Raw genomic sequence first — 72,089 nt, 5'->3', positions numbered from 1 at the left:
TTGGAATATATGTATAGTGCCATAGGAATTGTAAAATGTGCAATGCATTAGTTAGTGTTGAATGCTATTTTATAATTGAAATACAATAACCTTCCATCAACAGGATCATGACATTGCGCTCCATTTCAAGTTCATATGCCTCACTAAGTAGTTACCATAAATGCTCGACAATGTCTAATTGGAGTTGAGAATGAGTTTCCCTATTTGTAGTACAGCGATGCCGTTGAAGGAACTCACTAAATTTACTTGTAGGCCCGTGTGACATCAGTTCACGTGAGCTTTCATTTAGTTGTTTATATTCAAAGCCTTCTACTCCATTGTGAGTACCCTCATCTTCAACGATCATGTTATGTTATGTAGAATTACACATGCCATCATATTGTCTTTGAATATTTCAAGGTGTAAAAGCGCGAGATCCACCAACAGGAGAACTCACAGGCAAGGAAGAAGCAGCATCCTTCAGTCATTTGCATATCGTGCTTAAAGCACTCTAAAGGCAGGCTTCACATCCTTGCTTACTTGTGGGCTATAACAAAGGTTTTTTCTCTTATTTCCTTGTAGAGATTAGAAATGTTGTGTAACATGTATACTGCATAATTGAGTGACAATCAATTTATCTAATTACCGATTGACCACACCTTGGAAATTTTTCAATATTTTCTTTTAAAAGAGGGTATTAAGATTTGAGTGTAAAAATTATGAACACAATTTCAACCATGTTCTTATGTTTCACAAAAGGTGTTAAAATTTTCTAAGAACTGAACGATCAATGCCACCATTGATCCTTCGATGAAAACTCTAGGGCCACGAATATCCGACTCAAGGAAGGAATGTTCGATGAAAGTTATTTGCAATTTCAAATATGAAATCTAAGCCCTTTTTTTTTTTTTTTTTTCTAAGCTAAATCTATGCCCTTTTGTTCATGCATCATGCGATTATAAAGGCATCCTTATGCCCCTTAACGCTATTTCATCGCCCTAGCCTTTGAAGTAGGAGACAGAGAAGACCTTTCTTTGAAGATCCTTTGTTCCTTAAAGCTTGAAGAGATCTACGTTGGGGTAATTAATGACCTTAACTCAACTTCCAATGTTTCACTTCCAAGCATGCATTCACTGTTTAAAGTCTTATCTAAAGCAAGCTTAGCTATTATTCAATAATATGTGGTAAATCGATTTTGAGAGAATTGTTTATTACATGAACTTTAAAACCATAGAATTCCATTTTGAGTCAAAACAGTAACCCATATTGCAGTATTTCAAACATCCTTCATGATTGATTATGAAATGGGTTTTTGACTATGAGCATAAAAAGTTATCAATCGTAACATTTTAACAATAATGTAAGGATTTATGTTTGCTTTGAATATATATTTATGATAGATAATGAGTATTGGGACTTCTGTGTTAATTGGGAATAGTTAGATATAAGTTTTGGATGTTGTCACAATGCTTGAAGCACCGAACATTTGATGGTCACAATAAGTGGTAAATAGGATTCTTTAATATAAGTGGCGTCAAATAAGCGTCGATATAGAGCTTATTTTCTATAGTGTAAATAATTGATGTTAAGAGCCTTACTTTTTCGTTAAAATAAGTATACCTTCTTATGATGACTGTATTTTGAAGAATCGGACAATATATAGTGGATCATCGTGTATGGATGGCAGGCACCGGTACGACATATACATGTTATTCTATGGTCCAGTTTAGTTAAACCTCGCCTTAGTATAAATGGTTTATAGTGTAACAAGCATAGTCATGTTTGATTAGTGGTCATTACAGATGGATGTCATTAGTGGTGTAGATCACCTAAGGTCGAACCTAGTCAGGTCGCTTTTGATAGACGATATGTGGCAACGTCGAAGCACCAATGTTGTACTTCAAATCCCTCGGGATAGTGTCAATTCCCTACTGAGAATTGGTTAAAATCTCAAGTAGATTTTATGGAGAATATATATATATAATTGACATACTTTATGCATTAAATGTGAATTGTCCCTGAAATTACGGTTACACTACTTCAACGTGAATCCATTTTTGTATTAGCGTAATAGCATAGATATATAACATCTGTAATTTTGATAAAAGCCCTCGACATTCTCAATTTTCCAAAAGTCCATCGCAAAATAAATTCTATGATGATGTACTTACTAAGTCATAGACTTACATAATTACTTTTCCATTGTAAAACACCTTAGTGTTTTGCAAGTTAGCAGGTTGGGTGCACGGTTAGGCTGACTTTTGTTCGAATGAAAATGCCAAGTGAATGATGCAATTAGTCAAGTTTGAGTAGAATATAACTAAACAACTCCAAAATAACACATTAATATTCTTCGGGTCGATCATGCCCACAACCATAATCCAAACACAAAATCAAGTAAAATTATCTCTACATCTATATTTTTGTAACTTGAGAGCGTCATAAATAAAACGAGCAATAAAACTGGGAGTTGTTATCCATACAATCTAGCCATTGAAGAAGATCATGTTCACGAACCTACAATGCCATCTTATAACCCTGAAACCTCCAATACAAAATTCAAGAAGTGAGACAAGATTGGTGTACATAAATTAGATAACATGGGGAATGGGAAACAAGTTGTAATGTGGAGCTAGCGGATAAAAATAAAAGGAAAAAATTACAATTCACACTCCCAAATTAACATCTCTTTTATGAAGACATCTTCGAACATCAATTTCTGATATTTTCCCATTCAAAACTACCATTTGTTGTTATTTACATCATATTTTAGATTGTAATATTAAATGGATGGAAAGTTTAGCACAAGGGCAAAATTTTAACTTGAAAAGCTTAAATTATCCATTTCTAAAAAAGGTGATAGAGAAGTAATTTAAGTCAAATCACATGTGCAACTTTTCATCCACATTAATATAAAAATACAACGGAATATGTAAATTACCATGAAATGGTAATATGAAGGAGCTAAATATCATAAAAAAGTATTTTAAATCAAAGCCTCCATTTAAAAAGTATTTAGAAAGAATTATTGGTTCAAAAGAAATGTCGCATGCAGATGCTATTTATTGGGATTAGGTCTTGAATAACTTGAGACCCTTACAATTAATACAAACTTCTTTTTCAAAAATAGAATAGCTTTTGAAAATATGAAAATATTTCACTAAATTTTTTTTTTTTTCAATTAATGTCTTTGGCTAGTTGCATAAGGTTTTACACTTCTACAAGATGTTTTTACGGAAGTAATACGTGACTCTTGCCAAAAGTCAACTATATTAAAAAACTTATATAAAAGAGCAAGTGAAGAGATAATAAGATATTATCATCCAAGCTCTACAAAATTAAATAAAATATAAAAGAAAAGGTATAATCAAAATATTCCCTACATATTAGATCAAAGCCTCCATTCAAATAGTATTTCATTTTTTTAAAAAAAAAAATTAAAAAAAAAACTAGCAAATATGTACTATTGGAGTGCCTAGAGGGTAAATCATCATACAATTCATTTATACTACTATGTTTATTTCGACGTCAAATGTTTTCCGTCGAAAAATATTTTCAGTAAAAAACATTTTTCTAAAAAATAATTTCTTGAAAAACATTTTACGGTGTTAATTTGACGCATATGGAAAATCATAATTATATATAAAAAATATTTTCATTCAATCATATTAAACTATAAATTTTGAAAATGTCCCAACCAGGTCTTGGAGATGTCCTAACCGAGTCCCATCGGGACCAGCTCGGGACCCCACCTAGGACCCGACCCGAGACACCGCCCGAAACCCAACCAGGACATGTCCGAGACCCCATCAAGACACACCTAGGACCTGTCCGAGATATCTCGGGTGGGTCCCGACAGGATCATGGTCAAGATATCTTGGGTGGGTCCTGAGCGGATCCTAGTTGAGAATCGATCAAGTCCAGATCACGTCTCGGACAAGTCCTGGGGTCTTGGACAGGTTGGACAGGTCTCGGGTGAGTCCCACTTGATTTTCGGGGGGGTCCTGACAGGGTCTTGGCGGGGTCCTATATGAGTTCGGCAGGGTCTCGAACAAGTCCCTCTCGGCTCCCAAACAGGTCCTGGTCGAGTCTTGGGCGGGTTTCTGCATGGTCTCCCAGTCAGATTTCGGACGAGTCCCGGTCGGGTCCGAAGCAAGTCCCAGTCGGGTCCCAATGGGATTATGGTCGGGTCCCAGTGGGATTCTCGTTGGATCTCGGTCAATTCCTAGGCGGGTCCCTGGTAGGTCCCGATCAAGTCATGGGCGAGTCCCGATCAGGTCCTGAGCGATTTTTCCTCTATGTCTATCGATTTGAAAATGAGATATTTAAACTCTGAAAATGGTTTATGGTTTTCAAAAATAGAAACCATTTTTCGAGAATTAAAGGAGAATTATTTGTCAAACATAAAATATTTTTCGTTGACTATTATTTTATGTCACACCAAACACCGAAAAATAGAAAAATCATTTTTCAGAAATCATTTTATGTCGAAACAAACGGATGATTGTGTTTTACGCATAATATGTTATGGTCTTCATTAATCTAGGCCTTTCTCTATTTTTCCCTTTTTTTTTTTTTTTTTATCCGATGCTTAAAAGGTGCAATTGCAATATATTCACCCCATCCATAGACATCTTAAATAAATTATATATATAAAACCTAAAACCCACGTCTAAATTATGGGAAGTCAGATTCCATGCCAATGTACCTTACCTATATTTGAAGTTAGATTCCTCGCCACTGTACCTATCTTTGAAAATTTGGGTATATTTTTTTAGAGTTTGGTGAGATTGGAGACCTGAACTTAAAAAATAAAAATTAAAGGATGCTTCTCTCATGTATATATATATAACTCGTAATCATAACATGACCAAGTCATGAACGTTAACAGAGAGACTCACATTTTAAAGAAATCATTAAAACGGCATAAATATGATAATTTTTTTAAAAAGAAAATAATATTTATGCCCCATCTTTTATAACTAATTGGAACCCTTCCATTTCAAATGAAATGAAAATAGAGAGATTCGTTTCCCAAAATTGCAGGTTAATTTGGCTTTGCTTTAATTGGATTGGTAATTATAAATTAATTTGGATTGAATTTGGAAGATACACAATGATATCTCCTTTATTATTATTTTTTTTTAAGAAAAAAATAAAAGCATTCACAAAGGCTCGTTTGCTAATGATTTTTATGACTAATTATTTATTTATTCATTTATTTTAGAAATAAGTAAAAGTATTAACAAACTAGCCAACACATAAAACACTCTCAAAACATTTAAAATTACTTTCACATTATAACCAGAAAAGCAAAATCCACCTTCTATAAAGTATAAGCAACGAGCCTGTAGTTTCAAAAGATAAGGGGACTCTCTCATCGTTATCACAACACTTCAACACCCAACAATCATTCAAGATTGGCATATTGAAAAACCTATAGTAGATTCCTTAGTTCTTCTCCCTCCCTCTCCTAAATGGGAAGCTAAGAAGATAAACAGAAGTGTTAACTTTTGCGTCCATCATGTGGAATATTGGGCCGCTTCAATAGTTCATTCGACTTGCATTCTCACTTTCTTCCTTCCTCTCCTCCCCCAGCTACTTGTAGTGGTTTAACACCACCTTTTGTTTTCTTTCCCCCTTAAGGGTTGTTTTATTCTCTTGTTTCTAATGCTATGTTTGTTAGAGAAAAGAAAAAAAAAGATACATTTCTTTTTCTTTAACATGAAATTCATAAGGATGTTCATGGTTAAAAATCACTGGTGGTCCATGGTGGTTATGTATTCTGAAGTGTGAACACTATTAATTAATTTGGCATATTAAGATTAAAATAATAATAAACAAAAAACACTGGATAAATTTGTCCATTGTGGTTCTGTGTTCTGAAGTGTGAACACTATTAATTAATTTCTCATATTAAGATTAAAATAATAAAAAAAAAATACTGGGTAATTTGTCCATTGTGGTTGTGTATTCTGACGTGTGAACAGAATCTTAACTGATTAATTTAGCATATTAATCAAGATTAAAAAAAGAAAAAAACCACCATATGCATTTACAGCTTGCAAATATTAATCCATTAATTTATTAATTAATCCATTAAAGAAATCGCTTTTCGAATTGTACCTCGTATCCTTAAAACCCATTAAATCAACTCTCTGACATTTCCACTTTGTATTAATTTGGAAGTGGAAACAGATTCCTACTAGTGCGCCGTTTGGATGATCATTGGTAAATCTGTTAAAAGTTTCATTTACATTGATTTATGATTCTCGGAATTTGTCTTAGAGAAATGGAAGTAGATGGTTGGCTAACCAAAGCACGTGAAATTTAGCAAACTCTTTTAAGTGGTTAGAAGAAGAATGGTGAATCTCTAAGTAAGCAGCCTTGCTCCATCTGTCTTAAGTATAAAAGGCTCCACAACTTTGAGTACGTTTAAGGAAACCATTCTTTTCAATATCTTATAAAGTTTAAATATTTAAAGTCTACTGCCTTCAACGTTTGGGGAATAAGAAAATAATCTCCATAAGAAATAATTTCCATAGCTTTCCTCCCAAGAAATTGCCAAAGTCTCTCTCTCTCTCTCTCTCTCTCTCTCCCCAATGGGGGCAGTGGGTGGACGAATAAGTGTCAATATCGAGTCCATTTTTGTATTAATCTAGAGTCACAACTGCCCGAATACCGAGTGAGCAGCTTTATTGACATTCCGATTTCCTGTTATTTGTTGTTAAAGAATAGGGAGCATGGATGGATAACAGAGGATTGTGAGAAGGATTGAAATCTACGTCAATTAGCTTTGTTAAATTGTTAATTATTGTGAGAGATCAGTTCATACGGGATTAAAGTGTGTAAGTAAGTAATTAGACCGTCCAAAATTTATTAAAAAAGTCATTAACTACATATCCATATTTTGTTTAATTTTTTGCAAATCTATGTTCGAATCTGTGGGACCAACATGTGATCCCCCATGTTCAATGGTGGATTTGCTAATCTCTTGTAGGGAGATGGATAAAAGTTGGAAACTAACATTTCTCAAATTTATTTAGACAATTGGGTCTCACATCTACTCTCTCACATAGCTGTCCAAATTACTAAGAATATAAGGAGTTAATTGTTGTTGATCCCCATCTGAGAGAGATAAACTCTTTTGCCTGAATATGATGTTGAAAGATTTTCAAAATTAATACTTATAGATAGTATTTTGTGTTTTGGAAATATTTTAAAATTGAAGGTTTTAAAAAACGTTGAATGAAGAGACTGTTACATTGAAAAGAGATAAAGTGTAGTTGGCATTATAAGGTCAAATAAACTTTAAGTTATAAAAAATGCTTGGGTGTATACTCTAGTACGATGCAAAGCACCAGACGCACATGCATATGCACGTGGCATTGGCTATAGCCTGTTACTGGCGCACTTGGCCACTTATTTTTGGACGGTCAAGATCGTTCAATCTAGTAGTTGGATCATAATTAAGTGTCTGCTGGATTAGCAGTTTAAGAAATATTTGTTGTTACCCATTTGCATACAATTTCTGGTGGGGGCAAATAATTGTTTAAGGAAAATGACGTTGTAACACACTTTAAGAGCAATTTTGATTTCTGTCTTTTCATTATTTTTCATACATATAAGAGCCTTAACCAGAGATTACTATCATTGACATACTGGCTATTTCCAGCTCAAAGAAAACGGAGCATAGGTAAGAGTATCTCCAATAATTTAACCATTTTGCCTTTTTAGCCAAAATAACTAAAACCCTCTCTAATAGAATATGCCAAAAAAAAAAAAAAAATACTCAAAGCTTAGGTAAGACTTAAAAAAAAAAAAAAAAATACTCAAAGCTTAGGTAAGACTTAAGAGCATCTCCAATAACTTAACCATTTTGCCTTTTTCAGCTAAAATAACTAAAAAAAATTTCCAAAAAACCCCTTTCTATTAGATTATGCAACCAAAGCTAAAAAATAAAATAAAATAAAAGTCTACTTTTTATGAAGAGGGATCCGATAATAGGAAATCCCTACGTCATTGATGTGTACATTGTGTATTCTCTCAATTTCAAACAAAATAAATAACATGTATTTCAATGTCAAAATTTAAAGTTAATATATTTAATTAAGGGTGAAAAGTCAGTTACGTACGGTTAGAGGTTATTGGTTAAAACCGTTAACCGTAACCGCCTAGGAGGTTAACCGGCTGTTAGCGGTAAGTAACTCTAATAACCACTAACCCATTTTTAAAAGAAAAATATATATAATTTTTATTTATTTTTAAATAAAACCAAAATGTTGTCGTTTCTATGGTAATACGATAATATCATACTTAATACGACATTGTTTTTAGATTTTTATATATTTTTATATATATTTAAAATTTTAAACACAAAAACAACATTATTTTATAGATATATATATGAAACCATTATAAATTTTGAGAATAAAATTGATCATATATATACTAATTCACACTTGACTTCGCTAAGCTCTTAATTTGAGGGAAGGAAGGCGTGCTATTTTTATGTTATCCCTTGTGCTTTGGTTTCTGTAATCCTAGGTTTCTACTGGGACATCGTGCTATTTTTTAATGTTATCCCAGTGCTAACGTTTTGGTCATCCTAGGTTTCTACTGGTATTTAAGGAAACACCATTATCTCCTTTAATATGTAGAATCTTGATCACGTGGGTTTGGCCAATCACAGGCTCGGTTCGTACATATGACACCTCATCCGATATATTCAATTCAAATTGATGCACTAAACGGGGCTCCCACTATTAACACACTTTTTAAAACAAATTATAAACTTTTTTTCTTAAAACACAAAAGGCATTTTAAAAAAACAAAAAAAAACATAAAACAGTTCTTAAAAAATAATTATAATGCATGTTTGGTGACCCAACACTGGCCCTAGAAACTTTTATCAACTCTATTGTGGTTGTCATGAGCTTCTGGTGACCTCATATGATGGCTACTAGATATGTCCGTAGACTTCGTGGTAGTCGCTAGGAACTTCTGTTGACCCAATGGCGGCTGCCATGAACTTTTAATGGCCTCACAATGACCTCAAGTTTAAATTAATTGGTAATTAACCAATGTGATGCTATTATTCTTTTTTGGTGAAAATATCCTCCGACCCATTTAAACTAATATCAACTGTTTATAAACATTTAAAAAGCACATTAAATTTAGTTTAAGTTAATAAATTGTTATTAATGAGTTAAGAAATTAATGTGTCTTTTAAATGTTTATAGACACTTGGCATTATTTTAAATGAGTTGGAGAATATTTCCTTCAGACTAGTTTAAAAGAAATTTTTGTTTATATATATATAACCAAAAAACCAACAAGTACGTCACCCTTACCATTATAAATGAGAGCATATAATAAGTCACCAAAGATTAAGTCTCAATATAAGATAATCATAAATATAAGTCTTACATCTTTGGTTAATTAAATCATACTTAGCTTTTCAAAAAAAAAAAAAAGGGTAAAGTCTACATATCCCCCTCAAACTACCATTCAATTGACAATGTCCCCCCCCCCCCTAAACTTTCAATTGTGACAATGTTCCCTCTAAACTATCAAAATATTGTCAATGTCCCTCCAAGACTAACAATAAGACAAAAATGCCCCTGTAGATTTCTCAATAAGACAAAAATACTCCTATAAATTCAAAAAAAAAAATTGATTTAAAAAAAAACGAAAAATTTTAATTTAAAACGGAAATTTTTATTTTAAAAAAAACTATTTTTTTATTTAGTTTTAAAAAAACAAAAAAAATTCATTTTATTAAACGAAAATTTTATTTTTTTTAAACGTAAACTTTTATTTAAATAAAATTATAAAACAAAAAAAAAACGAAAAATTTCAATTTTTATAAAAAAAAAAAAAAAATCGAAATTTTTTTAATTGTTTTTCTTATAAAATTGATTAAAAAAAAATTGGCCAACGTTTGGATTTTTTTTTTTTTTTTTTGTTAGTTATAGGTTTTTTCTAGAAGTTTTAGTTTTTTTTTTTAAAAAAAAATTTACTAAGGGTAATTTCGTCATTGGGAGGAACATTGACAATTTTTGGTAGTTTGGGGGACATTGTCACAATTGAAAATTTGGGGGGAACATTGTCAATTAAGTGGTAGTTTGAGGAGGTTATGTGGACTTTTCCCAAAAAAAAAAAAAAAAAAAAAAAATCATACTTACCTTTTCAAAAAAATAAACATTAAATCATACTTAGCTTTTCAAAAATTAATTCATCATTTAAAGTTTCTTTAGTCTCTTGTTTGAGGTCTAAATCAACAATTGAACTAGAATTTATCTGGACTAAAAAAGATTCAGAATTAATAAAACAAATAAAAAATGATTTAGAATACCCTAAAAAAAAACACCTAATAATTAAACACACACGACTTTAATAATCAACGGAAAATACGAGTTTATGGAAAAATTTGTAATTCAAGAATATTCTTTATTAAAGAAAACTAGTGCCATAAAAATACTGAAAACTCTAAAATAGACAAAGACCATTTTAATAAGAAAATGTATTAATAAATAGCCAAAATTACAAAAAAAATAAAAAATAAAAAAAAAAATGGGTAGACTGATTGATCACTAACCGAAGGGTGATGGGTAGTAATCGATTGATGCCTTATGCATAGTCACCGATTGATTGGTCCAAACAATGATCAATCGGTGTCAACCTAGCATGCAAAAATAATGAGGAATCCACAGCATCAAGAGATATAATCTGAAGCCCTAGCCTCTTTTTCATGTTTGTTGAGTTTACATTTCGATTAAATGTTGTCTAGCATATTAAAAATGTAGATCAAATTAGGAAATGAGTATTTTATGGAGAAATGTGGTGCTTTTTGTACCATACGAAATTTCATGACTAGATAATTTGTGATTAGGTCGAGAACAATGTTTTATCACACACAAAACATATTTTGTGGGTTAATGTTTCTTAAGCACATAAATGGGTAGAAAAGGTGATGACTTTATGGGTTTTGTGTTAAAGCGAGGATTTTTAAAGTGACTTTAGGACCTTAATTAGGACACACTAGGAACAAGTGGATTTTGTTAAACTTATAAACTTGGACTAGAAAATGACCCAAAATGGACTATGTGCAGTCACTCATCGATTAGTGTTCTTGGTCGATCGTTGCTGATAACCAATAGATCAATCCCTTGTAGTGATCAATTCATCAGACCAGAAAATGGGATTAAGGTTTTCAAGTGAAACTAGGGTTTGTGGTTTAGAAGATTGACTAAAAATCGAATATGAAATATGCTTGACTTTTCAGACTGTCCAAACTTGGATATTAGCGTACGGGGTAAATAATCTCCTATAAGAATGCCAAAACAACTTATTAGTTGATCATGAATATTTTCAAGCATATAAATTGTGCATTTTTGACATACATGATTTCTCAGGAACATATGTCATGAGCCCTAATATTTTTAGAAATTATTAATTTAAAATGTGTGTATTCTCTATGTTTTTCATAACATAAGTTAATTATGTTCATATAATTGAAAATAACTCTTACATAATTTTTCTAGCATATTAATGTCATTATGAGACCCACATAACCCAAACAATACGTGTCATATCCAATGATCATACAATGCAATTGTTTCCAAAATAATAGTTGGTTGACACTTATGATCAAAATACATACATTTCCATGCCGTTCAGCGGTTCTTCCATCTTTAATGCATGCAATCAATGCACACCAACATCCATTGAAAACCATGACTTTTGCAAATTGCTAGCAATCTCCCAATTTCGTGGTTTGTTAATTGGTGTCTTCAAGTACTCATCGGAGAAAGTAGAAACCACCCTTTAACAAATAGTTTTGGACACTTCATTTCGATGGTTTCTACAATCCTTAGATATTCATTCACAAAATCACCCAATTACTCGATATGCAAGCATAAACAAAATGTTCCAACATTATTGTTGGAAATATGATTGCAAAAGTTTTTGCAGTGGAAAAAATAAATTCCCAACCCAAGATCCACTTTAATAAGAACATATAAAGAACAATTGCTATTTAAAAATTAAACTTGCAAAATAAATAACACTTACATGAAGAACAACGACCATTCCTAGCTTTGGTAAAAAAAATATTCTAATTCTTCTTCCTCCAAGAACAGAACTGATCTCAGGAATAATGAGGCCTCTAAATCTTTTCACCAATCACTGGAAATAACTAAGAGAGTGCGGATCTTACACTTGGCTTTTCCAAATCTTAAACTTTTTTTTTTTAAAAAAAAAAAGAAAAAAATTATGTTCCGTTTGTTTCACCATAAAATAATTTTCGGAAAATGTTTTCCGTATTTTAGGGTGTTTGGTGCGACTTAAAATAATAGTCAACGGAAAATATTTTCCCTTTGATCGAAAATTTTTCTTTAATTTTCGGAAAATTGTTTACATTTTTGAAAACTGTAAACCATTTTTCGATTTTGAGCATCTCATTCTAAAATCGATAGACCCTGCCAAGACCCGCCTAGGATTTGATCGGGACCCGACCGGACTTGCCCGGGACCTCGCTGGAACTTGCCCAAGACCTGCCCAAAACTCGCCCTGGACTTGACCAGGATCCACTCGAGACTCAATAGGACTTGCCCAAGACTCGCCCAGGACCCCGCCGGGACCTACCCGAGACTCGCCCGGGACTTGACCGGTACCCTATCGGGACTTGACTAGGACCCACCTCGGACTCTATCGGGCCTCGCCGGGACTCACCTAAGACCTTGCCAGGACTCGCCCGAGACCTGTCCAGGACCCTGATCGGACTTGATCGAGACCTCGGCGTGACCTGACGTTGAAAAATATTTTTAACGGAAAACATTTTCCTGGAAAATGATGTTTTAGAACACTAGCAGCAGATGCCCTATATGCCATTCCCTTCCTTTTATTTAGGAAAAATTTCAAAAAAAAAAAAAAAAAAACCACAAAAACTTACTCACATTAGATTTCCTACATTTAACCAACCCTCAAGGGTTGCTGCAGTATTTCTCAAAGTGTATAGAAGCAAAAGTGGTTCCCTATACATTATTTTAATATAAACATTTCTCTTTTCTCTCTCATCTTTAATCTTTTTGTCTTTAATTGGGGATTGTGTTGGGATTTTGTAAAAAAAGTGATGGTAGGTAAGGAACGTGTAGTTTGTAAAGAAATAATATTTTAATGATATAAGAAAAGGTAAGGGAAGTTATTGTGAAATGTATTTTCATACGAAAGCAAAAAGTAGTTTTGTGCCCTAAACGTAGGAAAAATCAAAGAGAAGCTGCTAGTGCTCTTAGAAAATATTTTTCGGTATTTGGCATGCACGGAAAATCAGGCGGGTCTGAAAACATTTTTCAGGATTTGGCATGTACGAAAAATCATATTAAATTCTAAATTACGAAAATGTCCAAGTCGAGTTCCGGGCAAGTCGCAGTGGGGGCCCTGCGGGACTCGGTTAGGATACCTCTAAGAGTTAATTGGTTAGGACATTTTCGTAATTTAGTGTATATATATATATATATATATATATATATATATATATATATATATATATAACAAAACAGAAGCATTGATACCAAGTCGAGTCAATGGCTTGACTGCAACTTGAACTGAACCAATATGCAAAAATCTGTAACCTTTAGCAAGAGAATTATTAACAAACTTTTTGTTAAATAAGGTAATAGTTTGATTATTACCCGATATTAGGGGTGCAAAGGCGGTTACGGTTAGCGGTTAGTGGCAATAACCGCTAACCGTAACCACCCTAGCGGTTAGTAAATTTCACTAACCGCAACCGCTAACCGCCTAGCGGTTAGCGGTTAGCGGTTAGTGGCCGGTTAGCGGTTAGTGAAATAGATAACCGCCCGCTAACCGCTTTTTTAAAATTGGGCTTTTTTTTGGGCTTTTTGGGCTTTTTTTTTGGGCTTTTTTTTACCCACATTTTTTTTTCTTGTATTTTTAATATCTTCTTGGGCCCAATTGCTATAAATATTTGAATTGTCATTGGATCATATGATTAAGTGTTAATCTTATAAACTTACAAACAAACAAAAATACTTCAATTGTAGTTATAAGTAACACATTGTTTAATCCAATGTCAATTACTTAATTTGATATTATATGAATCACATTGTCATTGTCATTGTACATGAATAATTGATTAAGTATTGAAATTGTAATTGGATCATATAGTTAAATATTTATCTTATACATTTATATTATTCAATATGCATATAATATAACTATAAGCAATTATATATAATTCAAAATTGTTCAAAATTTTTAATTTTCTTTTTTTTTTCTTTCAAAAAATGGTTAAATTTCTTTTTCTAAAAAATGTTCAAAAAATACATTAATACTTCAATTGTGATTATAAGTAACACATTGTTGAATCTAATGTCAATTACTTAATTTGATATTATATAATCATATAGTCTCATTAAATTATATCATATGATTCATATGATTAATTATTTAAATTCTTATCATGTTTACTTATAATCTTTTTTCTTTGAATTGAACTTAATATCTAATGGTAAATGGTAATGTTCAAACTCCTAAATCCTAAATTCCTAAAGTATCTAATAATGCTTTAATTAAATTGTAGACTTGTAGTTATAAGTAACATATTGTTTAATTCAATTGAATCAATTGTGATTATCATTGTACATGAATCATATGATTAACTTGTAGACTTATGACTTATGAGTTATGTCATATTATATATGTATTATTTATTATTATATAATCATATGATTTAATGATCAAGTCATCATGTGATATAATCATATCAATTATAGTGATAATATATAAATTACTAAAATTATAATGATAATACATTAATACTTAAATTATGTTTATAAGTAACACATTGGTCATTGTTTAATCCAATGTCAATTACTTAATTTGATATTATACGAATCATATCATCATTGTACATTAATAATATGATTCACTTGAAGTCTTGAATAAAGTATTTGAATTGTCATTGAATCATATGATTAACTATTGATATTATATATTTATATTATTCATATACATATGTAGACTTATATAAACTTATAGGTTTATAACATACACTGGAAATAAGTCTCTAGATATTTAATTGTTGTATTAGTATGAATTAGTATACTTATGAGTTATGTCATATTATATATGTATAATTTGTTATTATATAATCAAATGATTTAATAATCAATCTCATGTGATATAATCATATAAATTATAGTGATAATATATTAATACTCAAATTGTGATTTAATGATCAAGTGATTATATGATATAATCATATAAATTATAGTGATAATATATTAATACTCAAATTGTGATTTAATTATTTTTTAAAAAAATTGTGATTTAATGATCAAGTGATTATGTTATATGTATAAATATTTTTATAATTATAATTATAAAAATATATTATATAAAAAGGCGGTTAGCGGTTAGCGGTTACGGTTAGTAGACTCAATAACCGCTAACCGCTAACCGCTAGGCGGTTATGGCGGTTAGGCGGTTAGCGGTTAATGCGGTTAAACGGTTAGGCGGTTAGGCGGTTGGCGGTTATAGCGGTTAGCGGTTAGCGGGCGGTTAAAAACCGCCCGCCTTTGCACCCCTACCCGATATAGCAAATGTTTGTTCAACAGTTTTAGCAGAATATTCAGACTTAAAAGAAGATTTAAACCAAGAAGTAGTGTAAACATCCTTAGCGTCAAGCTTAGGGATGTTCCATTTATCAAATCTGAAATCATTATCACTTTTAACAGAGAATTGTTCAAAATTAACGACGTCAGGTGGTAAACTGGAATTAGAGCTAACAGAAGAATTAGATCTCCACATTATGACAGACAAACTACACACAAAATCACTCATTGGATTTTTCAAGAAATCATTTTCCAGGAAAATATTTTCTGTTGAAAATATTTTCCGAGAGAAAGCATTTTACGTCGAAACAAACGGAGCCTTAATTCAAGAACTATTAGTTCTCAGAGTTTCTGAAGAATTAATTTGAAGGGACCTTAATTAGTGAATTGAGAGCTTATGATCTTCTCTATTTATGGGCTTTGTATGCTAGCAGAAGTGGATATTTAAATCATATGGGAGAAGAGATGAAAAAGCTAATCCTAGCTTAACTAGGATACCTTAGCCGTTCACTTCTTACAAGCCAATGCATAGGTCTAGGATTTTTCTTTGGCCTCATGTGCCTCCTCTGCAGTTTGAGCCGGTTTTATCCCAGCTCAAACTTCTCAAGCACCAACAACGCATAGGACCAGGGAATTTTCCTTGGCCTTTAGGCGTTGCAAATCTCCTTGGGCTCCTAGGTTGGATCCCAAGCCCCAAGCCCCAATCTCCCATATATGCATATCTGCACTATATTTCTCTAACCCACATTTTAGATAAATTAAAGAAACGGCCCAATAAATAAGAAAACTTATCTTTAGTTAAATTACTTCAGCTTGGTGAGGAACCTAAAGAGAAAACTAATTAGTTAAAATATGTTTGTGATCATGTTTTCCCTGACATTCATCACGTAATACTATTTTAATCACAATTAATTTCACTAAATAGTTGTGACTGTACTCTAATAAATATTTTTGATTAAAACAATTAATCCATTTGACTTACTTAATATTGACTTATGATCAGTGCATGAAATCTTTCGAAGCATAATTAAGGCTAATGATACCGCCACTTAATTCTCTACATCTTTCTCTTTGAGTCATTGATTTTAAGTTATTCTCATACTTGAAAAATTTTTATCACATGTATATTATTTTGGTATGTCAACCCAAATGCTTTGGCCAGAGAATGGAGAATAATATCTATAAAATCTATCCCAAGAACAAAATTTCTTGTCTCTTTGTTCCCTGACAAAGAAATTGGATTCCCTTATGAGAAAAGCTTTCCCACATTAATGCTATATGTCATTGCCCAACACACCAGAATCGTTGACCGTAGATTTGATCTCACCCCTTGGTATATCAAAGCAATCTTCATTTCACATCTCAATCCACGATTTAGAATTAAAGTCATAAGTACGTAGTCTTTAGGAGTTATTGTCTTTCCTTATAGACAATATCTTTGTGGAAAGACAACCCCTTGGTCCCTTCAGTGTCTAGCACCTACACATCTATTCGAAGTCTCCCGCTTCGCTGGATTAAGGTAGACCACCACAATTGGATATGTAATAGTCTTTCTCAAGTGGAATGCCCAATTCCATTACTGACTATAAACTTTTTTATGTTAAGACTATAAGGATTATGGACTAAGACCTTGTGTAATAACCTCGTTACTCACACCCATAACCATATTTAATGTAATCCTAGGACATTTTATGTACACAATATAAATGATGAACTTTGTAATAATCATGGAAAGATATTTATATGTCATATGCTCAAATAATTTAATCAGTGAATATAACCCATATTCATTACAAATATTGTATGTCAACATAGATATAAAATCATTGGGATTTAGGGCACAATCCTCAACAATGATTTCTTACTTGGACGAAGTATAGCTTGTGAGCTTCCACCGAAACCTCCACTAAAATACTTTGGGAAGATATACTAGTGTTTCAACAACATAGTCGAGAGAAAACCTTTTGGTTCCTTGTAAATGATTGTGCCGGATGTACTTACGACGTTGGGTAGCACGACAATGTGATGCTAATCCTTCTTCTTCCATAGAACCAATAATTATCTTTAACTCACCATTAGAGTTATCAAGAATAATGTTGTAAAAAAACAAAAAAAATAAAGATCCTTAAAAGTTAGCGAGTAGTGTAGATCGAAAAGCTAAGGATTCCATAAAGAAGAGCAATGATGTATATAGGAAGAAATTCGCATGTAACGAGCTCTTCTAAAAAAGTCATATCTATAATTTCAGACCTCGAATTAAGCAAGCTTTGTGGCGTTGGAAAGCTAACTAAAAGATCTACAAAGTTATGTTCATGAGAGTTTGCTAATTCCGATGTTTACTACGTCAAAAGTGCCTCCATTCACAGGCCGTTTGCAAGCCGTCCGAACGGGCCTCTTTTGGAAGTCACCATAGTAAAACCCGAGACGTCCGTTCGCATCCCATCCGCAAGCCGTCTAAATGGCCCTATGTTATGTTTACTTGTTTTACGTACTTTAATTTTAGTTATTTGGGTAACCGTCCGAACGGGGTGTTTCCCATCCGGACGGGCCTTGTAGAATTTAAGTTTGACTCTATTTCGTATTAATTTTAGGTTTAGGGTTTGATGGCCTATAAATACATGTTTTATAGAACTTAGAACGTAGATTTTGATTATATGCGAGTTTTTATTAATGACAATACTCAGAGTTGAGTTTCTTCATATTTTTGCTTCAAATCCTAAATAGACTCTACCGCTTTGAGAAGAATTCTTAGATCTTTGATAGACTCAAGATCTAGAATTATATATCTCTTCTTCTTGTTACTGTTTTCTTTGCATCCCACTAAATCACGCTGCATCAGCGAGCCATAAAAGACAAAAAAAAAAACAAAAAAAAAAAACAAAAAAAAAAACAAACAAACAAACAAAGATTGAATGGAAAAGAAACTTGGGTTAAGGTAAATGAAAGTTGGAGAGGAAATGATCTTATTTATATTGAAAGGATATGATTGTTGGGAAAAGAAGTTTTTTTTTTTTTGAAAATATGACTATTATGAAAAAATGAAAATATGACCGTTAAAAAAGACAAATTTTGAAAAATATTATCACTAGGAAAAGACATTTTAAAAATATGACCATTGGGAAGAGATGGATTTTTTTTTTAAAATATGACCGCATATGACCATTTGGAAAGGAGGGATTTTTTAAAATATGATCATTAAGAAAAGGAAAATATGAATTCAAAAATATGAGTGTTGGAGAAAAAATATTGAAATAGAATATTAACAGTAGATAGCTAAGATAGATAGTGGGTTTTATACACTTTGAAAATGTTGGTAACTAAAATAATAATAATAAAAAAATGATAATTTAACTAAATTGTAGCTAAATATTTGCCGAGCCGAATGTTAATACTCTTGAAGAACAACTTGCAATTCCTTTTGGGGTCTTAGATTTTAGATGAGTGATGACAACAAAGTAGAAAAACGACTCACATGTAACATCAGAGGGATCGAGATTCTCTCAATTTTAAGTAAAATCAAGAGAAATCATTTAATTTACAGCATCTAATAATATATATGTTGCATATGTTATCCCGTCATTTAAAATTTTTAAATAATGTGACACTATTTATACATATTATATGATCTAATTAGGACAATAAAATAATTCTTATTAGAAGAGAATCCTATTCCACCTTAGAGAGTATATTCTTTCTACTTTATTAATTGGTGAGCTGATACACAATGTTAATTCTAGAAAGTTTTGGGCCAATCCTTTCTCCAACATATTATAAAACTAAAGAAACCCCCCAAAATGGGAAAAGAAAGCGCCCTAGGTTTTCAAAAATAACGTGTCAGTGATCTACAGGTTGAGACACCGCCAAGTATTCTGCTATTTCTACAAGCCCAAGAATCCAGGGCGCTATGAAAAGTACGAGGTTTCCACTCCCCCAAAACACGCTCACTTAAAATAATCTCATATTCGCTCCCTGGTCGTGACACTTGTCCACAGCAATCTGTCTCTGGCTTCCCTCTCCCTCCCCTGATACTCTCACAGTGCTTCGCACCAATCGTTAGGTGCTTTCGAACAAGTGTCAACGTAAGAAGGCGAGTACACTTCTTTTCAACAATTGCGACAGTACACCTAGGAACTAATGTCTGATCTGTACAATGAAACCACTTGATCAGAGAAACGCTAATTGTTTCCTTAAATAATGACCAAAGAGGTTTACTTCCGACGGAACCACTGTCAACTTTCCATATAAAGAATAAAATTTGCTTCACATCTCAGGTGACCCCTCTCTCTCTCTCTCTCTCCCTCCTCCCTTGTCCCATACCCCATTTAAGATCAAAACAAGTAAGCTCTACTTTTTTCTTGGTTTTTTTCTTCATATTTTTGCTGTATTCCTTTCTATAAGGGGAAATTAATTTTGGGTCCTTTTTTTTTTTTTTTTTTTTTTCTGAATTTTATACCGACAAATTATGTTAGGGTGTTCAATCTTTCTTGCTTCCTATTGATGTTATGGGTATTGAGATATGTGTGAACTCTTTTGTGCCGATCTAGCTGATAGAAGGAGCGAGGAAACCCCAAGGATTGTAGGAAGAAGGCGATGGGGAGAGGAAAGATAGCCATCCGAAGAATCGACAATTCCACAAGCAGGCAAGTGACTTTTTCAAAGAGAAGAACTGGGTTGCTGAAGAAGGCCAAGGAGCTCTCAATCCTTTGTGATGCTGAAGTTGGAGTGATTATTTTCTCCAGCACCAACAAGCTATACGATTATGCCAGCACAAGGTTGGTCTCTCTCTCTCTCTCTCTCACTCTATCTCTCCCTCTATATTTCAATAAAGTTCTACATATTTGCTAATAATTCATTGGTGTGGGGATTCAAGTCTTAATTTCCAGCAACGTTTGTTTATTTTATCCCTTGGATTTAGTTTCTTATATATATATATATATATATATATATATAGCCAAATGGTAATATTTGAAATAAAGTATTTTCTTTGAGATTTACATGAGAATACATATATATATTCGGCTGATAACAGAAAGAGGTGGATCATTCATTCATAAAATATAGTGAGGTGCATTTCGCAGACAAAGACTATGCATGTTTTCCTCTTGAATGTCCTTGAAGATTGACATATTTGCATCTATATTCCAAGAAACCATTAATCTTGTTTCATTGATGAAGAAATAGAGCTTGAAATTTTAAGATACTTCTGTTGATCGAAGTTCATTGAGGAATCATCTAATTGGATTTCATAGAGATCTAGTTAGACAACTCATGAAATCGTAATTAGTAAGTAGATCAAGATTGTGAAGCAGATAATGGTGCAAGTATCTAAGTATATATACATGTCAATCATTTTTTAGGTTTAATTAATGGCCTAACAAAATCTAGTGTATTATTTTGCGGGAAAGACGAAAGAATGCTTTGATTATACTGAGCTTTTTAATTAAGTAATGTTGTTTTTGAAAACCACTTTCCAAAAATGCTGCTGTTTTGGTTTTGTTTATCAAATAATATTTTATGCCTTCATGGATACCACGTTGGGGAAAACCGTTTTGTATTTTACATTTATTTTTTATTTTAACAAAATCCTATGAGTACAAGAGAGTACATATATATTTTCTCAAGTTTTTCAGTCGAACAAAAATGCATGCCTCTATTGGATATTGCAAGTGAACTTTTGGCTAGTGATCTTCTTTTCCTTTTTCTTTATAATTGATGAATATTTATAATCCACTAAGGAACTAAGTGTAGTCAAAAGAAAAGATATACAGTATTGAAAGCACATATGATATTATACAATTTCCAGCCCAAGACTAATGTCAACTAGATCAATAAATTTATCTTATCATAACAATTAAAGAAAAAAGTTAGAACCCTAATACAATAGAAAATCAAATTCTTGTCTCCTCCTCTAATGTGCTGCCAATAAAGATGCAAGATAAGAGAACATAGCAACCCCATTAAGAGAAATAAACACTTTTGAGAGTAGAAAAATATTAGAAATATATATGATTTAACAAGATAATTAAGAGAACATCGCAACCCCACTACCAATCATTCATCTCAATGCCAAAGTCGTAGTCAGTACTATAGATGGGAATGACAATAATTAATCGTACGTGATGATAACCATAAATGAATGATTAAACAATAAAATTATAAAATAAGTGGATATATAGGGACTCCCTTAATTTTTATATTTATTTTAATTTTTTAATTTTTCTGGTTGGTTCCAATTTTATACTCTATTCAGCAATACCCTTTCAAAGAATTTACATCTTTTACTAGTAAACATTAAACATATATACACACTTGCATAAAGTTGTTCTAGCTAAGATATGTGTTTACCTTTGTTAATGAGATGAAATAATTAATCACCTATCTACCATATGTAGATGACTTGAGATTAATTTCTTTTATTATTTCCAAAGTTTTAATTAATCCATTAGAAGAAAGGATATATTTCCCTTTCTTTCTGAGTTTTTTAGTGCGATTGTATGAATCAAGTAGCTAGTGTTATATATCATCTTTTTACATTTAGAATGCCAAGTGTAGTAACCCTAGTCCTTTCACAAAACCTAGGACAATCAGTGCGAGGTTATTTTTATCATAAAATTTAAGTTTTGATAGTTACTTTTTCTTTTTCTGAGTATTTGATAGTTGATTTGTTAAGATATAAAGAAGATTCACATGATTTACCGACGTTTTTTTTTTTAAAAAAAATAATTTGCATCATTCGGCTAAGGGTTTTTGAATTTTAAAGCAGTACTGTGGGATATATAACTGGAGCAATGAAGCGCAACAAGCTAGCTAGCTAGTGCCTACACATTTATATGATAAGATACCCCCTTTTATATATATCTTACAACCTGAATATTGAAGCTTGCTAGAAACAAAACAAAACTCTAGGAAAAAATGTTAAATACGATTAGCAGCTTGCTGAGGGGGTTTAAATCGACTGTTTTGTCTACTGTACACTCCTGTTCGATTGATATATTCCATCATTAAAAAGCGTTCACATTCCTTGCATTAAACGAGCGACCCATCACGCTGTGCCAAACGGACATGCACAATTGTTGACATATGGAGATGTTCCACTCGAACGACACGTTGCGCTGTCGAATGCGATTTGGTTAGATACATTTATTACGTGTTGTATCATGTAAGGATTTGCATAAGGATTGACACAATGAGATGTTGTGGCTGGTCAAAAATAAAGAGGAATATTATAAGCCAAGTTCCTTTTCTGAGGCTGGTGTTGTCGAAAAAAAATTTGAGAGTTCAGAATTTGTCCTTGTAGTTACTGTTTCTAAAGGTCATTATAACGATAGGTGGCTCCTTGATATTGCTTGTACATTTCATATGCCCTTAAAAGAGATTGGTTTACTACATATGAGTCAATCAATGGTGGTTCAATCTTAATGGGAAACGATGTTGCCTATAAGATTGTTGGTATATATACAATCAGAATAAGGATGCATAATAGGATTGTTAGGACTTTGATGAATGTCGACGTATACTAGATTTGAAGAAAAATCATATTTCTTTTGGCACTATGAAATCTTTTGAATACAAGTATTTTGGTGAAGGTGGAGTCATCAGGGTTAGTGAAGGCTCATTAGTTGTGATAGAAGGTAACAAGGTTAATGGCCTCTACTTTCTTTAGGGCAGTATGGTGACAGGTTTAGTTAATGCACATTCCTTATATTATTTCAGACTTTCAGTAGTATTAGCACCGTAGAGTGAGGAAGCGGAACATTTTATGTCATGTATGTTATGGTGTGCAATTGTCCATATATTTTATAAGCAGTCAGTGTTTTTAGTCGCTACATGGCCAATCCTGACAAACTTCACTGGCATGCAGTTAAATTGATACTTTGGTATTTACAAGCTACTATAGATGTTGATTTAGTCTATAACAGAGGTAGTGGTATCAGGTTTAGTGTCTTTAGGTACATTGATTCAAATTATCATGGAGATCTGGATAAGAGAAGATCTTTCTCGAGTTGTGTTTTCACTCTAGGACGTGCCATAAGTTGGAAGGCAACATTATGATTATTTTGTCCACAATAGAAACAAAGTCTATGGTAAAGGTACAGGTAGTTAAAGAAGCATTTGGCTAAGAAATTTGGTGATCAGTGATATGGGTTTACAGTAGGAAGAGATTGTTGTATTTTGTGATTGCCAGAGCGCAATACATTTGACCAAAAATCAAATATATCATGAGAGAACCAAACACATTGATATTAGATACATATCATTTTCTTTGGGAGGTTGTGACACAAGGTGATTTCATATTGAAGAAAATTGCCACTGCAGAAAATCCAGCACATATGTTGACTTATAAGCGAGTTCTGATTCTCAAGTTCAAACATTGCTTGGGCTTGATTAGTGTTTGTATTTTGTGATTTAACCTTAGGGTTGTTAGAAGAGACCTCATGAGGAGATTTGCATTTGGAACTTGAGAAAATTCAAGTTAAGGTGGAGATTTTTCGTGTAGTGACTTGGTCTTTCTCAAGTCAAAATTTGCTTCTTCAGTCAAATTGGTTTTCCTACTCAAATTTGGAGTTCATTTTACTAGTCGACAAAAAGTTTTCACTAATCCAACTTGGAGTTGTGTTTGCTCACCAACTTAAAGGCTTAATTATGAGAGGGCATCAAGCGGCCGTGCGTAGAACACAACAATGAGAAAGAGATGTTTTACACAGTGCCGCACACATTGATGTTGTTTGGTTGCATTAAATTCCCTCACTACCAAAAAAATAAAAAATAAAAAAAGGCATTTTTATGTCTTTTTTTTTTTTTTTAATGACGTTTTCACTGTTTAAACGGTATTATTTTCACAATTTATGTCGTTTGTACAGTAAACAACATTAAAAAAATAATACTGTTAACTGTTCATGCTGCATTATTTTCAGAATTTATGTTGTTTGTACAGTAAACCGCATTTCGTTTTATGGTGCCTGGAAACTATTTTTGTAGTGCAAGTTTAGCAGGTGCTGTACAACTACTATGGCATTCTTGGGCACTGTTCCTCCTATTCCCTGCCTTGTTTTTTGAGCAGGACCCCACTTGACAAACACATCCTTAATTTGTGTTTCTCATATATTGTAGTGCGGCTAGTGCCGTACGTTCACGGTTTAGAGAATATAGAGAAAAATTTCTTTTTTAATTAATTTTGGTGAGAGTTAGATTTGAGTATATTGAGATTTTGAGTTTTGAGTTTCAAGTTTCAAGTGATATTCTTCCTACTAATTCTTGGGGTCTTTCTTGCATGTACTCCTCCTAGCTCTTAGTTTGATTGTTTTCCTTCCCCCTAGAAAGTGATTAATCAGGCCTTTCCTTTGTTGTTGGTTGTAGCCTAGGCTATGCCCCTGTGATGTTGACTACATCTTGTTATTACCTTGGTGAGAGACCAATCATTTATCTTTCTTATTTTCTATTGTGTGGGAAATCCTTCTCGTGCTGCATCACCGCCATAGAGAAAATTGTGCCATATGGCCACATCAAAATAAATCTTGAGAGACCTTGAGGTGAGAAGGGTCGAGGAAAATTGGAGTGAGCAATAAGGGAGCTGGCTTCTCCAAGCTTGAAGATGCTCAAGGTTGACTGCTTTTATTTGAGTAGCTAAAGACATAGCAATCGGGGCGATGGATTAATGCAATACTTTGTTCCTAGGAAGCCGAATGAGATCTAGAGCTATATATAGTTACAAATTAAAGAGATAGAAATTAGAAATGATGGATCTCATATTCCTGGGCAATGTTTGACAGATTGAGAAGAAGAGGAAATGATTCCGAACCCAATCCACCATAAAGAGGTCCTAAAAACTGATCAACATGTTTGGAGCATCTAGCAACGACCTCCCCATATGTGATATTTAGCCAAATTTTGGGTTAAATTCACAAAAACCTTTATTTATCGAGCTCTATTTTCATTCTTTACTTGACAGTCCTAATAACTACATACCAACTATACATACCATGTTGTTCACTTACAATTTTACATAAAATCATGCCATATTATATATATATATATATATATATATATATATATATATATATATATATATATATATATTAAACTCATTTCTTTCGTAAGTGGAAGGATGATTCAATAGATTAGTAAGCAAGCAAGCTGGTGCTATATAGTGTATTGTGATTGGGTGAACATTTCATACCTCATCTGTGAACATGCATAGATAAAAACTTGTGGAAACAACTGCATAATCTTTTGAAAACATTTCCTTCACAGCAAATGACATTTTTCTAGAATCATAAAAGTTACTTTCGTACACTTAACTGAAAATATGAAATTTTTGGACTAAACATTTCTTTGTAAAGATCATTCGTAAACCTAAACTTTATAAAACTTGACCTTTTTAAAACATACATTTCTGTAAAAATCAGTCTCTTGATCATGAAACTAGTTTACAAAATACTATATCATATCATTGGAAACACTTTTCTCTTTACTTTGACTATACCGTACACTTGCATGTTACAATACAACTTTTTTACTGTGTACGTACATTTTCATTGCTTTATTACTTGTACTATACTTTACCATCTTTCCGTGTTTCTTTGAGTTCTTTTTCTTGTCCTCTTAATCTATTCATTTTCTTTGTGCTCTAATCAACTCACAAATCACAACTTTCAACACAACATCTAACTCTTAACGTTAAACATCAGTATAACAAAACCTTTTCATAAACTTCATACTAAAACCTAAAAACAACCATAATAATTACACAAACCCTTCCAAAACTCTAACAACATCATCATTTAACAAAAACCTTAAGACTAATACTCAAAACTACAAAATCAAACGAAGGAAAACAAATTAGATCTCTTACCTTTTTAAGTATCTCCTCCAAGCCCTTTCTCTCACTCTCTAGTCTCTCTCTCTCTCCCTTTCTCTTTTTACTCCTATCTTTCTCTACCACACTCTTCGCTTCTCTCTCCCTGCTCGGACGAAACAAAACTTGTAGAACCAATCTCGTTCAAACAAGTTGCCACAGACTTGAAAGTTTTAAGTTTTAAAACTAAATTGTACCGTTATTTTGATCAAAAGCTTTTGAGTCTCATCGTGTTCCATTTGCTTACACCATATTATTTCATTATTTTATTTTTAACTTCTATTTGTCTTTAAGTATTTTCTTACACGGGGGTCCTACAATGCAACTCCAAAGGCACACTACCATGGGAAAGTTTGTTGGCGAATTTAATATATACAAAAGTTCCCAAAATTTTGCTGGAAGCCAAATGATTTTGTTCTACTTGTCGAATTGGTGAAACTGTACATATATATATATTAAGAATTTTTCCAGCACTGAGAGAAGAATAAAGACAAGATCAGAAGAGAATTCCATCTTCCAGGATTTTTAGAATTTGATATGTAACCTTCATTTGAGGTAGTTATGTTGAGAAGTTTCTTTTGGCAGTTGGTTTGAAGCCAAAAAGTCCCAGAACCCAAGGGGAGCTAAAAATAGAGATAGAATTCCCATAGTTTGATTGGAAACAAGCTCCCTTTTCTACCAAATCTGGGAATTTTGGAAATCCCTTCCAAAATCAAGAGTCCATTGCACGCGGGGAGGCCAGGAGAAAGTTGAAATTCTTAAGGTATTTATGTTTGAAAGCATTTGTATATAAGCATTCAAAGCCTAAGAGAACTTTTCAACTGAATTTAGAGATGAGGCACGATTAATATCATACATGTTGCGAATACAAAGACCTCTATGATCGTTATGAAATCAAATGGAGTCCCAAGCACTGAGAGATAGATGATAACTTAACTAAAAGACTCGGGAAGTTTTATTATCTTTCTCAATGAATTACAAAAGAATGCACAAGGCATTATATACATAAGATATTACAAAAGGTATCAGGGCTGGAATTAAAGACACATTTTGTATAAGAGATTACAAAAGAATACTTATAAAGATGTTTCCTTATATGGACAGATTGAGGAGCGTAGTATCTTCTATGAAAGACAGGTTGAACTCAATACTTGTGATCTTTGATATGATTTCCATGACATTGGTGCACATGATCTGGTTAGGAATGGATTGCATGGATTGATCTTAGCATGACGTACATTGGTTTGTCTGATTCCACAATCCGCAGAGTGAAAAAGTAGGAGTTGGATGGACAGGGGTAGAGGTAGTAGTTGTTATTGTGGGGAGAGTATTGGTAGGTAAGCTACTTGAAGTAGTTAGAGGTTGAATTGAAGGTAGGTTAGGAGATACTTGTGGTGATGTAATGGTATGTCCCGGTGGTGGAGAGAGAGCAGAAACAGAGGTTTGATGGTGAGAGACACTGTTTGGAAAATAGAGAGTTATTGGAGCAAGGAGTAGATGTAAAAGGAGATGGGGGAGGAAGAAGACTTACATGCAGTATGAAAGGTAAATCACCAGCAGCATTGATCTTGGAAGGCAAGTGAAAGGAGGCTTGATCCTTTGCTAGAAAGGTCTGCTCATCAAAAACTACATGTTGTGACAAATAAACTTTGTTAGTAATAGGATCTAGGCACTTGTATCGAGCATAGCTGTAGCTAAGGAAAATGCAAGGTTTTGAACAATATTCAAGCTTGTGGAGACCAAGAGGACGCAAAAGAGGCTAACATTTGCATCCAAAGATCTTGAGTTTTTAGTATTCATGTTCCTTTTGGTAGAGTTGGAAGTAAAGAGACACATTCATCAATGTTTGTATGGGAAGCTTCTTTATTAGGTGAGTGTCTGTAAGGAAGCATCAACCCAATAGGTGTTGGAAAGGTGAGAGTGAGCAAGGAGAGTAAGCCCAGTTTCCAAAATGTGCCTAAGCTTTCTTTCTACTAGGTCATTCTGTTGGGATGTATAGGGTAGAACTTTCGGCGGAATACCATTTTTAGTGAGGAAAGATTGAAAATTGAGTGAGGTATATTCACCTCCTCCATCTTATTGGAGTTGCTTCATAGAGGAAGAGAATTGTTTCTCAACTAGTAATTTGAATTTGATAAAGCATTCATACACGTCAGATTTAGTGTGAAGAAGGTAAAGCCATGTGTATCTTGAGTGATCATAAAAAAAGATGACATAGTATTTGAATCTACTATTAGATGTGATAGGTGAAGTCCATACATCTGTGTGGATTAAGTGTAAGAGGAGAGGAGTTTGTCGAGTGGAGGAGTTAAAAGGTAGCTTTTTGCTTTTTCCCAATTGACAAGAATCACGCAAACTGATTTTATTCAAATTCAAAAATGAAACAGGCAAATTAAAAGCTTTAACAATTCTGTAAACAATATCATTAGCAAGATGACCTAATATGAAATGACAAATCAACCCTGAGGTCCTTATTCCTAACAAAGCTACAAAAGCACGAATGGATTTGTTGGAGTTTCCTTTGAACTGTAGAGAATATAGCCCATTCTCACTCTTGCCTTCTAGGAGAATTGCCTTGGTGAGATTGTCCTTCACAAAGAAATGACATGGAGTATAGAGTGACCATCAGCACATAATTTTCGAATAGATAAAAGATTAGCAGAAGCATTTGGACACTGGAGAACATTTTTTAGATGAAATTTAGAGGAAGGTTGCACCAGCATTTTCAATCTTGAGTCCAGCTCCAATGCCCACAGCAACCATTTCATTACCTTGAAATGGCTGCTGTACAGTGAGGTTCTCCAAGTCATTAGTGATATGTGCATTTACACCACTATTAGCCAGCCATTCCTGATCTTCATTATAGAAGCCATTAGATTGGGTTGCCGTGGCTACTAGTTGAGGTGGAGGGTGCTTCCCCTAGTAGGAGTAGTTCATTTTATGGAAGCAATCAAGTACTTAATGGCTTGATTTTCCACAAATCTGGCACGGAGCATGGGTTGAGCTAGAGAAGTTCGATATAGTATTGTGAGGCTACTACTACTGCTACTGCATGTTTTTGTTGTTGTGGAATCCTGGGGGTGGATTACTGAATCTGGAGATACCATAGGAGTGACTTCCTTGCTACTGCTATGATCTGAATGCAGGGTATCCATTTGCCTTTGGATAATGGTTGTTGCATGGCTTCTGCCTATTGAGCTGATGTGATCCACTGGATCTCTAATTGAAGTTGCAATGGTCTGCCTTTTGAGCAAAAAAAGAAAAGGTTGAAATAGCAGGAGTAGCTACTTTTTTAAGTAGCATTTCATGATTTAGCAGTATATCCTGAAACTCATCAAAACTTAAGTATTTTTCCCTAGTTGCAAAAGCAAAGGTAGTCACAAAATGAATGAAACTTGGATTAAGACCATTGATGATTGAAGATATGAGATCTTCATCATCCATTGGCTTTCCAATTACTGCTAATTGATCAGCCAGGTTTTTGGTTGATTGTAAGTAGTCTAAACATGATTTGGATCCTTGACGCAGGTTCTGCAGCTGCTGCTTGATTTTGGTGATGTGAGATCGAGATTGACTAGCAAATCTATTGGTTAGTGTAGCCTATACCTGCCTAGAGGTATTCAGTCCATACACGGTAGATAGCACTTTCTTAGAGAGAGAGAGAGAGAGAGAGAGAGAGGCATTGATCCATCTTAGTAAATGTTGGTCCTTCTTGATCCAGATAGAATATTCTGGATTAGGAGTAGCTTGACCTTGCTCATTGGTCAAAAGTTTTGGGGGACATATTTCAGTCCCATCAATTATGCCTACTAGCTCATTGCTGCATAGGATAGACATAAATATGCACAACCATTGAAGATAATTGCCAGGCATTTCCAATTTCACTCCTCCTATTTCGTTGTAATTGGGAAGGACAAGAGATACAATTGAAGATGATGAGGTAGAGGAAGCCATTGAAAGAAAATAAGGATGAAAAGTGTTTTGAATGTGACGTTTGCCTCGATGCTCTGATACCATGAAAAGACTTGGAAAGTTTTATTCTCTTTCTCAATGAATTACAAAAGAATGCACAAGGCATTCTACATGGGATATTACAAAAGGTATAAGGATTGGAATTAAAGACAGATTCTCTATAAGAGATTACAAAAGAATAATTATAAAGATTTTTCCTATATGGACAGATTAGGGAGCGCAGTATCTTCTATGAAAGGCAATTTGAGCTCAATGCTTATGATCTTGGATATGATTTCCATCAAATTGGTGCACATGATCTGGTTAGGAATGGATTGCATGGATTGATCTTAGCATGATGTGCGCTGGTTTGTTTGATTCCACAATCAGCAAAGTGAATGTTGTGAGCTGGAGAAGATTTGTTGACATGGGCTTGAATACTTTGAGCTAGAGATCGATTGCTGTCACGGGCTTGAGTGTTGTGAGCTTGAGATTGAGTTGAGGACAAGGTAGGTTCTCTATCAATAACCTTGATCTTTAAATCCCTACCAAAATGTTTTATAGATAGTATCAATTTTTTCGTAAATACTCTTTGAAAGGAGAAAAGTGTTCAGGAATTATTGAAGTTACTGTTTTATCCAGATAAAAAGGCTAGCTTGAGAAAGAACTTTCGCTTTTCATCCAAAGATATTTTTTTTGAAGTATATGAGTAATATCTTAAAAAGCCGTTTTCTTTGATCGGTTCTGGAAGACGGGGAGGCCAAGGTATTTAGCCTTCTAAGAGCATGTTAGTGATGTGTTTGAGAAATACAAATTTTAACTCAAAAAATCACTTTTTTGCAGAAGCTTCATTTTTAAGTTTTTGCTAAAAGTGTGTTTTGACCATTTTTAGAGTAAAAAAAAAAGTCAAAGAAGCACTTTTAGAAATTTTTACCAAACATGTCAGCTTTTGGTTTGGCACAAATTTTAAGATATTAAAAGTATTTTTTACCCTTCATAACGCAATTCCAAACAGGCTCTAAGAGAGTTTTCTAAGCTGAAAGAATATCCATGATTGAGTGTATGCTCTATGTTTTTGAATTCCTTCTAAAATTGATAACTAATTTAAGATTGTTTAAAGATTTACAAAACTAAAGAGAAATTAATAAGATTCCAAGCAAGACTTAAAAACTACAATGAATGAGATTGGAGATTGGAGTGATCTTTTGGTTGAGTTTTATCCCATGCAAAAGGCATCCCTTTCTTTCCTCCTTCGTTGTTACCGTGTACAATAATTGATGAACAATATAGAATCAAAAAAGAGAGATTAAGAGAGAGAGAGAGAGAGAGAGTCGACACACAGATTTACGTGGTTCGACAATTTGCCTACGTTCACAAAGAGTCGGCTGTATTTTTTACTTTTAATGATTCAGAGTTACATCATATATATTTATAGAAAAACCCTAAACCTTACTTGTACGGAATTATTAAGGAAATCCCCAAAATACCCCGTACCGTACCTAATCATTCCCCCCCCTGCAAACTTAATTACGCCCATCGGCCAGTAGACTCCTGCTCCATGAACGTCGCTAGCGCGACGTTCACTCCACTCCCGTCTACTTGGCCTTCCACTGGTATTAATATGAGCCACCAGTTCCAACATCCTTGATGAAAATGAGAGAAAGTATCTCCGCTCCCATAATAGAGAGGAATGAGGAAAGGGGGTCGTCTTGCCTTAATCATTGAGCTGAAGTAATAAGCCCACGGGGACTGCTATTAATTAGAAAAAAATAAGTGGGAGTTGGTATGCATTATGCAATCCAACCAACTATAGTAGTGTGAAATTCTAAGCCAATAAAAAAATTTTAAAAGGAAACACAACTCGTTTTATCGAAACTTTCTCCACGTCAATTTTCATATCCATAAATCCTATATTCCCCTTTCTATTTTTCATGAAGAGGAAAAAAGCTCTTGAGTTAAAATGGAGTTGGCTTGAATGACCCTACTTAATACAAAGGTCATCTAATAAGGAGAAATAATCTTGGGAAGAATTCCTTTAAGCTAAGAAGCAAGAATTTTGAGATTATTTTGTAAATCACATTGCATATGCTTATAGCTAGGTATAAAATGACTAACTAATGGTGGGCTGTCTTACTTTAGACTAAAGGCAATAAAAATGTGATTTATAGGCATCAATATCATTATGATTAGAAATCCAATCACCATTATGCTTTTTCAGGAGGCAATTAGAACTTGATCTACGTCTAATAATAGTGGAAGTATGAAAATACTTTGTATTCAAATCCTTGTTAGCTATGTCTTTTGAGATTTTTTCCTCCATAGTAGTTCTTTTCTTTTCAGCTGTTCTTAATGTTCAACCTTGAAAAAAAAAAATAAATTATTGTCACATGTGTCTTCTATAGCAAGAAAGATGTTGAATTCTTTCAATAGAGGTTGCCAAGGACTTGAATAAATAGAGTGATGATTTGAGGAAGTAGCTAGTATGTGAGTAATAGTAGTAGAAGGAAATAAAATACTTCATTCATGGTTATTGATCCTTTATATTCTCCTGACACGATCTTCCATTCTTCCAAGTAAAAGGGAACCTCTGAAGCTTAAGTCAATCATACCATTTTTCCACAAAATCTTAAAGCCCCCATGATGTAGACTACAATGCTTGGGAGTATATGAGGAAGACCCGAAGGGATAAGTGTGTGAAGACGCCCCAGAAGATGGTGACACGATCCCGACTCGCGCAGCAAAAGAAGTAGCCCCTAGAATTGCGATCGATGGCACCTTGATTGCGATTGAGCGCAGTTCCCCTATTTTGGAGAATGGAGTTCCTGGAACTGCGACCGATGGCCCCTGTTTCGACGATCAATCACACGATTGAGCGTAGAAGTCCCTGGAATTGCGGCCGCACCTGAGATCGAACGCAAGATCGAGCGCACAAGTCCCTGGTAGTGCGATCGATCACACTCTACCTGCGATCGAGCACACTCGGGGCCTTCTATGTTATTTTTCTGCTGTTATTTGTTTTAAACCGACTTAGTTTACTTGTTTTACTTGGATTAGGGTTGTGGGAGCCCTAATTTCGTTCTTTATTAGTACTAGGGGTTTTGGGGCTATAAATACATAATTATAGCCTCTTGAAAAGACAGTTTATGTTATTTGATAAGTTTTCATTCAATAAGAATTACTCAGAGGAGTTTTCTTCATATTTTCCTTAAAACCCTAAATAGACTCTATTGTTTTGAGAATAATTCTCAGATCCTTGATAGACTCAAGATCTAAGAATTATTTATTCTTCTTCTTTTATTGTTTTATTCTCTTCCACATAGTCAGGCTGCATCGGTTGGTATCAGAGCTTAGTTACTTTCCATGGTTCCAAACACAAGAGGGAGGAAGGGCAACCGCTTTGCAAGCTTGCACAACGTGTATGAACGCGATGATTCAGTTCATGAAGAACATGAGGTGACACTGGGAAGGCGCGAGGAAGGGCAGATTGAGGCTATGAGGGATCAAATTGAAGACCTCACCACCCAACTGGCCGACGCACGCCTCCATGACTGGCGTCTACGTCGACCCCCACCATGCATGCCGGAGGAGGAAGACGAAGACGACGACAGGTATGGATCTGCAAACCCTTTTGCAGAGCGCCGAACGCAGGGCCGTCGACCCCCTGCGCAAGCTCATGCTACTCGGTGGGAGAGAGGGTTCAAACTTGAGATTCCAGAATTCCACGGGGGTCTTGAACCCGAAGAATTTCTAGATTGGGTGGCGGCAGTTGAAGAGATTCTCGACTTCAAGGAGGTACCGAAAGATCGGCGAGTTTCTTTGGTCGCAACCAAATTTCAGGGAAGGGCTGCGGCATGGTGGCAGCAATTGAAGCAAGCTAGGGCATGCAAGGGCAAGAGAAAGCTCGACAATTGGGAGCAATTATTGGGCAAGATGCGACCCGCCTTTTTGCCACATAACTACCTACACACCATGTATCAACGGCTGCAAAATTGGAGTCAAGGTTCGAAGTCCGTAGATGAATACACAGAGGAGTTCTACAAATATATTGACATGAGTTGATTTGTCTGAAATGGAGGAGCAATTAGTGTCTCAGTATATTGGAGGGTTGAGGCCACAAATTCAAGACACATTGAACCTCTTTGACCCCGCCAAGGTGTCGGAGGCTCACCAAAGGGTGTTGTTAGTTGAGAAGGCGTCGACACGTGGGTCATTCAACTCATTTGGACGTAGTGGCGGTGGAAACTACAACCGGTCAAGAGTTCCTTTCACAACTCAGGAGACCCCTTCCCAAGGGAATGGCCCAAGTAAAAACCCCCCACCCATCGGACAGACAAGCCTACCCGAGGCTGCAACCAGGCCCAAGTGTTTTTGTTGTGGAGAGATGGGTCACCGGACGGCGGATTGTCACAAGGGTGAGAAGTATGGAAAGGCCCTACTTGTCGATTAGGGAAAAGCCTTCGATGAGCAAGGCGATGGAGATGAGTACGCAGCACACTTCGACGACTTCGATGGGAACGAAGAAGAAGAAGAATTTGCCACAAGAGATGACACTCCTTTATTAATGGTGCGAAGGATATGTTACACACCACAGAAGGTGGAGGGGGATGACAGACAGCGCCATAATCTCTTCACACAATTTGCACGATTGGAGGCAAGAGGTGCAAACTTGTTATTGATGGGGGCAGCTGTGAGAACGTCGTGGCTGAGGAAGCGGTTCGGAAATTGGGCCTTGCAACGGAGAAGCACCCTACACCATATCGCTTGGAGTGACTCAAAAAAGGAGACGAGGAAATTGTGTCTAAACGTTGCCTTGTGAGTTTTTCAATTGGGAAAAGATATAAGGATAAGGTGTGGTGTGACGTGGTAGCAATGGATGCGTGCCATATATTACTTGGGAGACCGTGGCAATATGATAGGAATGCACATCATGATGGAAGGAAGAACACATACAGCTTCTTGGTTGACAATGTGAAGCTCACTCTCCTACCCGATCAGAGTGAAAGTCCCAAATCTTCAACCGGAACGGGTCAAACATTGTTGGCCAGACATGAGTTCGTTAAGGAGATGCTAGAAGCGGACTGTGGGTACTTACTAGTGTGTAAAGAAGGCAAGAAGGTAGAAGAGGTGCCGGAAGAAGCCCAGGGGTTAGTCGAAGAATTTGCAAATGTATTTCCGGTTGAGTTACCCGATGAGCTACCTCCTCTTCGTGACATACAACACCAAATTGATTTGGTGCCAGGATCTAGCCTACCCAATCGACCACACTACCTCATGAGCCCCAAAGAGCATGAAGAGTTGAGGCGACAAGTGGAGGGGTTATTAGCCAAAGGACACATTCGAGAGAGCTTGAGTCCTTGTGCGGTACCGACTTTACTCACTCTTAAGAAGGATGGTTCATGGAGGATGTGCGTGGATAGTAGGGCCATTAACAAGATCACCGTATGATATCGGTTCCCTATTCCCTGGTTGGATGATTTGTTAGATCAATTGAGTGGGGCAATGATATTCACCAAGCTGGACCTAAGGAGTGGATACCATCAAATTCGGGTGCGACCAAGTGATGAGTGGAAAACAGCGTTCAAAACGCGGGAGGGGCTCTTTGAATGGTTGGTAATGCCGTTTGGATTATCTAATGCACCTAGCACGTTCATGAGGGTGATGAACCAAGCTTTTCGGTCTTTTATAGGAGGTTTGTCATCGTGTACTTTGATGATATACTCATTTACAGCCCCAATAGAGAGACGCACCTCCTACATGTGAGGAAAGTACTCCAAGTGCTCCGGAAAGAGAAGTTCTACGCATCACCGGCCAAGTGCTCATTCATGACAGATTCGGTGCTTTTCATAGCGTGGTGTCTAAAGACGGGTTGGCGGTGGACGAAGCAAAAGTGGCGGTTGTTCGGGATTGGCCCATTCCTACCACATTACACAAGGTACGAAGTTTCCATGGGTTGGTGTCATTTTATAGGCGTTTAATTCATAACTTTAGCACCATCATGGCACTTATCACGGAGTGTATGAAGATAGGGAAATTCTCTTGGAGTGAGGCGACTATCGAAGCATTTGAGTTAATTAAACTCAAGTTGACAACGGCTCCACTACTTGTCCTTCCGGATTTTGAATTGCCATTTGAGTTGCATTGTGACGCTTCCAAGGTCGACATTGGAGCGGTTCTAAGTCAAGGAAGAAGACCGGTGGCATTTTTTAGTGAGAAGTTGAGTGGTTCAAGGCTCAACTATAGCACCTATGATGTGGAGTTTTACGCATTAGTGCAATCATTGAGGCATTGGAGTTCCTATCTTGCCTACAATGATTTCATCTTGTACTCGGATCATGACACGTTCAAGCACATCAATAGTCAAGATAAGCTCTCCTCCCGGCATGCAAAGTGGGTTGCATATGTGCAACAATTCTCCTTCACCATCAAGCACAAGTCGGGAGCTTTGAACAAAATGGCCGACACCCTTAGCCGAAAGTCGACACTCTTGACCACCATGGCAAATGAGGTACTTGGTTTTGACATTTTAAAAGATTCTTTGTCAACTGACCCTCTTTTTGGCCCAATTGTTGATGATGAGTTGGGAAATCAGAGTGATTTTGGGCTGCATAATGGGTTCCTCTTCAAGGGCACTCAACTATGCATCCCTGAGGGTAGTCTCCGGTTGCGAATTATTCAAGAGCGCCACAATGAAGGGCATATGGGGCGGGACAAAACTTTCCAGTTGGTGGCGGAGAAGTTTTATTGGCGAAGTATGAGAAAGGAGGTGGAGAAGTTGGTGCGCTGTTGTAGGGTGTGCCAAGTATCAAAAGGAGCGGCTACAAATGCCGGTTTATATATGCCGCTACCCATTCTGGAGGGTCCATGGACTAACGTGAGCATGGACTTTGTGTTGGGTTTACCACGAACCTAGAAAGGTAACAATTCCATCTTTGTTGTAGTGGATCGATTCTCTAAGATGGTTCATTTTATTGCATGTAAAAAGATTGCCGATGCTGTGAACGTGGCGCAAATATATTTTCGAGAGGTATACCGTCTCCACGGCCTTCCGTTGTCCATAGTTTCCAACCGCGATATGCGATTCCTTAGCCACTTTTGTCGGTGCTTGTGGCAATTATCTCACACAAGACTTGATTTCAGTAGTGCTTACCATCCGCAAACGGACGGGCAAACGAAAGTTGTTAATAAGTCATTGGGGGCGTTGCTTAGAAACTTAGTGGGTGAACACCTCAAGTCATGGGACCAGCAGTTGTACCAAGCTGAGTTTGCCTACAATCGATCCGTCAACCGAAGCACCGGCCTTAGTCCATTCACAATTATCTATGGGAGTAATCCTCGGGCACCACTGGATTTAGCACCTATCCCTGATTTAAAGAAAATACACACCAAGGCGGAGGACCTTATTACACATATCCAAGAGGGCCACAAGTTAACCATCAAGCACCTCGAAGACTCTACGGCCAAGTACAAGGCAGCTGCGGACAAGAAGTGGCGAGCTGTGGAATTTGAAGAAGGTGATTTTGTATGGGCGGTCCTCACCAAAGATAGATTTCCTATTGGTGAGTACAATAAACTAGTGGCTTGCAAGATTGGTCCGGTGGAGATTGTGAAGAAGATCAACCCCAATGCATATCAGTTGAAGTTACCCAATCATATCAAGACTTCCGATGTCTTCAATGTCAAGCATCTTGTGCCCTTTATTGAAGATTCGTCGGAGGAAGACGCGAATTCGAGGGCGAATTCTGTTCAACCTGGGGAGGATGATGTAGACTACAATACCTGGGAGTATATGAGGAAGACCCGAAGAGATAAGTGTGTGAAGACGCCCCAGAAGATGGTGACACGATCCCAAACTCGTGCAGCAAAAGAAGTAGCCCCTGGAACTGCGATCGAGCGCAGTTCCCCTGTTTTGGAGAATGGAGTTCCTGGAACTGCGACCGATGGCCCCTGTTTCGACGATCGATTGCATGATTAAGCGTAGAAGTCCCTGGAACTGCGACCGCACCTGCGATCGAAGGCAAGATCAAGCGCACAAGTCCCTGGTAGTGCGATCGATCGCACTCTACCTGCGATCGAGAGCACTCGGGGCCTTCTATGTTATTTTTCCGCTGTTATTTGTTTTAAACCGACTTAGTTTACTTGTTTTACTTGGATAGGGTTGTAGGAGCCCTAATTTCGTTCTTTATTAGTACTAGGGGTTTTGGGGCTATAAATACATCATTATAGCCTCTTGAAAAGACAGTTTATGTTATTTGATCAGTTTTCCTTCAATAAGAATTACTCAGAGGAGTTTTCTTTATATTTTCCTTAAAACCCTAGATAGACTCTATTGTTTTTAGAAGAATTCTCAAATCCTTGATAGACTCAAGATCTAAGAATTATTTATCCTTCTTCTTGTATTGTTTTATTCGCTTCCATATAGTCAAGCTGCATCACCCCATAAGAGGAGGAACCAAAGCTCGTACTTTCTAATTTTTCCTCAACGGATAAAAAGGAGTGGAAATCCTCTTAACACACGCAATCTCTCGAGAAACAGTTTAAGGTTAATGAAAGACCTTTCCAAAAACCTTCCTTTTTATTTCAATCGCGTTGACTCACAAACGTAACAAATAACCTACAATTAGGCAACCAGATATGAGAAAACTAAGAAATTTATCAAATTGTGACTTTGAAAAATAATTTCCATGCCCAAAATATTATGTCACAAAAGATAATCTTTCTTCACCATTCTTTCACCATGATTTGTGTACCCATTTTTGCAAAGCATCTCTATCATAAGTGTAACTTATTTCACATAAGCACAAAATCGCTCTCCATCCTTCGGAAGAATGAAAACGCAGTAGTTGGCCACATGGCCCAGAATAGCCTATTAATTGTATATTATAAGGTTAAACTATAGGCCCATATGACTAGCGTCAAGTAAGATTGGGAATGGGTTTGAGTTAGGTCGAGAGAGAGAGAGAGGGAGAGTGTGTGTGTGTGTGTGTGTTGAAAATGAAATCTATGTCCTATGGTATGGAGGCAATGATATTATTGGAAGCTAGTTCTAAAGAAAGAAAGAGATCAAGTGGTGTGTTGGTAATGGTGTTGGATGAGAGGAGGGATAAATTGGTTTTGAGGAAATGAGTAAATGATAAATGTTGAGGACTTGAAAAAGGATATGTAGTTTTCAGAGTGGTTAGAACCATTCTTGGTATTTTGTATAGTAAAACAATAATATTTATGACATTTCATATGCATTAATCGGATTAGCTTGGTCAATTAGTGTAACGCCTCACCCCAATGACATACAATATTATTTGCTTTTGGCTCTCCTGAACCAAACTTTCCAGTAGGTCACCCATCCTAGTACTACTCTCACATAAGCTCTCTTAACTATAGAGTTCTTATAGGTTCGTGACCATCACGGCTTTAAAATATGTTGTTGTCAAAATGATTCGATTATATATATAAGCACATTCCCATCCCAAGGCGATGTGGGACACCACAATTAACCATAACTGGAAAGGCTATTCGATGATTTTGTTAGAACATAGGGTTAATTATCTCCTTCTTTAAATACTAGGGATAATATAATCGTTTGTTACAAATTCTTAAGATAGTGCTTTTATTTCTAGTTAAACATTAGGGATGATTTGGTTATTTAACGCATAAAAATAAGGCCGTTTAGCACATCTATTATTTGGTAACGATATAGAGGACACTTTGGTTCTTTTTGTCACATAGTAAGGGTAATTTTATGAATTCACATGGAAAAGACAGACATACAACACATGTATTGCAGTTTTCATCAAATTTAATATTTGATATTGATGTAAGGGAGGGAGAACATTGAAACTCCAGCATTGAATTTCATAGTCGATTGTAGAAATTTAAAGTTCGAAAAAAGGATTGTAAATGGAGAGATAGTTAGGGTAGGAATTGAATTTATCTTCTTTTTTATTTTATTTTGTTTTGTTCCCAAGCGAAATTAAGTCTATCATTTGGTTATTAAGTCTGATAAAACATAAGCGAAGACAACATTAAACAAATTCAAAATTGATTGACCACATTGTTACTTTTGTTTTTGTCTTAACAAACCGCTACTAATCTACTAATCTATTTTTTTCCTACAGTACTATCATCGTTATTGTCACTATCACCACCACTACCGCTATATAATTATTGTCACTCTTGTTGCCATCGTAATGTTATCATTACTAACTCATTGATATCATCATTATTAATATCACCATCACCATCACCAATATCATTACCAATATTAATGTCTTAATGTCCGCATCATCTTATTCATATTATTACTACCATTGCAACACTGTCACTTTCCCACATTGTCATCATCATCTTTTATTCTTTCATCTTCACTATAACTATAATTTTCATCCACCGTTACTTTTAAATTGCAACCATTTTGGCTGTTGTCGCCAATACTACCATTACCAATATTACTTGATGCTAATCCTATTGTCGCACAATTTCCAGTTCCAACCTCGGCTAATTCAAAACTGACCGTCAGTAGAAGTTTGATTGACCTTATATCACCTTCGATTGACCAAACTTGCAATTGATGCCACAAGAGAAAGAACCGACAATTCGATTGATCAAACTTGTGATTGATACCATAGGAAAAAAAAAATAAAAAACAAAGAGTTTAATCAAGGTCGATCGAATTTGTATTTTTTTTTTTTTTTTTAATATAGTTTTGTAATTTTCCTTTCAAGGATATGATCTTACTGCTATTTAAGCACAATAAGGATGGACCAACCCCCAATTCATGTTATTTGCTCAATTTTATCAATAAAAACACTCTTGAGAGTCTTTCTTCATTTTTTTTTTCTATAATTTTGAAAATATTTTAGGATATAAAGAAGAGTTGTAACTTTTCGTATTTGGAAATTTTACTTTCCACTATGCCACATTGCATGAGTTGGTATCAAAGCCAACTTGCAATGATCAGTTCGTAGTAGAGCCCAACTACTTTCTTACCGAGACACAACGGAGAACGTGGAGAGAGACATGCAACAATTGGCAATGTGTATGAACGTGATGAGGTAGCATGTGATGAGCAACCAACAACACGTTTGAAGTGAATATAGGAGCAATTCCATCAGTTTAGAGATTGATTTGAGAAATTTGGTGATTGATTTGATGCACTTGCTGATCAACTCCCCGCCACAGTTGTTGCTAGTGGGTGTTGCCGTCAACCAAATCTGTGTTTTGTTGAGAAGGGTAACAAGTATAGCATGAAGGGAGAATCCATCAATCCCTTTTGAAAATTCTAAATACGACTCCAAACGACACCAATAAGGGGGTTGAATAGGTGTATGCAAATAATATGCAGAATTAAAAATTAAACAATTATACAACCAAAATATGTAGAACAATAGATCATAGAGACACAAATATTTTGGTTACAAAGAGGAAACCATTTAGAGAACTCTCTAAAATGTAAAACCTCTCCGGGGCAGTCAAACCCAGGAAATCAATCAACTATAAAAAAATAAGGATTACAAGAAGTTCACACTTACAAAACCTTTGCAATTGACACTTCCTTGCATAAGACAAGTGACCCACTTAACTTCTACCGCAGTAGCCCTTTCCAGAACATCTGGCACAATCCTTCTACTTGATCTCCTTTACCGGAACTCCGGTAGACTTCCGTTGTATATGATCTGTGATGAAGACACAACCTTTAACTCCAAGAGAGACTAACCCTAACACTCAATATCTTAAACGCTCTCTTAGCACATGGAATTCTTATGTGGAATTCCTTACAATTTCATGCATAACAGCTCTCTATATATAGACTACAAGAAAACCTAGTACTAGTTGAAATGGGAAGAAAAACTAGTTCTAGTTGGAATAGGATTCATCCAAATTTTCTTCCTTATCTTGCGAGACGATTTTGGCATAGCTAACTTTCGAATTTTGAAAATCTTATTTCACAAAGATTTGTAGAATTTTGTGTTAGCTTTCTAATGCCGCTGGTTTCACCTCAATCCGATTCTTGAGCCGAAAGTTATGGTCCGAATACTGATACATGCGCAGGATACGAAATTTAATCAAATCCTATTTTAACTCTAATTAAAGAATTCCGATTTGATTAAACTTAACCATATCATATAGGTCTTCTATTATGATTGGTTAAGCTTAACCACATCTTCTAGGTCTTCTCTTGACACAACACCTCGTGTATGCACTGCTGACGGGATTGCAGATGAATGTAGTTTGTTACTGAATTTGGCAATTCAAAACCCAACACCTTTGTTGGGCGTGGAGTAAGGAGGGAACATCTCATAGTTGCCTAAAATGCTAGCATATGTGAAATGGGGTTCAAACGTCGCATACCAGAGTTTTAAGGTTGTTTGCTAGCCAAAGAATTTATCGATTAGGTAGCCGTTATGGAGGAGATCTTTGATTTCAATGAGGTCTCTGATAGTAGGCAAGTTCTTTTGGTGGCAACCAAATTTAGAGGGAAAGTCACTACTTGGTGACAACAGGTGATGCATGGCAAGGTCTGCTAGGAAAGCCAAAGAACAACAATTTTGAAGAACTGTTGGAGCACATGAGGGCATTATTCTTATCTCTTAACTATGTAAGGACAATATAACTGTGGCTTCAAAAGCTGTGAGGACAATATAGCCGTTATGGATGATCACACCGCAGAGTTCTACTAGCTTGTTGCATGCGTTGATCTTGTAGAATTAGAAGATCAATTGGTTTCAAGGTATATTGGAGGTATGAGAGAACAATTTAATGATTCTCTAAATTTCTTTGACCTTATAAATGTGTCTGAAGTCCATCAACCAGCCTCACACTTCAAAATGGACTTAGCCAAGAATCTGTGGGGTGTAAGTAGTAAGAGGAATTAATTGTGTAGTAGTCCAACAAAAACCCTACGCAACCTAATCATAATATGGTGTCTCCACCTACACATAATAGGAAGAATAAAGGGCAAGTGAATGCACAACCTAATAAAGCGCTTAGACTATTGCCCCGCCAAGGTGTTTTCAGTGTAGTGAAATGGGTCATAGAATGGTTGATTGTAGGAGGGAGCTCATCACTGTAAAGGGTTGCTAATTGATAAAGAAGAATCGGAGGATGTTGAGTTGGTTAGTACTAAGCAAGGGCGTAATGATAAAAAGAATGGGAGGAAAATTATGTGTAGGAAGATGATGGACTTTTATTAGTAATGAGAAACATTCTTCACACCCTATAAGTCTGAGCGGAATGATGAGCATCGTAACAATGTCTTTTAGTCTACCTGTACTATTGAGGCCAAGGTATTTAGGCTCGTAATTGACTCGAGAAATTGTGAGAACATAATTTCAGAGGAATCTATCAAGAAATTGAGGTTGGAGGTAAAGAGATATCGTAATCCCTTAAGTTGCCTTGAATCAAAAAAGGAAATGAGATACTTGTCACTAAGTGTTGCTTGGTGTCCTTTTCCATTGGTTGATGTATAGCGATAGTGTGCGGTGTGATATTGTCAACATAAATGCATGTCAACTTCTGTTGAAAAGACCATGGTAGTTTGACAGGGCAGTAATACATGAGGTGAAGATTAATGCCTACAACATTGTGTATGATAAGGTGAAAATTGTACTCCTACCTAAGAAGAAGGTTGAGCCTAAACCCTCTAAGGGGGAAGGTAAGAGTCCCTTAACAAGAGTTATTGGATGAGGTGTTGGAACCTATAGATGAATTGAATGGGGATATACAAGAAATAAATAGGTTAAAGGACAATACATGCCATGCCATGATGAACTGAGATGAATGGTAAAGAGTCAAACTTAACCAATTAAAGACACTCGAAAGGAGGGAATATGAAAGGTAAAGGGTTTCCTTATGCAAGTTCAGAAGTTTTACAAAGCTACGAAATATATTATTTGGTTCCTTTACGTGGCAATTCATGAAATGAAGGTAGGAATTCGAGGGCAATCTCTAACTCGAGAAGGATGATGTAAACCAGTTTACCAGTAAACCAATTAGAGTAGAGTATTATGAGACTTCAATGGCAGAGGAAGGCAAGCTTGATTGCATTGGAAGGCTGATTCAAAGGGTTATAAATTTGTATTTCATGAAAATTTCTAATTCCAACATTTACGAAGTAAAAATGGAGCATCAATAGAAATACAAAAATTTGGTTTAGGAAGTTTGATTCACCTTTGGTTGAACTTGCCATTGACGCCATAGGAGAAAGAGCCAAGAGCTCGATCCAATTTACGACTAATTCCATGGGAAAAAAAAAAAAAAAAAAAAAAAGGCTAGAGTTTGATCGATCTAACTTGCAATTTTTAAATAAAAGACAATTTTGTGATTTTCTTTTCTAGGTTGCGACCCTACTTCTATTTAAGCACAATAAAAACGACCTAGCAAATCAGTTCATGTTATTTTCTCAATTTTATTAATAAGAACATTCTTGAGAGTTTTTCTTCAAATTTTCTATAATTCTTAGAATTTTCTAAGATTTATAGATGGGTTGTGAATTCTGGTGGTTGCAAATTATGCATCTGACTACACCACACTACATTAGGCATGCTTGTCAAATTTATGATTTTGCTGGCCTCACGCCCTACTTAGAGCCTGTTTGTGACTAAATTATGTAGGGTAAAAAATACTTTTAATACCTAGAAAGTTGTGCTAAATAAAAAGCTAGCATGTTTAGTAAAAAATTACAAAAGTATTTCTTTCTCTAAAAATGACAAAAAAACAAACTTTTGAAAAAAAAAAAAAAAAAAAAAAAAAAAAACTTAAAATTGAAGTATTTTCTAAAAAGCTTTTTTTTACTTTAAAAGCTCTATTTCTCAACGCAATCTCAAACATTGTCTTAATTGACTAAAGTTTTGGGTGTTTAAGTTGTAATGATGAAATTGATAATTTGAGATAGTAAGGTGGCGGGCTTTTAGAGGTTTCAAGTAGCTATGGGCGGCAATGATTTGGGTTTATGGGTTGTGATACTGATATCTTTTTCAGGATTATGACATGATAGTTGTGTTGATTAATGATTTGAGTGTCAGCAAAACAAATGAAACTTTTTTAATATCACTATTAGGTTTTCAAGCATATAGTGAAATTTTTAGAAGGAGTAATGCTACATTCTACACCGCAATTTCATTCTTTATTTGGATTTTCAATTTTTTTTAACAATGACTTATCCAAGGGTTGATAAGCACTGCCACACTAGCTCAATGAAATAAGGATAGGATATGAGTGTAATATGTAACGTTACTTTTGCAGAAAACATCTTGAATTTGAAAACATGTATTACAGTGAAATTTTTTTTTTTTTAATTCTAATAAACAAATATTATGTAATTTCGAGTCTCCTAATTCAATTCCTTTTTAGCAATATACCCTCAAAAACAGTCGTTTGATATATTAATTGGATGCTGACAATAGATGATAGTTATGCAGTGATCTTACTCACCTTTGCCACCCACATTAGATGTGGGTGTCCTTGCATTTTCGACCACATTGTTATTCTAAATCATACATTATTTTACAGCAAATGCATCTTGCTTTTTGGACCACATAGTTGTATTTCTTTTTTTCTTTTCTTTTTTGTTCTTTTTTTTGTCTCCCATCTCTTCAATTCTCATATTAGCCATACCATTAATTTTACTGCTTTCAATTAGTGATAATCTCTATTGTCTTATGTCAATAACCAATGAGAGTTCTTTGCTATGTAAAAGGATTACTTTGACGATGATACTCTGTTTTTTTTTACCAGCATGAAATCGGTTACTGGGCGTTACAGCAAAGCAAACGAGGAACAAAACCTGCACTGTAATCCTACTTCTGAAGTCAAGGTAATTAGTCGTCAAGTGCTTAATTTTCCTTAAATATTTCCTGCATCAATAAGGATCATATTAAATTTGTGTATATATGAACAATCTGTACCATCTATAATGTATCAGCAGTGACCTAAAACATCAGATAAAACCCAATTGTTTAAGGAGAACTCACATACAGTGGAAGACAGATCAGAAACAAACCATGGCATTAGGGATTATAAAGTTTGTAATCTTTTGGATTTGGAGATTACAGAGCAGCATCGTGGACAAATTAATTTTTTAGCTCTCGAAGAAGCAGAAAAGAACATAATAAAATAAGCCAATTACAAAGAATACCAAAATTTACGTGGTTCAGCTTAACAAGCTTACATCCATAGACAGAGACAACCAGAAGAAAATTTCTCTATCAAAAGATAGAATAGTAGTAAAGAGAATCACTCAAAACTAAAAGCCCCAACACCCAAATCTTACACGCACAAAACAGAATATTGACAAAAGAGAAATGTTTTTTCTAATTCTCTCACTACTTCTTAGCACTACAAAATTGTGAGAAACGGCTGAAGCTGTGTGACTTTTTCTCTCTCGTTCTCTCTCAACATGTAGCTTTTGGCTGAATAGAGGTCATTTTATAGAGTGTAATTCTAGAAGTTACTCTTATGCTCTTTCAAAAGTGACGTTACTTTTAATATTATCATTTGATCAAAATTCAAAAATAATCAATCACAAGACCAATGGTGATTTTGTTGACATCCAAAGGGGCAAAAAGAAAATCTCTCCAATACCTCCAGCATTTATTCTTAATTCCAAGTGTATACAGTTCTGTTAGCATTAACAACATCACTTTCTTAAAAGTTACATAGTGAAAGAGGGCAAACTCAGAAATTTGAAGTACTCCCGTCCAGGTTCTTACCATGTCTGTTATATGCTTTTAACTCCATTCCCAGTTACTCATCACTACTAATTAAGAAGTAATTGATCAACATATATTTAATCAATACTTCAAAATTTAGTTTAAGTTTTATCTTAAACTGCTACTGTTATACAGTATTCAAAGTGTTTTAATGATTTAATCATGCAGTCACACTTGGATTTATATTCCATAGACTAATATTTGGCTTTCTACTTGACAGTTTTGGCAAAGGGAGGCAGCAACCTTGAGGCAACAGCTGCAGTACTTGCAAGAATGCCACAGGTATAATCATTTGATGCTTAATAAAAAGAATACTAAAGCATACATAGCAACTAGCATTTGGCACATGCAATGCACAGTGAAATTCGGATTTAGACCCCACTTGTAACAATTCAAAAAATATCTCATTCTTAAATCAGAAGTTAGATAAACAAAATAAAGTGAAAGTTATCAACTTTAAATCCAACCATCACAGAAATCATTACCAAAATCAAGAAAACAGTAAATGAAATCAACACATGGATTTTGGTAATGAAGTGCAAATCTTTTTGAAGATCTCTTTAAAATTAAAACCACTCTAGGGGTCAACCAACCCCAAAGACATCCAATATAGAAGACTCGTGTCATAGATTGTTCTATTTACAAACTTTTGTGACTCTAAGAGCCAATTTCGTAACCCCAGATAACGTATCTCCCACCACAGTAACTTCTGAACTTCTGACCTTCTATATGGATCATCTTCACGAACTAACCTCGCCCGCTTCAAATTAAAAATCTGATGGCTGAAAGCTTCTTTGTGGTTTGAATAAAGAGAATTATCAATGAGAGAATAAGATATTGTTGTGGCTCAAGAATTCTAAAGAAACTCTAAAAAATAACTGAGAAACTGCCTCTCTAGTAGTATGGAAGTTGTGAATTTATGAGACTTACATAGACCAGAAGGAAGTGGAAGTTTTTAGGCTAAGTTAGGTATGTTAAAAAAGTTTTTTCACTAGTGATGTTCGAAAGCGGCCCAACCATGCTCCAATTGAGCCAATTTGTCCAAATCTCATTCGGATGGCTTCCAACCGAGACTCCAACTGAGCTATTCTTATCATGAAGTATAAAGTTCTAGCCCTTTGAGTTAGCTTTCCAATGCCACCACGCTTGCCTTCATCTGATGTTGAAATCTAAAGATATGACTGTTCTACTCCCACTATGTTTATGTTGGACAACATACACAAACTTGAATTTTTATGTCTTGAATCAGCTTTTACATTGACTTAACTCTAAACCTAAAACATACAACCAAACATGTTTTGACACTGAATTTTCCAATCACTAAAAACCTAACACACAGAACAAGAGTTTATAATTTATTTTTATAGGGTTAAAACAATATTAATTAAAAAAAAACAACAGTAGAGGTATTACTACTACTATTACCTACTCACTACTCAGAATCAACTTTTTAACATACAGAGGAAAAAAAAAGAAAAAAAAAAAGAGACTTTTAGAGAAGAGGCTATTAAAAAGCAATAACCAAACATATTAAAGTTCAGCTGGGGTTCAGGGTGGAAATGAACTCTCAGCTCCTAGCTTAACCTCAACCAAGGTTCAGCCCAAAACTTTGTAGTAAAAACCTAACTTATACCAACAAACAACCTGTTTGACTTCACCATCACTAGCTCCAATACTCTGGCCAATCTTCTATTGAATCTCCTCTACAGCCCGAACTCCAGTGGCTTAAAAGGTTAAGAATTTATATGGTTTAAAGAAACTCTAAGAGAGGTAAGCAACTGAAAGCATAAAGATACAAGGGCTTACTCTTGTCTCACATAATATTGGCCTTAGGGCCTTCTGAAAGTCGGTTTCTGAGAAAAACTAAGTTTTAGGTGAAAGAGGATCCCTGAGAAAAACTGAGGTTTAGGTGAAAATCGGTTTCTGAAAACACAAATAGAGGCAGCAGTGTCTGAATGAGTTAGTAGCGCATTCGAATGCATGCTAGGGTTTCATAGTTTTCTCTGCCGCAGCTGCATTCGAACTTTGTACGATTGCGATTGCAACCAAACGTCTTGGATCTACAGCAATGATGATCACGTTCAAATTGTCTTCAAATGGGCTTGCGATCGAGCTTTTCTGTGGCACTTTGAAAAACATATGTTCAAACGTTCTTGCAACTGAGGCTCTCACATTCGCTTGTTAACAACCTTACTTCTTCTTTGTTCAAACTTGATTCAGCCACCATTTCAATTGATCTTCTCATGAACTTGAATTTTGGAAATATTTTTTTGTGATAAGTAGAATTTCTGAAATATTAAGACCTATGTTTGAACCTTCTTCTACCAGAGCTCTTGGATCTCTGTTATTTTAGAACACTTGAAGGTCATGTTCGGCTAGCTAGCAACCGAGGCTCTCTGATAGGCTTATAAACCACTTTACTTCTTCCCGGTTTGAACTTGATGTGACCAACCTTTTTGGGAACTTAATTTCTAAAGTATGAAGACCTCCATTTGAATGTTTTGCGACCAAAACTCTCAAATCTCAGTTCTTTTAGAACATTTGAAGATCAAGTTCGACCCGGTAGTGGCTGAGGCTCGCAGATAAGCTTGTAAACCACTTCTTCCTGGTTCAAACTTGATGCAACCACCATAGGAACCAACCTTCTCGGAAACTTGAATTTCTAAAGTATGAAGACCTCCGTTCAAACCTTCTGCAACCAAGACTGCGACTGAAACTCTCAAATCTAAATTCTTTTAAAAAGCTTGAAGATCATGTTCGAATGGCTATTGACCAACTACTGAATGATAACTTTTATTCTTCAACTTTAAGAACTAAATCAAGTCCCAACTTAACAAATGAATCTAGACTTACAACCGCTTTAGTTGTGACATTGAATTAGCTAACATAAAATCAAACAAACTTCATAGTCCTAGACAGGCAAACCTAATTTTAACTGCTGGTACAATAACAATGAAAATGGCTCCTTTTATGAGATTATATGAACAAATGCCTGAGTGTATCCTTAACTTAAACTATGATGCAGGCAATTGATGGGCAAAGAACTGTCTGGTTTAAGTATTGAAGATCTACAAAATCTGGAAATTCAACTGGAAATGAGTTTGAAGGGTGTCCGAATGAAGAAGGTATAAGAACACTAGCTTATTTAAATTTTACTCCAGCAATTCAATGATCAATGTATAAATATCAAATGTTGGAACCTTGATGAAGCTATTCTTTTTTGCAGGAGCATGTATTAACTAATCAAATAAAAGAACTAAACCAGAAGGTTTTCCAGAAGAAAATGGCTGAACTTCTCCCATTTCATGTTTAGGTTCAAATTCCACTTTCATCCGCTAATTTTCTTTCATTTCATTGTAGGGAAATCTTGTTCATCAAGAAAATACAGAACTATACAAGAAGATAGACCTTATTCATGAAGAGAATATGGAATTGAAAAAGAAGGTATTGATTGAAGTACATCTGTAAACTTTTCTTCATTTTTTTTTTTTTTCCTTTCGATACTTAAGTACAGACAAGAACCTTTGCTGAAGGAAAGAAATAACCCAATTGAATACCAATTAGCTAGCTATAGAAGGTGAAGGTTTTTCTTCTAGCCAAGCTTAGAAGAAGCTTTGCATTGTAGGTTTATGGAGTAAGGGATATGAATGAAGCAAACGGAAGTCTTACTGCTCCATACACTATCAGCAATGGATACGATCTGCACACACCCATCCATCTCCAGCTAAGCCAGCCGCAGCCCCAAAACAATGCAGCACCACAAAAAGCAATTGAACTAAGGTATATCCTCAGTTTATTGACATGCCATATACAATTCTAGAGTACTAAGGCAATTATATAATATGTTAATCCTATCAATGTCTCCTCAAAATTTTCAACAGATTACAATTGCATTAGCAAATCCATTCGACAACTCTGGATGGCTATCTGTCATTATCAATCAACAACTTGCTCCGAAGTCGAAGATCAAGCTTCCAACAGTGAGATTTCGTACTTCAGCTATTAGATACAGTAATTAAGCAGGACTGTAAGAATATGTTTGAAATTTTCTTTTAAGTTTGCCACAGAATTATGGTACAAACCAGGCTATCCATGTAAATTTAAGCAATAATGGGAAAGCATAACACGTGCCATGTGTTGTTCCAGGCTTCCAGCTGTCTGAAAATTTGTTGTGATCAATCAAAATAACTATTGGTGTAGTTGTGGTACCTAAATAATTTTGGTCAAGATTAATCAGCATCTCAAACAAGAAACTCTCAGATTGGTCATGACGTTTTCGGCAGCAGAAGTTTTTAACCCTTTCGTGAAAATTTCAGAAAAGGAGAACGTAAAAGATAAAGAAAAATAAAACAATCGCATGAATGAAAGTTATGGGGCAAAATCTTTAGAAGACAAAATGTAGCTGAAAATTGTTGAAAAAAATTACGGTTTCTCGATTTATCATGCTTCATTTATAAGCTATAAGCCCACCAATGTAGTGCAAAGATGTCCATCCGAGCACACAAAGCGTACAGGGATAGCCACCCATTCAGAGAGAGGAAAATTATAGGCAAACACTATTTGTAGAAATTAGAATACCAATGAAGCAGAAAACTGTGCTTTGAACAATTAGTGCTTGATAATTTCTTTTATCCAATAATTTCACATTAAAGTGTTCAATCAAGAAACATTTGATTAACATAAAACATCTAACCGAGTTGATAATCAGCATTTGTTCATAAAAAATTATGTTCTAGCAACCTGGACAAGGCAATGCAATAGATCCTGCGCCAAGAGTAAGACTACAAGGACAAGGAAAAAAAAAGGGGGGAAAAGGAAAAGGAAAAGAACAAAAGAAAGGAAGAAAAACCAACCTTTATAACTGGCAGAAACACTGGTCAGGTGTGTAGCACCAAATTTTATAGCATTGAACATCATCCAAGTAATTAATCTCATGCAATTTGCCCCTTCATGTTCAGTAAGTTAACTGTATGCTAATCAGTGATCCAGTATTATAGAATAGAAGAAAAACACTAATGAATTCAAATAATTCTGAAACTCACTGCCCAAGAAGTGGATGATTCCCCATGAATGTCGTATGTAATTCTTGTAGCCATGTCAAGCAAAAAGCACTGCACATTTGTGCTTTGTGCAGCTCAGGAAGTTCCTTTGGATGTGAAATGAACAAAGGCCAGCAGATCTAGCTCTTTGCACCCTGAAAAGATTCGTTTAGAGTACCCACAAGGCTTATATGTAGTACCCGCTGGTCGAGCGATCCCTTAGTATGTGTCTTGAACAAAGGCCAGAATTTATGTCTTTGGCATCTGTTTTACATTATTTTATCATCCTTGCCTACAATGTTATCTCCCACCAAAAAAGTAACTGGTTAAAATTTTTCTGCCAAAATAAATTTCAGACAACTTGAAAAATTAAAATTACACTTACAACAGCTTATGAGTATGCAAACTCAAAGTGTCAATTTATCCAAACTAAAATCGTAACACATAAAAATAAAATAAAGGATGAAAACATGCTGAGAATCCAAAAATTTGGAACATAAATGGTAAAGACAAAACATCAGCATAGTTTGGTAAGCAGTTTTCATCATTGAAGTCAAATTAAAGAAAGCATGCTGTCATAATGCACATTGCAACTGTCTAATGCACTCACACAGACATACTGCAGGATGCCAAGATGACATGGCAATGAGTGAACGTGAGATTTTGGACACTTCAGTTTTTCTCTCTTTATCTAGGAATATGTTAATAAGACACACTGGCTGGTACAGCATAACATAGACATTCTAATTGGTTTGAGCCTATGAAAAATCAGATGGGAGTGCTTGTTTATGATGCATTAGACACGCATAGAGAAGAACTCTTGTTTCCTTGCAGTATTTAAGGGGATTCAAAGTGCCAAGTTCTAGTGATTTGAATGATCAACTCATTGAAATTTAAGAGTAACAACATAGTCAATTGGAATTTCCTTCTAGAATCTCAGAATACTTGGAAATGCCTGCTACAAATGGCCAATCAAAGCAAGTCTTGGATCAGGTATCCTATTTATTCTGTTATAGTGAATGACAGGATAGAAGTTTATCATGCAAGCACCAGAGGTTCAAGACAGAGAGAGCCTCTGCCCTCTTATAATTATTGTGACAGTAATTAAATTGCAGTTGGGTTTCCTTAAGAAAGATGTACACATTATTTGTTTTCTAGCTAGTGCAATGCTTTAAGGTCAACAAGACAGTGTTAGGGTTTATGCTCTAAAAGCCAATTCCTATTATACGACATTTTGGTTTATTAAATAAATTTGTTTATTTTTATGAATTTTATTAAGAACATTGGGCATATAGTTGTACATGTGCATATTATTTTGTATATATACATGCAATCTTTAAGTTATATTGAATATGGTTTGGGATGCATTAATGAGATTATCATACAGTAGTTCTAAACCATAAACCTTGTAACTTATAAACTGCAGTTCGTAGTTAGTAATGGAATTTGGCATTCAATTTGATAAGATTACAACATATCAATCAAGAGGATCTATCTTGATCATGGAAATTGAGACTACTGATTTATGTGTTGGGGTGAATGCATTGAATGGATCACATGAGTTGTTATTCTATTATAACTGTTGTCAATGTGAATAACTTGAACTCACGACTGCTTAAATCATTGACTCTCAATCCAAAGAAGAATGTGAACTCAAATCTGAAGTATAGGTCACTTTAATCACATGTAGCATTGTGGAAACGCTACTCCTCAATATGGAATTCATAATCATTTGATTTAATCAAAAACAACATGAAATATCTCATTGACATAAATTTAACGAGAATTGATTATTTTGAATCTTTGGCCAAAGTGTTTTAGTAAGGATTTATTAAAATTAAATGTACTAAATGAAAAAATATTTCAATAGTACAAAAATAATCAAGAGATTAAATTGGGAATTCAAGAATTTAAAGACGCTGAATTAAATTGACAATTTTACTTATGACTTTAATTCGAATGTGGATAATTCAATGGAGAGGTCAATTGCAATTATAAGATATCACTGGGAATTTTGATTAATAAAAATAAATACTAGAGTGCAAGAATTGAGATGACAAATGCCCTATGCCTAGTGGAGTTATTTTTATTTCCCTTTGAAAGAATACGACGATCATGTTCTACCTCCAATCACCAAATTAACAAGACAGATTATGCAATCACATAAATAAACATGCACAGCAAAAGTTTAAAACATCACAATCACAACAACAAAACTCGTTGACGAAGTGGAAAACCCTTTGAACCAATCAAAGGGAAAAACCACTTCAGGGCAGCCAAACACGAGAAATCACTATATGAAGATTCAGATTACAGACAATAAAAAATACTCACACCCATTGAGAATCTCTAGACACTGTAAGAACAACAAGCTCCTTGCTTGTTTTCTGGCTGACCATCTTCATGTTCTACCTCCAATCACCAAATTAACAAGATAGATTATGCAATCACATAAATAAACATGCACAACAGAAGATTAAAACATCACAATCACAACAACAAAACTCGTTGACGAAGTGGAAAACCCTTTGAACCAATCAAGGGAAAAACCACTTCGGGGCAACCAAACACAAGAAATCACTATATGAAGATTCAGATTACAGACAATAGAAAATACTCACAACCATTGAGAATCTCTAGATATTGTAAGAACAACAAGCTCCTTGCTTGTTTTCTAGCTGACCATCTTCATGGAGTGCATCTCCTCACTGACCCTTCAGTAGACTCTTTTACGTTGTATCAATGAGAACCGTTGTATTGTGGAACGAAGATCAAAACCCACAAGAGAAAGGACAGCCCGAAGCTTTCACCATGTCCTCTCTTGCAAAACCAACTCACGAGACACACAGTTCAGAGAAAACCTTTGAGACTACTCAGAGAAAATTTTCCCAAAAAGTTAAACTTGAACAGTAACAGAAAAATGCCTTTATAGGAAAACATTTTACTCTTCACGTCTTAACGAGACTCATTTCTCATTAACAGATTTGAGATCTGGAAATGTCCACGTCTTAGCGGGAAAAGAGTGTTTTCATGATGTGAAGAACAAAAGAACTCATCCTCGTTACGAGTCCGTCCTGACAGGGCATCCGACTAGATACCAGGGAGCTTCATCTTCATTTGCGTCATGTGTACCGTCCTGACGATCCATCTGACAAGAAAATAGAGAGTTCAACTTCAATCCCATTACGAGCCCGTCCTGATGATACAGCTGACGAGACAATAGTGAGTTCACATTCAGGTTTCGTCACAAGCCCGTCATGACGTAATTCCTGATGGGAAAGCAGAGCGCACTTCTACAAGTGCCGTCATGAGCCGGTCATGACGTGCTTCTTGACGGGAAAACAAAGTCCATAAAAACACAAAAAAACTTACTCCCTTAACCCATGGTTTTAAACAACAAACGTAATACAAGATATTTTGCATTTAAGAAGGCCAATCTAAAACCTAACACCCTTTAACTCCCTTCTCAAGCTAATTATTATTCCTTATTACGCTTGACCTAATTACACAAGGAGAAACCTTAAGTGGTTGTGTATTATAGTGAAGTGTAGCTAGGTCTTCCAAATTCCTTTTTCTTTTTTTTCTTTTTTTGATAAGTAATATTTATATATCAAAAGCGCAGAGGGGCACAACCCTAGTACACAGGAAGTATACAAGAGAAACGCCTAACTAGGAGAAGATAAAAGAACAAGGAAATCAAGATAGCTATTCACTAAAGGGGCGAGCCAAGCTATTGTCCAAGTGAAAAGCGTGTAGAAAAAGAAGGCCATGAGTTCCTCCAAAGATCTCTCAGAATCCTCAAAGCATTTTGCATTCCTTTCTACCCATAAACACCACACGAGGCATAGAGGAACCATTTTCCACACAAAAGCACTTCGAGAACGACCTCCTGACCACCAACAAGCAAACAAGCTCACCACCTTACTAGGCATGGCCCGTGACAATCCAAATCGACTAAATATAGCATACCATAAAGAACGAGCGATATCACAGTGGAGAAGAAGATGATCGATCGTCACTCCATCCGATTTGCACAAGCAACATCTATTAATCACAATAAGATTCCTTTTTCTAAGATTATCAATAGTGAGGATTTTCACTAACACCGCCATCCAAGTAAAGAAAGCCACTCTCGAGGGTGGTTTGGTGTGCCAAATACTCTTCCAAGGAAAATGACTAGCCTCCTTACTTGCCAGAATATTATAGAACGATCTAACCTCGAACTTTCCTTTGCTAGACGGAACCCACCAAATTTTATCCTCCCCTTCCCTACTCATTCTATGGGAATACAGCAAAGTATAGAACGAGGCTAGCACTTCCAATTCCCAATCATGTACCAACCGAAAAAAGCTAACATTCCATTGAAGAGCTCCACCCGTGAAGTCCATATTGTCAGCAATAGACACATCTTTTGCGCTAGCTATGTTGTATAGGCCTGGAAAAACTTCCTTGAGACTCGCTTCTTCGCACCAAACATCATCCAAAAATCTGATTTTGCACCCATCACCTCAATCGAATCTGGTGTGGCTAGAAAACAGCCGCCACCCTCTACTAATATACCTCCAAAGTCCCACCTAGATCGCTTCTCTCATGTGCATAACGCCACAGCCACTTCCCTAACAGAGCTTGGTTGAACACACTCAACTTCTTGATCCCTAAGCCACCTTCAAAGATAGGAGAGCAAACCTTATCCCAGTTGACCAAGTGATACTTGAACTCTCCGTTTAAACCACCCTATAGAAAATCACATTGGAGCTTCTTTATACGCTTGGCCACAGAAGCAGGTATAGGGAATAGGGACAAAAAATAAGTAGGAAGATTAGAAAGAGTGCTCTTGATAAGAGTAACCCTACCTCCCTTAGAAAGATACAACATTTTCCAACTAGCCAACCTAAGATCAACCTTTTCCATAATACCATCCCAAATGGGTTTGGCCTTAAAGCAAGCGCCCAAAGGGAGCCCCAGATATTTCAAAGGCAAAGAGACCGTTTCACAACCGAAAACACCAGCCAATTCTCCCACATTAACCACATCACCTACCGGGACCAAAACTGATTTAGCCATATTCTCCTTCAGACCAGAAACAGCTTTCAAAACAAACAAATAGGGCTTTAATGGAACGAATTTGATCAAGATTCGCCCCACAGAAAACCAGCGCATCATCTGCAAATAATAGATGAGAAATGTTAACCCTCTCAAACAAACTAGCTCCCACTGACAAGCCCGAGATAAAACCACTATCGATAGCAGCAACAATCATCCTACTAAATGCCTCCATAACAATGACAAACAGAAACGGAGACAAAGGATCCCCCTGCGTCACCCCTTGGGAGCTTCTAAAGAAACTAAAAGGAGTGCCATTGATCAACACAGAAAAGTGAGCAGTCGAAATACAATGTTCTATCCAAGAACACCATTTCTCACCAAAACTATACCTCTTGAGTAAATACAAAAGAAACTTCCAATCGATATGATCATAAGCCTTCTCCATATCCAGTTTACAAAGCAACCCTAGTTCCCTAGAATTAATACGACTATCCAAGCATTCACTCGCTATAAGAACCGAGTCCGTGATTTGCCTTCCTTTAACGAACACGTTCTGAGGCTTTGAAATCACCTTATCCACAACCCTCCTCATCCTATTAGCAAGAACTTTAGCAATAATCTTATAGATTCCACTTATAAGACTAATAGGACGAAACTCCTTAAGTTCGGCCGCCCCAGGCACCTTTGGAATAAGAGAAATAAAAGTAGCATTAAGGCTTGTTTCAAACTTACCACGAGCATAAAAGTCAGAAAAAACCGCCATAATGTCTTCCTTGATCACTTCCAAATTCTACCTTGACAAAGAAACCTAGTCATACCTTGACTTGGAAATACAAGTCTATTTAAAGGGTGCTTGTGTAGACATTAGAGCCCATACTCTTAGTCTCATAATCAGAATTCAGGAGAAGGTTTAGAAGTCTCAAAACCCTAGCCTACACGTGTGAACTGAAGGAGGAGCATGTAACGCCCCCCAAAATTGATTAATTAAAATAACAAATTCAGAGTGTTACTTGTAGCACCCTCCACACTAATTAACTGGTAATTAGCTGGAAGTAACTAATGTGGAAAGTGGAAAGGAGATGATCTGGCATAATTCTAAATATCTTTAAGTTCAACAATCACTAACATCAATTATCAACACAATACTTCCAAGAATACAAATCTATATATTTAAGTACTAGCAAACATTCTAATCATACCTAACTATAATAATGTAAAGTAAAGCACCTTAGATTGATGCATAATCTCATATGGATTCGATCCTCGAGCCCCTAACAAACTCATTTAATCAATGCAAACTTAATGTTTCCCTGAGAAAAAAGGCTTACACTTTGTTTGAATTAATGAATGAGCTTGTCGCAACGGAATACATCTTGAAAGCCAAGGCTAGCATTCATATGGCTCATACATCTTCTTCTAAGCCAAAAGGTGGGAAAAAGAAGAAGGGTTCCAAACATGAGGGCAAACCAATTGCCACAAGGGCGAATAAAGCAAAAAACAAAGCAGCAAAGGCTAAACCAAAGGGAACTTGTTTTCACTCTAATGAAGCAAGGCATTGGAAGAGAAATTGCCAAAAGTATGTGACTTTCAAATGCAAAAGTATTAATTCTTTATTCTATGTTGAAACATGTTGGTGATGAATCCCACGAGTTCTTGGTGTGGGGATACACTAATCATGTCTGCAATATATTGTAGGGGTTTCAGGATGCCAAAAATTGAGTGATGGGGCAATGTACCAAATGCTTGGAGATGGGACGCAAGTTCCAATTTTAGTTATTGGAGTTATTAATTTGTGTTTTGGATCAAAAGTTTTAATTTTGTCAGATTGTCCCCTTTGGCCACGGGTTCAACTACGTGTTTCAATACTTTCAACCATGTTTTGATCACCGAAATAGGTCAACATTAAAAAGTTAACAAACTCCCTCCTTTACCATTCAATGACAAAACCAAAAATTAAAGAACAACAAAAAAATTACAAGTTAAGAATTTTTACAACCCCAACCCAAGCCTATCAAACCACTAAGTAGACTTTGATTGATTGGCAATTTTTCTTGTACCTGTCTTCTGAAACCACAAAGTAAACTGATTACGCATAAACCAACTCAAGTAGATAATCAACAGAACAATCCACAAAATATTCTCCCCTTTTTGTCATGAAGGAAAAAGGGATAAAATACAAATAGTTAATTGGGTCAACATGCAAAATCCAAGATGCTAAAATGCACAAATGTAAGAACACAACTCACATAAAGAATACTCCCCTCAAGGAATTGGCACTGGTACCATGCACAAAAGATAATATAATAACTCCTTTGAATCTAGATGAAGAGATATCTCAATCCATATAAGTCGAACATGTGTATCAAACGCATAAGTTGTCAAAAAAATCTCACACCAAACATGCATAAAAGGCATCATTAAGACAATTAGTTGTGTGTAGCGTGTGAGACCTTCATTAGCGAAATTAAGACCTTCAATTAATGAGAGGGTCAGACTTTGACAAGAAACCTCACATATGAATTGGGTATTCCTATGGACAAAAAGTGAAACCTTATATATACTAGGACCTAGAGACACTTATAGAACTCACTCCCCGTTAGTCTTAACAGAAGTTTAAAACCATTTCCATTGATTGTCTTTTTCCGCAATGATTTTAATCAATGGCTTTTTCTATACGGACTTAGAATCAACTTTTGAAAGAGTAAGAGGGTAGTATATAAAGTTTAAATTCTAGGTTCAACTAGCATATGGTCAATTTGGTCTTAGAGACTACTGAGTCCACACATGGTTTTCGACCAAAAACTAACTCATGCAATCAAGCTAAGCTTTTGAAAGAAACAATTTGCTCAAAAAGACAACTTAAGATTCATAAATCCACATTTAGCACACACAAAACAACATAATCCATCAAGTTATCAATTCTCATGCATAGGAAACACGTGGTGTCCCCATTGAGTGAGATCAATAAATTCAGTGCAAATGAGAATAGATGACTGTAAGGGTGAATTTACCAAAGTAAATTTCATCTGGGATTTACACAAGCACAAAAATAAACATGAAATGCATGTAAGAAAAATTAAGGAAAAACACATAAACCATTAGTGTGACACCTAAGCTAGGTCACAAAAAGCAAAGATTTCCTAAGAGCCTCAAATCGAAGACCATCCAACATTTCCGTAAATTGGTAAGCTAATTATTGTTCAGTAGAAACAAAATCTAAGGCAACTATCTAAGATTCAACCAAGTCACAAATAAAGTGACATCTGATTTCAATTTGCTTAGTTCCGAGAGTGTTGCACGAAATTCTTGAAAATGTTAATCGCACTTGCATTGCCACAAAAGATCATCATTGACAACAATAGATCATCATTGTGCCTTGATCAAATTCATAATCCGTCAATAATTGTTTCATCCATGAGAATTGAGTGCAGCAACAACCAACAACAATATACTCTACCTCAGCCATGAATAGAAAGATTGAATTTTGCATCTTGCTCATCCACTCCACTAGATTTGTGCCCACATAGAAACAGACACCTGAAGTGCTTTTTCTGTCAATAGCATTCCCCACCCAATCAGCATATGAGCACCCAGCAAGGTTTAAATTAGTTTCTCTAAAGTACCATACACCATGATTTACAAACCCATTGAAATATATGATGATCCTCTTCGTAATTGTCAAATGTGATCTTTAGGATTTGATTAAAAATGAGCACATACTCCAACACTGAAAGATATATCCGATTTACTTGTTGTCAAGTACAACAAGCACAAAGTTTAACACTTGTGCTCATGGCGGTGCGAGCATTAGACAAGGTCCTTAGCATACTTGGATTGTGAAATAAAGATTTCTTCCTCAGATTGCTGGACTTGGTAGACCCAAGAAATAAGTCAACTCCCCAATCATGTTCATCTCAATTTCTTTCTTCATTTTCGAGGCAAACTCATGTGCATGGGAGTCAACTGCGGCACCAAAGACTATGTCATCTACATAAATTTGAGCGATCAATAGATTCTTACTGCTTCTTGGATGAACATGGTAAGATCCGCATGACCTCTTGTACAACCATAGTCTAAGAGATAAGAAGTGAATCTCTGATACCATGCTCTTTGTGCTTGTTTTAACCCATACAAGACTTTCTTCAACTTGTACACATGATGTGGATATATGGGATCTGTAAAGCCCTTATGTTACTCCACATAAACTTCTTCTTGTAGAAGACCATTCAAGAAGGCGTTCTTCACATATATCCGATAAATCCTGAATCCCAAATTTCAAGTGATCACCAAAATTATCCGGATGGACTCAAGTCGAGCAACTTGAGCAAAAGTCTCATCAAAATTGATGCCCTCAACTTGAGTGTAGCCTTGAGCAACCAATATAGCCTTGTTTTTTACCATTGTACCATCTTATCAGACTTTTTTGTCAAGATCCATTTGGTACCAATGGCATTGTGTTCATCAGGTCTAGGAACTAAATTTCATACATCATTACTTAGGCCCGAGCCAAGTCAATGGGGGGAAGGGTGAACTGATGTAGTTCCTCAAGCATGGCATCCACCCAATTGTCATCGTTTAAGGCCTCTTCCACCTTCTTAGGCTCAATCTGAGAAAGGTAACACATGTACGACACTCGATTGACTACCTTATTTCTCAGCCTTTTTCTTTCATCCAAATCAACTAACAAGTTCTCCTTGTGGTGATTCAACCTTTTCCATATTTCCACTTAATCTAATTAACATGACTTTGTTGTAGCTCAAAGTGGTACTTGGCTCAACTCCATAGCGGTTATCAGCTATTCTAAGTCCTCCCATGATCCATTTCCCGTCACTATTGAAGACATTACATTGCTTCGTGGAGACTTGAACCATGAGGTCATCATCACAGAGTTAACCGATACTTAACAGGCTTGCCTTGAGACCTTCAACATAGAGCACATCAAGTAACAATGGTAGACCTGGAATCTCAATTGTGCCCTTGCCCTTGACTTGTGACCATCTACCATCTCCAAAAGTAACAATACCACCCTTGCACTCATGATTTTGTTTAAACTGAGATTTATCCCCCGACATGTATCTACAACAGCCATTGTCGATGTACTAAAGACAAGTGTCTAGCACCTTTAGTGCGGTGTGGATAACCAAACACAAGTGGTCTTCCTTTTTGACCTATAGTTTCGGGAATATCGACTCAATCGATAGTTTGGCGAAGACATTGACAATAGAGTAATAGATTGAGGGGTAGGTGTACTTTTCGCAATAAAGAATTATAACCATTGGCAAAGACATGGAAAAAGTAAAACTGTGTTCCACCGTTGAAGACAATAACATCCTAAACCAAAGGAAAAACTAAACCAATGGGACATATCTCATAAATACTTAAATTTTATAGAAAAAAAAAAAAAAAAAAATTATAAGGTAAAGGTGCAAATCAGATGTTTTCTTGTGCGACTTATTCCTGGTCCTGATATACACATGTATAAATACTGATTGCCACTGAAGATTTATATCTCAACGATAATTATAAGTTTCTCGTTTAATAAAAGCAGTTCATCATAACAGATATGTTGTTACCGTGCAATAATTGATGAACAATATGGAATCGAAAAGAGATAAAGATTAAAAGAGAGTCGAAACACAGATTTAACGTAGTTCGGCAATTTGCCTACGTCCACAGAGAGACGCCTGTATTTTTACTCTTAATGATTAAGGGTTACACCATACATATATATATATATATAAGAAAAACCCTAAACCCTACTTGTACGGACATATTAAGGAAATCCCCAAAATACTCCCGCTATGCCTTCCACTGGTATTAATATGAGCCACCAGTTCCAACAAGATACCTGTCTGTGATGCTGACAGTACAAAGTGACGTGTACTTGGTTAGTTGTTATAGTTAAGTTCGTTATTAAACTTAGTTGACCGACTCTGTTTAACTATACTGAAACAGAGTATAAAATGTAACCGAGATCAATTCTAATGAAATTCATTGAGTTTTTCTCCCATCTTCATCTTATTACTCTAGATTTGATATGGTATCTCCATTACGATGCAAGATTTCCGACAACAAGCAAAACAATCCAGTCTCAAAATGGGAGACCAAAATCATTAAGATTAAACAATCAATCAACTAAAACCTGTCGAGGCAACATTTTATGGGTATATCGAAAAGGAAACCCGACGCTTCAAAAGAGAACTCCGGATTCATGATCAAACAAAAGAACATTTTACAATCGTCCATCACAGAATCAACCCAACACTAGCATTTACCGCAGAATACTACATATTAATTTAAATGGTAAGCTAATCATGCTGTGTTAAATGCGGAAATCATATACGGTATACCCACATATCTAAAGTACCAAAATAAGAGAAAAATAAAGGCAGAAAGATAATAAAAATAAATAAATAAATAAAGTAAAAAAAAAAAAAAAGAGTATTCATTTTACCTGAGAAGATGAAGAATATCAAACTATCATAGAGAATCCATTTTGCTGAGGGGCTTAGATCTTCGTCAAAACTTCTTTCGAAGTCATCAGATTAGCCAAAAGAGACTGAAAGCTACATCAAAAGTTGTAACTGCATAAGCCCAAGAATGTTGAATAGAGCTACAAAGAAAACGCAGCGACGTGAAAGTTGATGCGAAAGAGAAGAAGAAATATTGTAATAAATTCCTGGTGTCGTAGAGAGAGAAGAAAATATCTCATGTTAACAGGGGTTAAATAAGTGTCAGAATCATCTGCGGTAAGAGTTTTAGAGTCATCTGTGCACTCGATCGGACATGTCGGATAGCTGTTCTGTTAGTTTAATGAAAAGTTAGCACGTGGTGGCATGAGTGGGACCGTCGGTATGTTCGGTAAAACATTTCTCTCTTGGGATATAATGGCATTCGAAGGTAAATTTTTTTGCTGAGATTATTTTCTAGCGATTCACTCGTATAGCAAATCAAAAAATATTTTTTTATATTTGATTCAATCATATTAGCTTATATATCTCAACTTTTATTTAAAACATAAAAAGGATGTTTATTTAAGATATGCACATATTGACTAACAATGATGATTATAAGATAGAAAATACATAGAAAAAGAGGGCGTGAGAATATAAGGCATTCGAGGGTAAGATTGAGATTAGCACTGCAATTGTTTGCCCATATTATTTACAATTTAGATAGACAATTGTGAAAATGAGAAAAGTGTTCAGGCATCTCAATATATACTTGCTCCTGCAAGTAAGCCCAATAAGGGGCCTTTTACAATTGCCTACACCCGGATGTGAAAGAGCAACAAAAATTGGTTTATGCAGATGAGAAGCGTAAACCATTAATTAATTTACACCTCATAAATGTTATTTTTATTGGTCAACTGAAAACATTTTCAAGATAAATAGTATTTTACGCCGTACCAAACACTCAAAAATAGTGTAAAGTTTTCCTTTTGCTTATCCTATCTTAGGGTATGCCCCATTATATTCTTATTTTTTTTACTTTTTTTGTTTAATTAATTCATTTTTATTTACCAAAAAAAAAAAAAAATTATTAGCAAGCTAATTGCATGTTAGAGGAAATAGGACGATGATGTGGGTAAGTTGTTATAGGTACGTACGTCTAAGAAAATTAATCTTAATATTTTCATGAAAAATATTTTAATAAATACTCGTTTGGTTGTAAAGGAAAAGCTATTGAAATAAGATAAAAGCAAAGAAGTGGATGCATCCCTTTACAAAAGCTTGGTTGGAAGCATTTGTATTTGACGGCTACAAATACCGGATTCCATGTATGCTACAAGCTTTTTGCTCGGTTTATGCACAAGTGTGGGCAACCACATTCTCTTGCAAGAGAATGTTGAGATATATTCAAGGTACTCTTGATTTTGGCATTTTGTATGAGAAGAATGTTAATGCAAAGTTGCTTAAATATTGTGATAGTAATTGGACTGGATGTGTTGATATGAAAAGCTAGCTCTTGGTTCCGGTGCATTTTCATGGGCATCTAAGAGGCAAGAAACTGTGGCACAATCTTCCACCAAGGCTGAGTATATTTAAACATCATTGGAAACATATATAGCAAGCAATACGGCTAAGGAGAACTTTAGAAGAAGTTGAGAAGGAGACTGGAAGATAAAGTGATTCAACGAATCTGCCATTGCTATCACGGAGACTCTTGTCTACCATAGCAACACAAAGCATATTGCTATCAAGCATCACTTTGTTCGAGAGATTGTGAAAGATAACTTGATTCAAAGCAAGTATACCAAAAAAGAAAACAAAGTAATATACATCTTCACCAAAGCTCTTTTCCAAAGATAAGTCTATGTACTTTAGAGAATTAAGCCCCGTTTAGTTTGCATAATGGGTATTTCATTAGGAAAATGAATAGATATTACTGGGAATAGAAAAGGCTGGAATAGAATAATTATTGCAATTATTTAGTTTGGTAGCAATCAAAATTGGGGTGGCCGGCCACCCACATGATTTTTTTTTTTTTAAGTTTAAGAGAAATTAAAAAAATAAATAAATAAGAAGGTTTTTTTTTTTTGGGAAAACCTTGTTAATTCCCTCAAGAATAGCTATTCCTCTTATTTCTAGATGGATAGTTATTCATTTGTGTAAAGAATTATGTGAATAACTATTCCTATGAATATGACCTTACCAAACAAAAGAATGACTATTTCATAGGAATAACCATTCCATTCCAGGAGTCTATTCCGCAAACCAAACTAACCCTTTATGTTGGGTATCATACAATAAGGCATTAAGGGGATTGTTAAAATTGTTATTTCATGTTATGTTTTGTCTATATGGTAAAACTTAAGTGTTTTTTTTGGTCTTTTCTAGCATGTTATTTAGTTGGGTGTATGTTAGACAAGTGTAACACTATGATTTATATATGCTTAATTAATAAAAGTAATTGGACAAGTCAAAAATTAATTAGGAAGAGACTAATGTTTAGCCCCTTTTATTTATTCCTTGTTTTGCAAAAACTCTAAAAAATCAAATCTTGGATGAAAGTTTCAATATTTTGTTCATAAATCATAAACCAAAAGTTGGTTGAATCTACAACCAACCAGCAGTTGGAACATGTAATGCTTTATTTTATAAAGTAAAATAGAAAGGATGAGCTTATAGAAATTCTGCTGAAATATGAGATCTCAATGGTAGAAGCTTAATTGTCCATTGTGATGAATAGCCATCTCTCGTTGTCGGGCAGCTTCATTGTTGCAATTGTAGTCTGTTGCAGAGATTGATGAGATATTAAGAAGATTAGTTTAAATAGGATGCATTAATTACTACTCAATAAAGTTTTATAGTATATCAACAGTTTGACAAAGATACCCCTATTCCGGTGCTTTTGCTTGTGTTTCATTGCTTTGAGACTGAGGTTGGCTTAGCTGGAGATGGACGGCTGGATGAATGTCATATCCATTGCTAACAGTATGTAGAGGTCGATGTAAACTTAATCTTGATTCATTTACTTCTCTTTCTTCGTACACCTGAGAGCCAAAGTTCCTATATATGAACATAAAATAATAATAATAAAAGGGAATGTTTACATGCAATGGAATATCTCGTTTTTTTGTGTTTTTCCTTAACATTTACACAAGTTTTTTTCAAATACCTTTTTTTGCAACTCTGCCTTTTCTTTACGAAAGAGGTCTACCTTCTTATGCAAATCAAGGTTTTCTTGATGGACAAGGTTTCCCTGCAATGAAGTTCATATATGAAGGTTATTTAAGTGAGGAAAATAGAATTAGTCCCAAATAAAAATCTAGAGAAATGGAGCCAATCCTTTAGCTATACCTTTTGGTTTAGTTCTTTTATTTCTTCAGTGAAAATTTGTTCCTGCAAGAGAAAAAGGAAAAATGTAAGGGTTTAGGCATGTGTTGTACATCAGTACATAGGTGGGATCTCGAATACAATTGGATGGAAATTTGAGATATAAGGATTCATACCATTCTAATACGGATACTCTTCAAACTCATTTCCAATATGTTTTCAAAATTTTGTAGATCTTTGATACTCAAACCAGAAAGTTCTTGGCCCATTAGTTGTCTGCATATATCACACCAAATTGTGGTACTTGGAGCGTTCGATATGTTTCCTTAAAATTATGTTAGAGCCTTACAGTGAAGCAAAAAAGTGGAGATCCTTTTACATTTGTGTTTTTAAGTATATTTATTCTATTGGGTAATATTTTGCCTCTGCTCGATCTATGTGGACTCACAGATTTAATGATGATTTTGAAAACTAGAAAAATGAAAACTAATTATGGAGAAAATGAATCATTTCTCATTAAAAAAAATAAAAATAAATAAATAAAAACAGAAAATGATTTAGTTTGAGCCAGTTTTAAGCTGATTTTTCTCATTAAAATTGTATCAGATAGCTAGATAATATCAGAATACCATATTTTCATTATGCAGCATCCATCATGCACTACATTAAATGTGCTTTTTGGCTTAACTAAGTACTAATTTGACAGTAATGCAAACAAGAAGTATGTCGATTTAGCTGGATTGTAGTGTCACAAGCCACTTTTAGTCTTGTAAGCCACTTTTAGTCTTGTACGCTATAAAATAAAAATTATTTTAAAGATCCTTATCAAGTATTAGATGATTCTACCTGTTGCATCCTTGCACGTACTGCAGCTGTTGTCTCAAACTTGCAGCCTCCCTTTGCCAAAACCACCAAGTATAAAAGATAAAAGAGAAAAAAGGTTGAACTATACACCATAATATAAGATTTAAATAACTTAAATAAAATTAAAAGTCTAAACATGCTGTTTAGTTAAAAAAGAAAAAAAAACATAATCATTCAACCATTTAATAGTTTTCATAATTATTTTTAGATTGGAAAAATGGTAAGACTAACACAAATTTTAATACATAAAGAGTTATAAAAAAGAGTTGATCATATATATACCATAAACATTACCTGGGACTTTGGATGCGTGATGGTAATCTTTTAGGATTCTTCAAACTCCTAAAACATTACCTTGTTTTGTTTGCACTTTAGTGGAGGTAATCCACATTCCTACCCTCCCAAATGCTCTCTATTGGGAATCAGGATTCCCTTCTGGGAAGAGTACTAAATAATTCCTAAAAGATGCTTAATTAGGAGTAAATCAAATTAACATGAGAATCTCATATTTCTAAGAATTCTATTAGATACATAATCATTCCCAAACGTGAAAATAGTCACATTTATGGGAATCTAGATTCTCAAGCATTACATTCCTAGAAATGTGGATTACCTCCACCAAAGTTAAATTTTGTGATCCAAACGCTACATACATTTGATACTAAAACAAATGATTGTATTGTTTTGTAATGGTTATTAATTTTGTGGTATCCGTAGTATCATTTTTAGAATAAACATAACAAACATCAATGGATAAAGTCCATAGACTTAGGGAGATATTGGGTGGGGTGGTTCTTGATGAATGTTTACCTTGACTTGTGAAGCAGGATCTAGCAGCCGATGATGTTCCTCTTTTAGCTTATTGTATCGTTCAATAACAGATTTCATGCTGATATATAATACATGTAGTCATGAGATCATCACCATTGACTTAGCAAAGTAAATAGGGGAGTGTTAGGGAGCCAAACAAATGAACCCAGCAAAATTTTTAAATTGACGTGGTAAACCGTGAGTGGCAGGCAGATAAGGGAGAGGGAATTGCATTTTTTTTAATTTAAAAACTCTTGCCACATCAGTTAGAAAATTTTTCTGGGTTCATTTGTTTGGCTCTTAGCACTTCTCAAGGAAATATAGTAGTAATTTAAAGAAAACAATAGCTGCCCAAACTTGCAAATGTAAAATAGAAAAAGGAAATAATTAACCTGAAATAGAGAAATGTAATTGTAGATATGAATCAAAGCATCAAAATAAATTTTATTTAAATTAATTCTGAAAGGATAAATTATTGTTCTTTATTTGAACGATGATGTAAATTACATCTTATTTTTAATTATTTTGAGTTTACAACTTAACAACACGCATAAATATGATACACCCTATCTTGTAAAATAGTATATTTACTTATAAAAAGCAAGAGTTTTTAGAAGACAATAATTAATGCTGTTTACAGGCTTGCTTCATAGTAGACTTTCTATTTTGTCCTTAATTTCTTATTTGAAGGTCGAAACGTACATTACGTCACTTTCAATTAATGAGAAAACACACAAAAAATAAAAATAATAAATAAAAAAATAAAAATTCCTTGGTTTCTTTTCTTGGGTTTCTTTCATTCTAAATCAAGTTGTATTATTGCAGCATTAGTGATTCAAATAATAATAATAATAATAATAATAATAATCTAAAGCAGATATATGTAAAGTTTGATAAATTATATAAGCATAAAAATAACTTTCTGTTTAAAAGAATTCAGTAAAATTTCATTTGACCCCACTGAACTTTTATTACTTTTTCAATTACCTATTTAAAATTCAAAAACTCTAAATTTATTGTATCAAACTTTTAATTTTTTTGCAATATCACATCTCCGTTAGGTTTTTGATCTTCTAATTTTTTTGAAATATCACATCTCCGTTAGGTTTTTTTGTTAAAAGGAGTAGTGATATTCCTATATGGTTAGCTTCAATATCAAACAAGTACCACTAGTAGGGAAACTTGGGAAGCAATAACGGTGAAGCATCCAACAGTTGATTGGTGGAAATCAAATGAATTCCGAAAAAAAAAAAATGTTGCAGAAAGTATGCTAGAAGGTGAGAACCAGAACTATGGGGAAGGGTAAATTCAGGTAGAATGAAGAGAATGTGGTCATTAATTTCTACTAGTTGGGGTATATCTTCAACTATATATTCTAGTTTAAAAAATGGTGGATTGTGGAAGCAGAAGAGTTTCCTGTAGTTTTGGAAATGCTGGTGCTGGTTTTCTGGTGCATGATAAACTTCATGATTAATTTCTGGTTTGTTGTTGCACTTGACTCCAGCATATCTACTGGAGATGACTGTAAGAGCCTTTTTTGCTTCTGATGCCTGTTTAATTTGTTGCTTTTGGGGTTACTTGGGGAGTTCTGTAGCAGATGAATCCACTTGAGTTCAACATATTTTGTTTGAGGTTTTGAGTTGATTGTAATGGTATATTGTTTGTTATAGCTGCTGCTGTATTGAATAAGTATATAATTGGTAAGGCTTCTGTTATATAGCGGATTTGTTGTTTGTAATGTACGTGTTTTGTGTATATAGCTGGTTTCTTATAGTCTGTATTGTGGAGTTGGCTTAGTCAGGATGCTTATTGCATCTAGTGTTCTAGCTAATTTGCTGGAATGTGTTCTGATAGTAAATAGAAATTCATTCATATAAAAAAGAAAAGGAAAAAAAAAAAAAAAAAAAGGCCTTCTGATATCATCTGGTAGAGTCGATCAATTATTTTGATTAGGACGGCGGTTGACGATGGTAGAAGGATTGAGCTCGTTTCACAAGCACGCTTATTTTCATGAGTCATGTACACACAAATCTCTAAAACTAAACTCGTAAAAACAATAATTTAAACTATATTATTCATACTAGGAAGATAATTTTCTTTTACCATGCGAAGAAGTTCTTACTATAAAATTAAAATAATATCTAAAAAAATTGTTAAATTGAAGTTATATGAGTTTATCTGAGTCAAACCGAGTTTATATTGGTATACATGTCTCATTTACCATTTGAACATATTATTGTGTTTACAAACAACTCATTTATTATTTAAACCGAAACCAAATCAAATTTTACGGATCGAAGTCAAAGGGAGTGTATGAGCACCCTTAGGTTTTGGTGTAAGATTTTCCAAAACAAAGAGTACTGGACATGTATATATATGTTCTTGCACATTCTCCAAAACAAATACTATACTAGTGTTGGCTTTGTAAATAGTATCATGTCCAGTTAACCGCAGGATCCATATCTTTTCCAAGAAAAAAAAGTTAGGATTGTACATATGTAGAATCATTCAAGTAGAAAAGCTATAAGAAGTCAACAATATTTTATATCACTATAGTACACCAATACAGAATGTAACCTAGATCCTATTTATAATAAATTTCAACAACGAAAAATATTTATTATTCAGCTAAAAAGCTGCGGGAAAATCATGTGAGTAAAAAATGCATTATTTTGGATGAGAGAGACAGAGAGACAGGGAGTATACCTAGAGCTGGCAAAATCATAGAGCCTGCCGGTGCTGGAGAAGACAATAAGTCCAACTTCTGCATCACAAAGGATGGAGAGCTCCCTGGCCTTCTTGAGCAACCCATTTCTTCTCTTGGAGAAAGTCACTTGCCTCGTCGTCGAGTTGTCAATCCTTTTTATCACAATCTTTCCTCTCCCCATTTTCTCTTTCTTCTAGCTAGATCCACAAATTAACACATTTTCTCAAAAAATTATAGTAAAACTGTGGAACAACTTATTTTTCTCATCACTTATTTGCTTAAACAAACATGTCAAAAGAAAAAGAAAAGCAAATGGAAAATCAACCTCAAAATAGAACGACAATAGTGATCTCAAAAGAAACAAAACGGTGCAACTAAAAGTAGAGCAGAAGATAAATCCAAAAATAGGTGTAGATCTATGTGTAGGAAATGGGAATTAATGCATGGGGATATTATATAGACTATATAGAGCTTACTTGTTTGAGCTATGTAAGAGGCCGGGGGGAACAAGGGGTGGGATACCAGTAGAAGCTCGATCTTTCTGTTTTGAGTGATGTTAATTTTCTGGGACGCTAGTCTTATGATTTGGGAGGAAATGGAAACCTCGAAGCATCTTAGTTAAGGTAACATGGAGCACTTACAAAAAAAGAAAAAACCCAAGTGGTCCTGTTTGTGCATCCCAACTCCCAACCCCCACTTGGTGGGTCTCATGAAGGAA

At 35.1% G+C, this 72,089-nt stretch overlaps 2 protein-coding genes and 1 long non-coding RNA gene across 4 annotated transcripts; 1 reads left to right on the top strand and 2 right to left on the bottom strand.

Annotated features, from left to right (window-relative positions):
- Positions 1–20,207: 20,207 nt before the first annotated feature.
- Positions 20,208–51,035, top strand: LOC132179936 (MADS-box transcription factor 23-like). The gene is made up of 10 exons (XM_088515434.1): positions 20,208–20,393; positions 31,023–31,048; positions 44,294–44,326; positions 46,135–46,231; positions 47,347–47,408; positions 50,152–50,251; positions 50,353–50,394; positions 50,487–50,570; positions 50,752–50,906; positions 51,008–51,035. Exons 1-10 carry the CDS (start codon positions 20,208–20,210, stop codon positions 51,021–51,023), a joined length of 801 nt encoding a protein of 266 aa, XP_088371560.1. The 3' UTR covers positions 51,024–51,035.
- Positions 46,147–63,873, bottom strand: LOC132179937 (uncharacterized). Of its 2 annotated transcripts, none has more exons than XR_009439991.2 (4): positions 63,666–63,873; positions 52,169–52,457; positions 51,980–52,092; positions 46,147–46,271 (listed from the first exon to the last, which is right to left on the bottom strand). It is a non-coding gene; the product is annotated as an uncharacterized LOC132179937 (long non-coding RNA). The 2 variants fall into 2 exon arrangements; XR_009439992.2 differs by lacking the exon at positions 46,147–46,271 and adding an exon at positions 50,947–51,335.
- Positions 63,874–66,414: 2,541 nt separating this feature from the next.
- Positions 66,415–71,552, bottom strand: LOC132177939 (MADS-box transcription factor 23-like). The gene is made up of 8 exons (XM_088515420.1): positions 71,371–71,552; positions 68,664–68,743; positions 67,837–67,897; positions 67,167–67,266; positions 67,015–67,056; positions 66,833–66,916; positions 66,550–66,707; positions 66,415–66,445 (listed from the first exon to the last, which is right to left on the bottom strand). The coding sequence occupies exons 1-7, from the start codon at positions 71,550–71,552 to the stop codon at positions 66,552–66,554; spliced, it is 705 nt and encodes a 234-aa protein (XP_088371546.1). The 3' UTR covers positions 66,415–66,445; positions 66,550–66,551.
- Between the last annotated feature and the right edge of the window lie 537 nt (positions 71,553–72,089).

The sequence above is a fragment of the Corylus avellana genome, chromosome 4, assembly GCF_965113065.1.
Source record: "Corylus avellana chromosome 4, dhCorAvel1.hap1.2, whole genome shotgun sequence".
Classification (NCBI taxonomy): Eukaryota; Viridiplantae; Streptophyta; class Magnoliopsida; order Fagales; family Betulaceae; genus Corylus; species Corylus avellana.
The sequence above is the reverse complement of the archived record's forward strand: the minus strand, read 5'-3'. Positions and strand labels throughout refer to the sequence as shown.

Excerpts from the sequence above, each read along its gene's own strand:
- LOC132179936 (XM_088515434.1), top strand. The coding sequence starts at position 20,208 with ATGGGGAGAGGAAAGATAGCCATCCGAAGAATCGACAATTCCACAAGC. Across the intron at positions 31,049-44,293 it reads AGTGTTCAGGAATTATTGAA|CTACGAAATATATTATTTGG; the intron begins GTTACTGTTTTA and ends AGTTTTACAAAG. Across the intron at positions 44,327-46,134 it reads TATTTGGTTCCTTTACGTGG|TCTGTTTTTTTTTACCAGCA; the intron begins CAATTCATGAAA and ends TGACGATGATAC.
- LOC132177939 (XM_088515420.1), bottom strand. The coding sequence starts at position 71,552 with ATGGGGAGAGGAAAGATTGTGATAAAAAGGATTGACAACTCGACGACG. Across the intron at positions 67,898-68,663 it reads TCCTGCTTCACAAGTCAAGG|TTTGGCAAAGGGAGGCTGCA; the intron begins TAAACATTCATC and ends ATACTTGGTGGT. Across the intron at positions 67,057-67,166 it reads AGAGTATCCGTATTAGAATG|GAACAAATTTTCACTGAAGA; the intron begins GTATGAATCCTT and ends TTTCTCTTGCAG.